At 36.3% G+C, this 71,901-nt stretch overlaps 6 protein-coding genes across 7 annotated transcripts in view; 4 read left to right on the forward strand and 2 right to left on the reverse strand.

Moving 5' to 3' along the window:
• The window catches only part of LOC306871981 (G-protein coupled receptor-associated protein LMBRD2B-like), an 11,669-nt gene extending 10,731 nt beyond the window's left edge, over positions 1-938 (forward strand). The window contains exon 18 of one of the 2 annotated variants that reach the window (XM_079420285.1): positions 1-932. This exon is cut by the window's left edge and continues 260 nt beyond it. The gene's annotated coding sequence lies outside the window, so the exon portion shown is untranslated. The other variant, XM_079420286.1, reaches the window with a different exon arrangement.
• A 1,498-nt stretch (positions 939-2,436) lies between these two features.
• LOC306871002 (serine protease FAM111A-like) lies at positions 2,437-9,605 on the forward strand. Its single transcript, XM_079418642.1, has 5 exons — positions 2,437-2,531; positions 4,117-4,202; positions 4,374-4,436; positions 6,733-6,798; positions 7,344-9,605. Exons 2-5 carry the CDS (start codon positions 4,152-4,154, stop codon positions 9,045-9,047), a joined length of 1,884 nt encoding a protein of 627 aa, XP_079274768.1. The 5' UTR covers positions 2,437-2,531; positions 4,117-4,151; the 3' UTR covers positions 9,048-9,605.
• A 6,466-nt stretch (positions 9,606-16,071) lies between these two features.
• Positions 16,072-25,465, forward strand: LOC306871001 (serine protease FAM111A-like). The gene is made up of 7 exons (XM_079418641.1): positions 16,072-16,281; positions 17,413-17,530; positions 17,689-17,830; positions 19,650-19,731; positions 19,893-19,955; positions 20,928-20,996; positions 23,123-25,465. Exons 4-7 carry the CDS (start codon positions 19,690-19,692, stop codon positions 24,833-24,835), a joined length of 1,887 nt encoding a protein of 628 aa, XP_079274767.1. The 5' UTR covers positions 16,072-16,281; positions 17,413-17,530; positions 17,689-17,830; positions 19,650-19,689; the 3' UTR covers positions 24,836-25,465.
• Positions 24,865-27,878, forward strand: LOC306871621 (serine protease FAM111A-like; the record flags this gene model as incomplete). The annotated part of the gene is made up of 2 exons (XM_079419686.1): positions 24,865-24,895; positions 26,638-27,878. The coding sequence occupies 2 exons, from the start codon at positions 24,865-24,867 to the stop codon at positions 27,876-27,878; spliced, it is 1,272 nt and encodes a 423-aa protein (XP_079275812.1).
• A 268-nt stretch (positions 27,879-28,146) lies between these two features.
• On the reverse strand, positions 28,147-51,639 carry spef2 (sperm flagellar 2). Its single transcript, XM_079419687.1, has 36 exons — positions 51,442-51,639; positions 51,178-51,280; positions 50,731-50,983; positions 50,281-50,451; positions 49,951-50,091; positions 46,971-47,050; positions 46,649-46,817; positions 45,505-45,693; positions 45,219-45,406; positions 44,638-44,806; positions 43,991-44,207; positions 43,787-43,890; positions 43,541-43,610; positions 42,598-42,650; positions 42,386-42,489; positions 41,672-41,916; positions 41,404-41,539; positions 40,142-40,296; positions 39,625-39,767; positions 38,550-38,677; positions 38,328-38,466; positions 37,054-37,191; positions 36,793-36,950; positions 36,254-36,337; positions 36,043-36,163; positions 35,202-35,325; positions 34,993-35,118; positions 34,769-34,907; positions 33,713-33,942; positions 33,368-33,474; positions 32,828-33,010; positions 32,489-32,581; positions 30,885-31,055; positions 30,495-30,689; positions 30,088-30,210; positions 28,147-28,713 (listed from the first exon to the last, which is right to left on the reverse strand). Exons 1-36 carry the CDS (start codon positions 51,497-51,499, stop codon positions 28,654-28,656), a joined length of 5,067 nt encoding a protein of 1,688 aa, XP_079275813.1. The 5' UTR covers positions 51,500-51,639; the 3' UTR covers positions 28,147-28,653.
• A 3,643-nt stretch (positions 51,640-55,282) lies between these two features.
• lifra (LIF receptor subunit alpha a) overlaps positions 55,283-71,901 on the reverse strand; it is a 21,552-nt gene continuing 4,933 nt past the window's right edge. The window contains exons 2-18 of the mRNA XM_079418994.1: positions 68,636-68,760; positions 67,831-67,973; positions 66,527-66,680; positions 65,761-66,033; positions 64,725-64,854; positions 63,806-63,939; positions 63,536-63,681; positions 62,220-62,373; positions 61,900-61,964; positions 61,583-61,802; positions 60,724-60,906; positions 60,148-60,249; positions 58,199-58,348; positions 57,965-58,102; positions 57,670-57,766; positions 56,548-56,614; positions 55,283-56,431 (exon numbers count right to left, since the gene is read on the reverse strand). Coding sequence (XP_079275120.1) covers positions 55,844-56,431; positions 56,548-56,614; positions 57,670-57,766; positions 57,965-58,102; positions 58,199-58,348; positions 60,148-60,249; positions 60,724-60,906; positions 61,583-61,802; positions 61,900-61,964; positions 62,220-62,373; positions 63,536-63,681; positions 63,806-63,939; positions 64,725-64,854; positions 65,761-66,033; positions 66,527-66,680; positions 67,831-67,973; positions 68,636-68,702 — 2,811 coding nt within the window. The 5' untranslated portion in view covers positions 68,703-68,760 and the 3' untranslated portion in view covers positions 55,283-55,843. The remainder of the gene's footprint in view (positions 56,432-56,547; positions 56,615-57,669; positions 57,767-57,964; positions 58,103-58,198; positions 58,349-60,147; positions 60,250-60,723; positions 60,907-61,582; positions 61,803-61,899; positions 61,965-62,219; positions 62,374-63,535; positions 63,682-63,805; positions 63,940-64,724; positions 64,855-65,760; positions 66,034-66,526; positions 66,681-67,830; positions 67,974-68,635; positions 68,761-71,901) is intronic.

Genomic DNA, 71,901 nt, shown 5'->3' on the forward strand with positions numbered 1-71,901 from the left:
TCAATGAAGGTGCTGCATCTTCTGAGCAGTGACGGTTGGTCTTCATGTAGAGGATCATTATCATGTGGCTGAAAAGGGAAAGAAAAAGCTTGCATTTTCACTAGAAGCCTAATTTGAAGTTTAAAGATTTTTTAAAGATTGTATTTACTGAATACACCAACAAGGGATTTTTTTGGTCACCCAGATGCATGCATCTCACTGGGTCCTGTGTGCCCTGCTTTGACTTCTGACCTTTGACCCTCAGGATGGGAATGTCTTTGACCAGTAAATGACCTACATGAAATACTTTTGTTTGACCATTTTGTTTAATCGTTCATTATTTAATAGATCAGACCTTAAAGTTACGGGTGAGATGATTCGTAACATATCTAATTTAGGTTATCAGTTCTTGTTTTGTACTGTAAACTTTAAATCTCTTTAATCAGTGGAAGATGTCTGAATGCATATAACATGAAAACTGTTTTACTTTTTTTCATTTGTGTTCTATTTATTATGAATGTCCCTGAATTAATATTAAATAACCGCTCAGAGCTACTGACATGTTGAATGATGATTTGAGCTTTTTTGGGATGACAAACACATCTTTATAGCAGCTGTTTTAATTCTTTTCTGTTTTGGGTTCTTGTTTTCATTTCCTCAATACCTCAAATAAAAATTCCTGAGATCTTAATTACATTTCGGTGAAACTGTGTACAATTGAGTGAGACCAAAAAACTGTCTTGACTTTTAATGCTACTCGGTGACAGATTTGGCTGTTCACACCAACCATAACTGAGAGTTTGAACTAAAGAAAAAGAATACAGGTCTATCAGTGTCAGGAATTTGAGTTAACAGAGAACAGTATTTAAAGTACTTTAGAATGTGTAGAGTGAGGGAAAGGCAGTAAACATCTATGGTTCATTTGCTTCCAAAACTTCCAATAAAACCATGCAATTTTGGATTTTTTTTTATATTTAATCTAGTAATACATATACACTGAACAAAATAAGCGCAACACTTGTTTTTGCCCCCATTTTTCATGAGCTGAACTCAAAGATCTAAGACTTTTTCTATGTACACAGAAGGCCTATTTCTCTCAAATATTGTTCACAAATCTGTCTAAATCTGTGTTAGTGAGCACTTCTCCTTTGCCGAGATAATCCATCCACCTCACAGGTGTGGCGTATCAAGATGCTGATTAGACAGCATGATTATTGCACAGGTGTGCCTTAGGCTGGCCACAATAAAATAACACTCTATTGAATTAATTTACCAAATGACACCACTCACTCCTGTTAGTGTTACTCAGTTACTATATATTAATATAGGATAAATGAGTAACAGGACTGAAAGAAACAGGATTGATATTTTCAGATAAAATTAGCAAATACATATAATATAGCCACATGGGGTACATACTCATACAATTATAATGATTAGGATACTCAGCAAATTATAATGATTTACCAAAGGTTTGTATTTTTAAAATAAACAAGTAACATCTAAGAAATAATTTAGGTAACAGGAAAATACATTATTATTGACACTCCCCGTCATTATTACAATATCATCAAAAAGAACATGTTTTAGGTCATATATATACATATATATGTGACCCTGGACCACAAAACCAGTCATAAGGGTTAATTTTTTTAAATTGAGATTCATACATAATCTGAAAACTGAATAAATAAGCTTTCCATTGAGTTTGTTAGGACAGGACAGTGTTTGGCTGAGACACAACTATTTGAAAATCTGGAATCTGAGGGTGCAAAAAAAAAAAAAAAAAAATATATATATATATATATATATATATATATAGAAAATTCGCCTTTAAAGTTGTTCATATGAAGTTCTTAGCAAAGCATATTACTAATAAAAAATTAAGTTTTGATATATTTACGGTAGGAAATTTACAAAACATCTTCATGGAACATGATCTTTACTTAACATCCTAATGATTTTTGGCCTAAAAGAAAAATCAATAATTTTGGTTGGCTATTGCAAATATAGGCTACCCGTGCTACTTATGAGTCTTGTGCTCCAGGATCACATCTATATTATATATTTTAAATTTGCAGTTAGATTAATGTACAGGACACTTTGCTTAGTAATACAATTTATTTTATAGTTCATTTTCATGCATATTTGTACATATACCCCCGGTTTCACAGACCAGGCTTAAGCCTATCCTAGACTAAAATGCAAGTCTGAGCTGCAACTTAAAATAAATCAGTGCCTTTGTTTTGTCTCAAGATGCACACCAGTAATGTTTTTTCTAAGCACGTTCATAAAAATGTCCTGGGGACAGAAATCCGGTGGAATGGCTCCTATTTACTTTTCTAAAAGTAACCGGACTGGACAGGAGACTTTAATATAAATGGACTGTACACCAGCAGGTGGCAGTAATGCAACAAATCGAACTGCCGTAAAACCCCAAAGAAGAAGAAGAAGAACAACTCAGATGATCCATATTTGAAAAACTGCGGGAAAAGGAAACGGACGACACACACGTTCTTGTGCTTCATTTAAACTATTTTAACTCACATAAGGTAACATTTTAACACAATCTATATATATATATATATATATATATATATATTAGGGCTGCACGATTATGACAAAAACCATAATTATCGATTATTCCCTTGAGATTGTAATTGTGATTATATTTTAACAGATTTATGCCATTGTTTGAAGCTGCATGCCATATTTTTATATAATAATGTATGTATATATATAAGGCTGAAAACACTCCTTTTATTGCTTTTCTATAGCATTGAGTCTCAAATGTCAACTATTTGGTTTATTCTTTAAACAAAAAGTAAAATTATGCATGGTATAATAATGTTATACTAAAACTAAAAGAAAAAAAAAACAGACGAAATTTCAAATTACAGTAACATTTTACAGTACACTTTATATTATCAGGGCTCCAGACTAACATTCGCGAGCAGTGGCATCAGCATTTGGTAGCACTGAACATGTAATATTACAAGTTTAGTCTCTTAGAAATGCACATTAGCAGAGCGGGCGGGTGCGGGTTTAAGAAAACAGTCCCGCGCAGGGCTCTACGACGGGCTACTTTAAATACCGGGCTCCCGCGCAATGTTCTCTAAGCTGAGCGCACGAGCGACCGCGCAGGAGAAATAATGTGCCTCGCGCACACATAAATGAGTTGGGACGCTGTTTGATTGAATGCCGCCAGTAAAAGTGAAAGAATAGCAATGCTCGGGCAAACCGCTCTAGAGCTGATGTCACGACAGAGTTAGAAGCGGTTTACAGGTTTCAGAACGATGTGAGTCGCTGTAAAAACTGAATACTTCAATAGTTGCGGATGTGAAATAAAACGTCCTCATGTATTAAAGAAGAGTGGCTTGATTAAGAGCTGGAAATATCGGAGGATGGGCAAAGAACGATAACAAAGACATATACAGTGCACACAAGCGTATTGTACAAGCTACTGCATAACGATGTTTAGACAATACATATAATGAATTCATGCATGACGGCGATTTAAACCTAATTTACTTCAATAAAGATAAATATACATGCTATTCTTGTCATGAGCATCAAGGTGTGGGGGCGCTGCGGTGCAAATTCATTCCACTCATGTTTAATACGTTAACTCAAAGATTCGTAGACAAATATAAACGTTGGATTCAACATTGGCCGTAGATCTGTGCGCGCAGTCCTTGAAATCCATTCTGCAGTTTGCATCATATAGCCACCATGGCAAAAAGAACACAAGGTAGTTTAATGGCACGACCGATTCACCTGCTGCAAGCCCAGTTAGCACACCTCCCGCCGGGATGACAACGCAAGTAAGACATTGCAAGTCCACGCGCAAGCGCACGAACCCATAGATCCTATAGCCCACCTGTGTGTGGCAGCTTTCGGTTTTCAAATGTTGTAAATAGGAGAAAATGCTTGTTGTGACTTGTCTGTGAAGGAAAGAAAGAAACTTACATTGTCGTGTCGTGTATGAACATTAAAGGTGGTAAACGCTATGACACCAAAGTTGTTTGAGTCAGTGATGTTTTGGGTCGAATCACTTTTGCAATGTCTCGAGGCGCATTAGTGACTCGGAGCTGAGCGGCTTGCATGGCTCATCATTTGCATTTGTCCTCTTCACAGAAACACTGCCAGCATCACACTTGATCATCATCGCCATGAAGAAAATTAAGGATATGAAGAATAATAGCATTATGAAATACTTTAAGGTGACAAAATGCAAAACTTTAAGAAGCATGGATTATACATATTATTTATAAAAAAAAAAAAAATCGAATTTCTTAGCTTGGCTATTGACATTTTTTATGTTGAACATTGTATTTAATTGTTAAGCGTTAGTGTAAATGGTTATGGTAAAGATTGCTGAATGTCTATTTCAGAAAAAGCAGACTGACAGCAACAGTGGAGCCAGAATGGCATCACAAACTGCTGACAATGCTCCGGTAAGGTCATGATATTTGAACAATAATGATTCGGATCAAAGAAAGTTTTGCGGTAATTGCTCATGTATGTCAAAAACGGCCAACGAAGACATGCAGGCCATGTAAATTTCACTCATTTAAAAATAAAAATACTCACCTATGGAACACAAAAAGGTTTATCAGAACATTCACAATGTCTTTAACCATATAACAGAGGCATCAGAGACATTCGGTTGTCAAGCTAACAAAACAGAAAATAGTCTATATTGCTGGTGCACTATATTTGCAGTCTTCTGTGTGAGATTCAGACCAAAATATAAGCAATTATTCCAATAATGGTTTTGCATATACAGCACCCTCCAAAAGTATTGGAACAGTAAAGACAAAATTACTGTGTTGGCTGTGGAGTCAAGACATTTACAAATATGATTAAAAGATGAACATGAGACAAAACTACAGAATGTCACATTTTATTATTAGCCGTTTCAACACATACATGTTTTACCAGCTAAGAAGTTCAGCACTTTTAGAGTTTCATCCCTCTATCTGATGGGAGCATAAGTATTGGAGCAGTTGCCTCTCAGGTCTTTCTAAGTGATCAGCTGTGTCCTGTTGCATTAATTCTTCAGATATTAAAAGCAGGGAATGTGTCGTATCAGTTATATCCATTACTTGTGCATTCTGAATCTTGCATTCGATGATGACACACAAACCAGGATGAAGATGAGGGAGGTGACTGAGAGAAAAGCAAGCAATTTGGATGCTAAAAGAAAAGAGGAAGTCAGTTAGAGCTCTAGCAAAAACAAAGGGCATGGAGAAATCAAGAGTTTGGAAACCACCAGCGACACCAGCAACCAACAATGACCTGATCGGCTGAGAAAACAACAGTAGTTGATAACAGACAAATCATAAAAGCTGTGAAAATGAACCCTAAAAGACATGTCTGTAAATCACCAACAACTTCCAGAAAGCTGGGGTGATGCTCTGACAATCTACTGTCCTCAGGAGACTTTGACACAGAATTACAGATGCTACACAGCAAGATGCAAACCTCTGACCAGCACCAAACATAGAAAGATTAGAGTTTGCAAAAAAGCACAAAGGTGAGCCAGAAGAGTTTTGGAACTGTGTTTATGGACCGATGAGACAAAGATGAACCTTTATCTAAGTGATGGGAAAGCAAAAATGTGGAGAAAAAAAGGGAACGGCAATGATCCCAAGCATACAGCCTCATCTGTAAAGTATGGTGGAGGTGGTGTCATGGCATGGGCATGCATGGCTGCCTCTGGAACAGGCCCTCTCAACTTTACTGATGACTTAATGTATGATAACAGTAGCAGAATGAATTTGGAAGGGTACAAAACCATCTTGCCTTCCAATATTCAAGAAAATGCCACCAGATTCATTGGGAAGTGCTTCATATTGCATCAGGACAATGATCCAAAAACCCTGCCAGTTCAGTCAAGGAATTTATAAGGGCAAAGAAATGGAAAGTCTTAGATCGCCCAAGTCAATCTCTAGATTTAAATCCGATTGAACATGAATTTCTCCAGCTGAAGAGGAGAGTAAAGGCAGAAACTCCCCAAAACAAGCAACAATTGGAATTGGCTGCATTAAAGGCTGGGAAAAGCATTTCAAAGGATGAGAGCAAGAGTCTGGTGATGTCTATGGGTCACAGACTCACTGCTGTGATTGTGTGCAAGGGATCTGCAACTAAATAATAGCTTTTAATCTTTTATATCTGCCTTATGTTCAACTGTCCCAATACTTATGCTCTCATCAATGAGTGAGATGAACTCTAAAAGTGCTGTTCTTTTTATTTGGTAAAACATGTATGTGTTGAAACGGCTAATAATAAAATGTGACATTCTGTAGTTTTGTCTCATATTCATCTTTTAATCATATTTGTAAATGTCTTGACTCCACAGCCAACATAGTAATTTTGTCTTTACTGTTCCAATACTTATGGAGGGCACTGTGTATAAAGATTTGAGTAAATAACTAATTTCAGTCAGTTCCTCACACAAAGCTAATGTATAGCTTTAGAAGACTTGCATTACAGCAAGTATCTACCTTTTTCCACTATGATATTCATGTTTTTATTTTAATTTGGGCATCAGAGCACATCTTGAGTGAAATGTTACAGAAACTGAGAATCTTTCATGCTTTGAGTGTACTTTTGTTTAATTATGCATGGTAGTATTATAAAATTCAATGCCATTTTGATAAATGCCCTAAATTGTATTATAGTCAAGTGTACTTAATAATTATTAATAATACATATGCTATTTTAATGTTGCTACTGCCATTGTTCTAGGAAAGAAATCATACAAGCAAGAAAAAAGAAAAGGGGCTTGGAACTAATGGACATGATTCGCCAAAGGTTTGTTGCATTCTGATATATCACTGAATAAATTATCTATTGGTGCTGATGAAAAGGTTTGTGTCGAATTTCTCTACAAAAAAGTTCTGGAAAGACTTGTTGGCAGCTTTAAAATTCCATATTGCTCTTTTTGCTGATCGTTATGATTTACAATATAAAAAATGATAGTAAAATATGGTAAAACCATGCACATTGGTGATCTCATATTAGCAATTTGATGACATTTTGTTATTTAGGAAAGAATAAACCATTTTTGTAAGAAAGAAGAGGGACGATCAAAAAGTCATCTGCAACAGTTATGAGACTAAAGACTCTACGTAAAAGTCCATGTGTTGCAACATTCACTTGATATCAGATTGGAAATCAAAAGCTTGTGTATACAAATTAAATGTGGAAATTTGTTCTTGTTGTTATTTGTATACATTACAATATTACTCAGTATTGCTAATCATTAAATGGACGTTCTTTATTCATAACGTTTTAAGTAAATGCTTTATTGTAAGTGTATTATTGTTTCACTTGTTTGATTCTTATCACTTTCACAGAGTGCTGAAGGGCAAAGACACACTTTTAATTTCCGCTACAGATACAAGAAACATGCCGTGTCGTGTGATACATCCAAGACTGTGCTTGATGCTCTTAATACAAACAAGATTTTCAGTAAGATTAGAAAAGACAACAAGGATAAAGAAATAGTGATCCGGAGATCCAAAGGAGCAGTTCCTAGAGCGGCTGTGAAGACTGATTTCCCCTGCTGTCTTATTAAAAGAGATGAGCTCTTAGATATAACCTTCATCAAAAATAATGGAAATGTTGCTACAAAAACAACTGGAGGGCTTTCATTCTCCCGTGCATCAGAAAACATAGTAACTTTTAACATCAAAACAAAAGGAGGGGATAAAGTGAAACTTTTAATGAAAAACAATGCGCTGAGGTTGAAGGTTGATGATGTTTGTGTGTACGCGTTCAAAGACGACAAACTGAAGGCTGCTCTGCGGCGTGATGGGCGATTCAACGATGTCATATTCAAGAAACACTGTGTACTTTCTGAGTTCGGGAGCGAGACAATCCATCAAATGTCAAGCACTGTAGAGCATCTTGATGGAAAGCATTTTGAGATCATTGTTATCGGTGACAAAAAACCGCCAGATAGCCAAGACGATGTCTTGAGTGATGTCAGTGCTGAAATGAATGAAGCTTCAGCCGCTGATTTGAAAGAAAATGTTGATCCTAATAAGCATCAAGAAACGCAAAAGAGAGAAAGAGTGAAATCCACAAACACTTCAGCTAAATACTGTAAAATAAATTACTCCGAAGAGATTCGAGAAATTCTGTGTTCACAGTTTAACGATATATTGGAGTTAATGCAGCGAGAAAAACTAAAGAAGAACTCTCTGTTCCAAAATTTCTTCAGAGCAGAATATGATAAAAGCGTTCAGAGTTTCTCTGAGGTGTATAAAATAAAGCAGCTCATGAGACTCTCCGACTCTGTGTGTCAGATTCGAGTGGAGGGATCCGCTAGAGGAACTGGCTTCTTACTCTTTGGGCGATTTGTTCTAACTAACGCACATGTTGTTAGGGATTTTCTTGAGTCTCCAGACAAGCTTTCTCCTACAAAGTATTTAGAAGCGGCATTTGATTTTGAACGTCTGGACTCAAAGGTGAAGCTGGTGCCAGTCAATAGACGGCTTGCTGCTTACTGTTTCATAACAGATGCTAATAATAGCCGACTTGACTTTGCTCTTCTTGAACTGGATGATGCTGATGAAATTAAAGGCCGTCCTAGATTGCTCAGTCGATATGTTCATGGCCCCCCTCGTAACCGTGGTGGGATCTGCATTATGGGACATCCAGATGGTGGGATTAAGAAAGTGGACCCCTGCTTAATTGTTGAGGATCTACAAGAGGCTGGATATAAACACATGTCTGAGAATGTCAATTTCATTCAGATGATCACAAAGAGGAGTTTAGAAGATAAATGGGCTGTTTATGGAAACCAGATTAATTATAACTCTTGTTTCTTTCATGGATCTTCTGGCTCTCCAGTTTTTGATGAGGACTGCTATCTGATTGGTGTGCACACCGGTGGATATGTGTACCCAGGAGAAAGAGGTAAAACTAGAAGCTTTGTGGAATATGCTTATTCCATGCCACCCATTCTGGATATGATCAGAGCACAGGCTAAGATAAAAGGTTTGCATGACGTCGTCAATATCTTAGAAGCCCACAGCAATAAAAGCAATGTGTGAGGGATTACAGAGCAAGAGAATCAGACCGACTGTGAGATGGAAGATTCTGATTGAAGTGTCCACGTCGCCATTTATTTGGGTAGCATGACTGCAATGGCTTCAATTCTTATTTTTTTTCAAAGCCTTTTACAAATGCCTATGCGTTTTCACTTTTTTTTTTTTTTGAGATGTTTAAAAGCTGAAGTTACACTCTCTTTCTCTTATTTTTGATCAATGTAAATACATGCATCATACAGGTGATAGTGGGTTCATTCATTTGGTTGAGACTAAAAATACATTTACAATTCATTCTTTATTTTATTTTATTTTTATTGTTATTCATACATAAGTGTTCATTTATCCATACGCACTCATTTGCAGCTTTAATGTTTATTCGACTTACATATATTATTTTATTAGTATGTACCTTGTGTGATTCATGTATTGTTTTGATTGCTCACGTTGAGAAGCGTCTAGGATCTTGAGTTTGTTGGGTCTGAAAAATGTTTTGTGTATTTCCTGTAGTTAAGAAATAAGAGAACTTCTTTAATAATAAATAATCTTTCTGTTTAAACACTGAATAAATTGTGTTGATCTGTTTTCCAGTAAAACAAGACATTTGGTACACATGAAAGTTATTTTTTTAGTTTAAATCATTCAACTTTGTGGAGAAGACCTACACAAACATTTAAGAGAGAGAGAAAAAAATTCTCCAGGTCCAACACATTCATTAGTTTTCCACCATTTTGAGTTTTTTTTCTGAAGACTATTGTGCAGTTTAACTGCTCAGGACAAACAAGGGGTACACTATCACAAAACAAAACAGTTTTTAACAATTTTAAAGTAACACCACAGTATTAATATTACATTATTAATATTAAACATTACAATATGTCTGCAGTACCAATTACAAATACTGGTATTAGTACCGATTGTGGGACAGATTCCAAAATTGTGATGATTGACATAGTAAAAAGCCATAGCAATGAACAAGACAGAAAATCTGAGGTGTCAGAATAGATCTGACATTTAAATTTGGGGGGCACAAATCACGTTGTGTGTGTGTGTGTGTGTGTGTGTGTGTGTCGGGGGGGAGGGGGCTGCAATCTGATCTCTTGCAGTTGCTGACGCTCGCTAAAGCGTGCAATCGCTTATGTGCGCTGTTTTATCGGTAGGCTACTTTCGCTTTCAAAATCGATCGCGTTCAGCAAGGAGGGGAGAGGATGGAAAGTGGGGGGGCACAGTAACTTGTTTGGGGTGGCACGGCCCGCAAGTGCCCCCCCCTTGGCGCCGGCCCTGCATACTTTCCGTGTTTTATAGGAAATGAACAGAGACATGTAAGCCTAATAAGTGCTGTATCAGACCCAAATCATCACTGCTGCATAGTTAAACTTTTCCAGTTGCCAAATATGTTGATGTAGTGATTACATGCATTTCAGCACGGTGTCGGAGATGTTAGCATGTCTTTAATAAGATCGGTCACAAACATGATCCTTGCACGATCTAATGTGTAGCGTCTTATTAACTCACTGTCATGCATTGTGTGCAACACATTTCTTCTCCCTCTTCATGTTTCGTCCATTTTCTCCACTGCTAAAGAAACTCTTAAGCCCCTTAAAAGTCCTCGTCCGTACTCCTAACAATTTTGGACCTTAAGACCTCTTTTAAGGGTTAAGATGCTTCCTGAATTACTTTTTTCTGTACTAGGATCTTTTCTTTCTATTTTAAGAGGAAACACCCACATTTCTAAGAATTTTCTTAGAATTTTGTTACGAGGAGCAACTCAGCACTAAAATTCTTCATGAATACGGGCCCTGGAGTATTAAATGCAAACTACTTGTTTGTTATTTGTTACTCATTCTCTCAAGAAGAGAAAACAGTCTCTCTCCTCTGTCTCTCTGGAATTTGATGTCCTCCCTGAGCAGCTCCACCAGCTCACCACTCACTCCCTCACCTGTCCCAGGACACTTGCAATCCTAAAGCAGAGCAAATAAACCATGTCTAATTTCAGCAAAAATGTGTGTATTAACTTGCTTACTTTGTATTTTTTAAGTCCTTACCCAGCAAGCTCATTTTCTACAGAATAGTCCTAAAACAAGAGAAAATGGAAACACTTATGAAAAAAATATGGTTTGCAATTTTAACATTAGAAAATATGACACTGCAGGACATGCATACAAAATACTGAAGTGCTCAAGTTTGATAAAAACATTTATAGACAAATCGTGCATGACGTCAAGTCAAGTCACCTTAATTTATATAGCACTTTTAACAGTACAGATTGTGTCAAAGCAACTTTCCAATATCAAAAAAGGAAAATAGTGTGTCAATAATGTAAAATGACAAGATTAAACACTAAATTTTCAGTTAAAGGCATTTGGTTATTGAATTCAGGGACGTCATCATCCACCTCAGTTCAGTCTAAATAGTATCTGTGCAATCAAGTCGACAATATTGCTGGAAATTAAAGGAACACTCCACTTTTTTGGAAATAGGCTCATTTTACACCTCCCCTAGATTTAAACAGTTGAGTTTTACCGTTTTTGAATCCATTCAGCCGATATCCGGCTCTGGTGGTAGCACTTTTAGCTTAGTTTAGCATAGATCGTTGAATCTGATTAGACCATTAGCATTTGGTCATCAAAAATGACCAAAGAGTTTCAATAATTTTCCTATTTAAAGCTTGACTCTTCTGTAGTTACATCGTGTACTAAAACCAACGGAACAGAGCTCACATGTTCTGAGGTTTGTTCTGTTGTCTTGTTTTTTTTTTGGGGGGGGGGGGGGGGGGGGGGGTTGCCTGTTTTTTGACTACGATTGTGTATCCCAATAAAACTGCACTTGGTTCTCTACCTTGTCTCAGAGCAGTATGTGACCGTTTTTATGCAAGCAAAATGAATCTGTTTAGTGACTGGAATCTTCTGTGTTGAGATCACTCAATCACCAAAATAATTTTTTTTTTATTTTTTATTTGAACTTTTTTTTTGCCAGAAAACTCTCACCACTGAGCTCTGCTGTATTATGTGTATGAGATCATGTTATACTCACAGGAATCTGGTACTGTGAGGATCCCAACACATACACACACATACAGACATATTTATTTTTTAAGTATTTTTGAAATAAAAATATTTCCTATTTGTTTATATTTTTCATTAAAATGGTCCAAGTGAAGTTGGGATGCTGGGATCTTTTAGTTTTGGAGCAGAGCTGTTATATTCTACCTCTCTGAGTTCATCTCTGCTCCTGCGGTTTGGCTGGAAGCGGTTCAGACGTAAGGAGACATGATCATCTCCATGACTCAGAACTCAGAGCACATCATCCACAGACACGCCCACTTCCCCTCTCCTCCTCTTCATCAGCGTCACACTCCTCAACTCCAGCACCCTCCATATACCGCACAGACTGTGCATTACAGTAATAAGAATAAGTAAATTAAGCAAGATTAATGTGCTTAGTTGAATTAAAAATAGTCACAGTGTAAATCTTAAAGGTTCTAAAAACAGGATTTAATTTAATTTTTTATTTTGGGGAGAAATGACAAGTTCTCTTTAAGCTTTTCGGCTCAGAAGAGTCTGTTGAAGAGTCCATGCCATACTGTGTGTACCTCTGTGAGGGGGCTGGTGTGTTTATAGTGCAGTGTGTGTCCGATCACGAGGCTGAGTGCTCTGGTGAAGCCCTGAGCCGGTTCAGGATGGCAGCAGAAATACAGCAGCATGCTCAGATAGTCCAGCATCAGCAGAGGTGAGTGTGTGCTCGCAAACAGACTGAAGAAAAACTACACACAGAAATGAGAAAACAACACATTTATGTTTACATATAGATTATCTGTTCAGAACATCTTTTGGAAAACATGATAGTGGAAGTCAAAGTCAAGGGAATACTTAAAAATGAAACGGCACCCATTCACTGCAGAGGATCCATTGGTGAGAAAGTGATGCAATGCTAAATTTCTCCAAATCTGTACAGATAAAGAAACAAACTCATCTACATCTTGGATGGCCTGATGATGAGTACATTTTCAGCAAATTGTCCTTTTTGGGGGTCAAAAAGGACAACCCCTTAAAAGGGGTCAGATCATAAAGTTATTCTTGATCTTTTGAGATATACACTCACCTAAAGGATTATTAGGAACACCATACTAATACTGTGTTTGACCCCCTTTCGCCTTCAGAACTGCCTTAATTCTACGTGGCATTGATTCAACAAGGTGCTGAAAGCATTCTTTAGAAATGTTGGCCCATATTGATAGGATAGCATCTTGCAGTTGATGGAGATTTGTGGGATGCACATCCACGGCACGAAGCTCCCGTTCCACCACATCCCAAAGATGCTCTATTGGGTTGAGATCTGGTGACTGTGGGGGCCATTTTAGTACAGTGAACTCATTGTCATGTTCAAGAAACCAATTTGAAATGATTCGAGCTTTGTGACATGGTGCATTATCCTGCTGGAAGTAGCCATCAGAGGATGGGTACATGGTGGTCATAAAGGGATGGACATGGTCAGAAACAATTCTCAGGTAGGCCGTGGCATTTAAACGATGCCCAATTGGCACTAAGGGGCCTAAAGTGTGCCAAGAAAACATCCCCCACACCATTACACCACCACCAGCAGCCTGCACAGTGGTAACAAGGCATGATGGATCCATGTTCTCATTCCGTTTACGCCAAATTCTGACTCTACCATCTGAATGTCTCGACAGAAATCGAGACTCATCAGACCAGGCAACATTTTTCCAGTCTTCAACCGTCCAATTTTTGTGAGCTCGTGCAAATTGTAGCCTCTTTGTCCTATTTGTAGTGGAGATGAGTGGTACCCGGTGGGGTCTTCTACTGTTGTATCCCATCCGCCTCAAGGTTGTGCGTGTTGTGGCTTCACAAATGCTTTGCTGCATACCTCGGTTGTAACGAGTGGTTATTTCAGTCAAAGTTGCTCTTCTATCATCTTGAATCAGTCGGCCCATTCTCCTCTGACCTCTAGCATCAACAAGGCATTTTCGCCCACAGGACTGCCGCATACTGGATGTTTTTCCCTTTTCACACCATTCTTTGTAAACCCTAGAAATGGTTGTGCGTGAAAATCCCAGTAACTGAGCAGATTGTGAAATACTCAGACCGGCCCGTCTGGCACCAACAACCATGTCACGCTCAAAATAGCTTAAATCACCTTTCTTTCCCATTCTGACATTCAGTTTGGAGTTCAGGAGATTGTCTTGACCAGGACCACACCCCTAAATGCATTGAAGCAACTGCCATGTGATTGGTTGATTAGATAATTGCATTAATGAGAAATTGAACAGGTGTTCCTAATAATCCTTTAGGTGAGTGTAAAAGCTTGGTGTACTACTATGAAAACACACAAACTTCACAATAAATCTTTGCAAAAAGGCCAAAGGATGGAAGATGTAGACATCTGTGACAAAAAAAAAAGAAAGGAAAAAATTGATATGACCCCATTAAAAATCATTTAACCTGCTGCATTACCTTCTTAAGATTGGCTAGTCTGTCATAGGGCAGAGGTTCAGTTGGGTCATCGGGGACTGGAAGATCTCCATCACTGGGAAACCACAATTCAACCTGATTATAGAACGAAGCACATGCTTAGTACACTGTAGTACACTGTCCTCAGTGTTTTTTGTTTGTTTGTTTGTTTTTTGTTTTGTTTTTTTGGAGTGTAGGGAAAAGCCTTAAAAACCTGGTCATTTGTATGAAATTGCAATGTGAAATTAAGTTTTATAGTAAATAATTTTTTATAGTTTTTATAATAAAAAAAAAAAAAAGACACTTATTTTTTTTCGAACAGTCTGTGGGGTAAAACGGCCCCCAGCTTGGTGGGGTAAAATGCCTCCAGGGGGCATGGCTTAATTACTGTAGTTACTCTGTTATCAAATCCTTTGTTTTTCCTTAAATGTATTCTAACTTTGGTTGAATAAAAATATTTGGACTTTATATTTAAAAATTACCTCAAGTTAGCCTCAGCTAATACTATTTTTTAAAACAGGCTATTATAATTTTGTAATTCATAATTATTGATTATATCAAATAACTCAATAAATATACAGTATTTAATTTTAAGATAAAACTGCCTGTACTCTGATTTTGCAGTAAATGTAAAGTAAATTGCTTTGTCAGACATGGGGTCCCCAGATGAAAGATGAAACTCTGGACATTTTTCATACTTGGTTTACAATTGATGTCATTGTCACTAAAACTATGATAACTATTCTGGACACATTCAACTTTTGTTTCACAGAAAACAATTACACAGTTCTTAAGGGGACGTTTCCCCTACTCTACCCTACATGTAGTGTTATGAAAGATAATAAGCAAAAGAAATGTAACAACTTAATACTGATCTTCATTATGTTATGTGCAGGGAAAAACACATGAATTCTGCGAATATGAACCATAGACTGTAAAAGGTATGAACAGAGAAATGTCCGCATGGCACGAGCTCTTTAATACCGTGCTGTTTCGTCCCACTTTTGGTGTGTTTGGTATCCCATACGGTACTTTGATTTACCCTGACAGATAGCTTTATCGACCAATCATTAAGACCTTTCTGCACGCCCTAACCTTTTACCACACCCATTGCTCCAGCCTGCAGTTATACCTACTTGCCCAGGTGAGGGGTTTGTACCAGAGGAGTTTCAATTAAAGCTCACTTACCTGCTACTAGGGTGATCAGTTCAGTGTCTTCGCAAACCAGGGAGGTGCGGTCAGGGTAGGCAGGGTAGGCAGTGCCTCACCAATGTTGACATTACATTTATTAATTCCAAGAGCTTTATTAATTCACCTCAAACCACATTATTAATTGCATTTATTTTTTTCAAAATATTATTTTTTGTAACAAAGTTTCTCAGGAATACACATAATATACTCATTTTGCCATTGTTTGCTCCTAAAAACCATTGTTTCATGCAGGAAATTCAAGGCCATGGCCATTGAGGCAGAGGTTAGCAGTGCCTCTTTGGTCCATAGAACGTAGTTTACGTAGATTTGCGCATGCGCGGTCAGTTCTCATGCTGTCTTGAATTATCAACATTGAGGCAGAGACCGAGCTTGCTTCATGTCACGTGATCCACTCGCTCTCACTCAATCCGCGTTTATCGATACTAGCATCTAGCGGCGCCTAGCGTTGGCTGTCAACTCATGAAATTGAGTAATACACCCAACAAAGAGGACTTTTACAACAAAGTAATTGACAGCTTTGTCCAGAGGGATAGACGTATGGACTTCGTCTACAAATAAAAGTAAGCACCCCCTTTAAAACGTAAACTATTAATTTATTTATTATTTTTTTTAAAAGCCGTATATTGGCTTTGTGTGTGTTGTCTGATGGTGGGCTATAGGCCTGCTGTGCGCTGACACCAAAATGTTCTCTCTTCCATCACCTCTGCCACATTTGTACTGTAACGTTATGTCTATCTGTGCGATTATGGTGTATGGATCTGTTTTCTAGTTCTCTTTTTTTAATCCTGGTGCGCCGTCGCCAGATGCTCATTGCGTGTCGGTGTGTGCGCCTAGCGCAGTTTGTAGGAGCGAATAAACTGTTTTTGTACTTTAAAGCTGTACTGATGACACAATGTTTTCTGACTGTAGCCTATTCAAATCCTGGTGCGCCGTCACCAGACCAATAGTGTGTGTGTGGCTGTCTGTGCGCGTTTGCGCATTTTGAAGGAGTGACTATGCCGCTTGTCGGTTCGCTGACACCGCGCCGCTTCCCTCTCTTACTGTGTCCCGCACAAAACATTTGTTTGTTGTATAAGTCATCATAAGATAGATGTGTCCATTAATTTGATTATTAGATTTGATTGTGCATTAGCCTCACATATGACTAGGGTGACCAGATGAGATTGGTTGAAATTTGAAATTCGGGGGGGGGGGGGGGGGTAATGAATAAGAAAGATAATGAATTTCAAACGAAAGTGACTGAACCAATCATGTTTTTATTAATATAAGTAGCCTACATATACATATAATTTTATATAATATAGAAGTAACGTTAGGCTATTTTTATACTTCAAACTGAAGTTAATGAACCAAAAAAAAAAACAAGATGCTGCAGCCAATGAGCAGCCGGCGGGGGCTGGTTGCCAGGCTGCAGGATGACTCAACCTCGCTCCACGGACAGTTTTTTATGTTTTATCAGACAATAACTATTTAATTTTGCTTCAGTATAATTTTCGGGACACTTAGAGCGGGATTCGGGATTCGGGACAGCAGCTTAGATTTCGGGACTGTCCCGAATTTTTCGGGACGTCTGGTCACCCTACATATGACTGACTTTGCTGTATGCAGGCAGCGATGTGATGATGCCTGATATGAACTTGGGTTGCTACATTAACTGAATTAATATATGAACATATATGCCACATTGATAGGTCACAGCCTACCCATGACAAGATTTCACCGCACGTTACTGTCGCAAACACAGCAACACAGGTGTGTGTGGACCGAAACAACAGAAGTACAATCCAGATTCTTTTTACATTTGACAAGGTAAAGTTTTCCTGCTTTCCTTACAAAATGAGTTTTCTTTATGTCCGCTACATTAGAAATTCAGAAATATTGTGTAAATATAGACTAGAGGCAGAGAGTTGGAAATCATTTTGGGTTTTAATATGTTTTAATCTGTTTGTTTCTGACACTTTTGGCAGGTATTCAGCACATCTCAACGCTTCCAGTAAGTTTCGATTCCTTTCACAAGGCGTGGACCGACCGAGAGCATAAGAGAAACGAAAGTGAGAGAGAACAGACACTTCCGTGCTTCATCCAGATTATTTTAATTGTACAATCAAGGTAGAAGTTTTTCATACACAATATTATTACTTGTGTAGGCCAAGGAGTTATTTTTTATTATTTATTTGTCTCTTCTGTTAAAAGCTGTTCCTGAATCCTGTTTACACAACTGCTTACAATAGCGTCTCGAATACTTTATGAATAGGCTTAAGTTAGTCCCGGGGTGGAAATCGTGCATTAATTGCACCCCTGGACATAACGAGCTGATAGGATGAGGCAAGCGCCCAATAACCTGGTTGTGCTCGGTGGTGAGAACCTCAGTAAATTAAAAATTTTTAACAAACAATGAAAATGTACACTAAACGCCTATTTTTCGGTAATAATGACTTGATTTTAACGGACGGTAACTATGCCCGATGTAGTGCCAAATTATGCACCCCCTAGTATTGGTAGGATTAGGGGTGGGGTTGCGATTAGGCAATCAGGCAGCGACTTCAACGAAGGGATGCATAATCTGGCAGGGGTGCAGAATTCGGCACAACACTGGAGACATCAAGTCGGACACTTTCTGCTCCATGCTCTTATCACAAAAACATTGTATTAAATACAATATATGTAAAATACACAGAAACGTTTGAGCAACAGAAACACTTTTTATATACTGCTTAATACAGCGCAATCTGTTCAAGAATAAAGTTCAGCATAAACATAAGGTAAATACCAATAAAATGTGGGTATATATAGCTACTTTTATCAGGGTTTTTGATAAAAAAATGACTCAAGATAACAGTGCGATTACACTAAATAACCTTTACTGTTATAAGACACATATTTGTGAGCGTTATTGGGAATTAATTGTTAGAATAAACACGCAACACACCTCTTGCTTGTCATCACAGAATCTGACCAATGAGAATGAAGTGTGTCGTCATCAAGGCTTTCGCAGACGATTTGGAGCAACTGCAGCACCTGACCTCGGCGGCTGGTCTCGTTTTGCTCTCGGTACTTGACGGCACATGTGATCGTAACACCGCATGAAGTCGAACGCACCTTGTATGACATGAAAGTACCGCGAGAGTGATAAGAGAGCAGACAGATCCTTATGCTTTCGAATCGCTCTCGCGGTACTTTGATGTCATACACTGATCATTCTGCACAGCGCCGCTTCAAGTCGAACACACCTAATGAGGAAATTACATCTCTCCCTTTGCCAAGTGCATTCCAAACGACTACATAATCACTGCAAAGTCCCCACTCCAAGGGGATAGGGATGATCACTTCCATTCGGAATTTGCCCCGCGAACACCCCTAATTCCTATACATTTCTGGTCTTATTTATCAGTGCATATTATTAAATATTTTTATTAAATAATAAATGATTAGTTTAATAATTTTTTTCTTTTACAATACCCTAAAGCTAACCATCGGTAACCCCAGTGACACAACTCCAGGGGACCACTACTTTCATTATATATTTTATAATATTTATTTGGCATTTAGTGTTTTTAAAATGTCATTTATATTATATATTTGATAGTTATGAATAAATGGTAGAAAAACCTGTTTTAGACCTCAAAATAAAACACTTGTTCTCTGTACATGGCTGTGAGGATGAGCAATTTTGTGGTTCTTGGAATTAAAAAACAAATATTGCTACATTGATGGTTTAAGAAGGTGTAATTGTTCAAATTACATATTAATTACATTTTAAAATATACAGAAATTTGTAACCCTAAAGTCATTTTCAAGTGGAATAGGCTTATTTCTGTAAAGGCAGGGACAGAATATTGATATTTCCATAGATTGACCTAAGAGAGAATTTTATCAGATATAACTCATTAATTTTTGGGCTCATCATTTGTATTTGTCCTCTTCACAGAAACACTGAATTGCCAACATCACTCCTGATCAGCATCGCCATGAAGAAAATGAAGAATGATAGCATTCTGAAATACATGAAGGTGACAAAATGCAAAACATTAAGAACCATGGATTATATATCTTATTTAGAAAACATATATTTTTAATTTCTCAGTTTGGTTATTTACATTCTTATGTTGAACACTGTATCGAATTGTTTAGGCTTAGTGTAAATGGTTATAGTGAAGATTGTCTATTTCAGAAAAGGCAGCCTGACAGTGACACTGGAGACAGAAGGGCGTCACAAACTGCTGATAATGCTCAGGTAAGGTTATATTTAAATAATGATTCAGGTCTAAAGCCCCGTTCACACCAAGCATAACTATAACAATAATAACTATGAAGATAACGATAAAGATGTAGTTCTAAAAAAGTTCTCAATATTAAAGAATAGCAGAGTCCACACCACAACTATAACGATAAATACACAGAGAAACGATATAATTGGAATCACTTTCAGAAGGATTTTTTCCAGCTTATGAACGATACAAACATTGACATCCAATCAGAATCCATCCTGCTATCACGAGCTGGAGAATTTAAAGCGGCAGACGAGCTTGCGCTTAGAATAAACAGAGGATATGTTCGCTGGTGTGGATGCTAATATCAGTATCTTTATAGTTATCGTTTCTTGGTGTGAACAGGGCTTAAGAAGTTGTTTTAGGTAATTGCTCATGTATCTGAAAAACAGCCAACAAAGACATGCAGGCCATGAAAATGAGCAAGCGCGAATGAACCAGTATTTATTTTTCACTCATTTAAATATTTACATACACACCTATGGAACACAAAAAGATTTATCAGAATGTTCACAATGTCTTTTTAAACCATATAATGGAAGCATTCAGAGACATTCAGTTGTCAAGCTCTCAAAATAGCCTATATTATGCACTATATTCCCAGTCCTGAAGCCTATGTGTTGTGATGAGTCAGAGAGTTAAAAATTTTTTAATGTTTGTAAGAAGTCGTGTGTGCTTATGTAGAAGACGTGCAATAGAGTAAGGATTTTCCCACTCTTATATTCATGTTTTTATTTTTATTTGGGCATCAGAGCACATCTTGGGCGAAATGGTGCATGTTACAGAAACTGAGAATCTTTGAGTGCACTTTTGTTTAATTATGCATGGCAATATTATAAAATTAAATGCTAATTTAGTAAATGTCATTGTATTTTATTCAAGTGTATTTAATTGATAATATTAGTACATGTGCTATTTTAATGTTGCTTCTGCCATAGGAAAGAATATATCATACAAGCAAGAAAAAAAAGGGGGGGCTTGGAAATAATGTCTGTGATCCACTAAAGGTTTGTTGCATACTGACATATAACTGAATAAATTATTTATGGATGCTGATAAAAAATGTGTGGAATTTCTATACAAAAAAAAGTTTTAGGAAGACTTGTTAGCTGCTTTCAAAATCCATATTGCTCTTTTTGCTCATTCATGATTTACAAAATGATGGTAAAACAATTTAAATTGTCGCTCTCATATTAGCAATTTGACAGCATTTCATATTCATTCACTCTGTAAAGAACACACTTTTTTTATAAGAAGTCAAATAGGGACAATCAAAAAGTCATCTGCAACAGATATGAGACTTAATAATTGAGGTATTATATCTCATGTAAGTGAATAAATATACCCTTATAAGGCGTTTTGGTAACCAGGGTTATTATAGTTAGCTAAATCCAGAAAAAAACAAACAAAAAAAAATTTTTATAACTTGAAATAAATGAAAAAACTGAAATAAAAAATAAAAACCAAAAGATTATTTTAGTTCACATTTCACATCTTTATTTAGTTTAAGTTGAAGTACTAAAATTACTTTAAATTAAATAAAACTAAACACTAAGGGGTGGTTTCAAGGACAGGGTTTAAATTAAGACAAGAGTAGGTTTAATCTAGATTAGTAAATCATAGTTTGAAAAATGGCTTTCTGAAACACAGATTAAGTGGAAATTACTAACTCCTAGACTATGGAGTCCTGAACTAAAATAAACTAGATTAATTTAAAACCAACTGTTCTAATCTGAATTAGCATGACAGACGTTGCCTATGAAACATGGAATGAACAGAAGCAAATCCAAGGAAAACAATAGCAGTGGAAAAAAGACTTCAATTAAAAAAAAAAAAACTGAACAAGAGAACTTTTTTTTTTTAAAGCAAGTAAAGTAAACTGCACACATTAAAGGTCGAATAAAAGAAAAGGCATGCATAGAAATGTCTGTAATGAATTCTTGCAATCAGCTGTCGTCAGTTTTGCTATATTTTTGTTATTATTATTTATGTTATACATAAAGCAGCTGTTTTAGAGATGGAGAGAATCATGGTCAGAATGGTCAGAACTGTATTGGCACCCTAAGAAAATATGATCAAAGGTTGTGAAAATACAGGGTCTGGAGAAATCCATGATGGAATGGTCTCTGATCTCTTATCAGAGGTTCTCCAAACTCATCAGGCATTACAGGTGAGACCCATAGCTGTTAAATTGGCGAAAGGAGGTTGCAAAAAGTATTGAATAAAAGGGTGCCATTAATTGTGGCCAGTGTGTTTTAGAGAAAAACACTTCTTTTAAAATTAGTGTGTGTGTGTGAATAAAAATTCAAAACGGTAAACAATGCACATTTATTTTCACAGGCTTTGTTCATATCTACCAAGGGTGCCAATAATTTTGATATATAAAGACTGAAAACACGTTAATCTGAAGTTAAACCTACCTCCTAGTAGGTTTAATTTAAGTCTCAATTTAGTAGAGCTGTAGTTAAGTAGCTGTAGTCTTCCTCCAGGAAATCAGCCTATTACGTTTTGGACTAGACCAAGTCTAAGACTATTAAAAACCACAACAGAGAAAGCAGATTTCTGTTAATCTGGTTTAAAGGGCCATTTTAGTCTAAAACTATAGGCTTAATCTCTGTCCGGGAAACCACCCCAAATAGAAAACTATACAGACATTTAAATTACTAAAACGTTAAAATTAAAATATAAAAGATTATATATAAATAAAATCTATATCATTGACGACTGCAATGCATTATATATTATCATATTTTAGGCTGGGTTATTGAATAGGAAAAATACAGATTTCCCAATTAATTAGTAATTTTTAAAAATTTTTTATAGTATCTTAAAACCTCAAGACTTCCCTTTAATCAAACAGTTTCACTGAAAATTACCAGTAGTGCACCTCTTGTCCTGCAGTCTGTTGCACTTCATGAATTAAATGCCTGAAATGAAAGTGTACATTATGCACCAATCAATTGACTTGATATCAAATTGGAAATGTAAGTGAATTGAGAGCATGTTGAAAAAAATTCAATCTGGAATATTTGTATAATATTACTCAGTATTGCTACTCATTTTATTAAAGTCCTTTATTCATAAGTGTTTAAATAAATGCTTTTGTGTATTACTGTTCTTCTGAATTCAACAGAGTGCTAAAGGGCAAAGCAACACTTTTAATTTCTGCTACAAATCTGAGAAGCATGCCGTGGTGTGCGATACATCCAAGACTGTGCTTGATGCTCTTAATACAAACAAGAATTTCAGAAAGTTTAAAAAGGACAACATGGAGAAAGAAATGGTGATCCAGAGACGTGAAGGAGTAGTTCCTAGAGCGGCTGTGAAGACAGATTTCCCCTGTTGTCTCATTAAAAGAGATGAGCTCTTAGATATAACCTTCATCAAAAATAATGGAAATGTTGCTACAAAGAAAAATACAACTGGAAGGATTTCATTATCCAGTGAACCAAAAAACTTTGTAATCTTTTACATTAAAACAAAAGGAGGGGATAAAGTGAAACTTTTAATGAAAAACAATGCGCTGAGGTTGAAGGTTGATGATGTTTGTGTGTACGCGTTCAAAAAAGACAAACTGAAGGCTGCTCTGCGGCGTGATGGGCGATTCACCAATGCCATATTCGAGAAACACTGTGTACTTTCTGAGTTCGGGAGCGAAACAATCCATGATATGTCAAGAACTGTAGAGCATCTTGATGGAAAGCATTTTGAGATCATTGTTAGGAGAGACAAAAAACAGCCAGATAGCCAAGACGATGTCTTGAGTGATGTCAGTGCTGAAATGAATGAAGCTTCAGCCGCTGATTTGAAAGAAAATGTTGATTCTATCCAGCATCCCATCAACACTGAACAAGAAGAAACACAAAAGATAAACACAAATCCTACAACTAATTTTCCTCAAATAATTCCAGACTCTGAAGAGATTCTAGCAATTCTGCGTACTCAGTTTAAAGATTTACGGGAGACATTAAAGCAGCGAGAGAACCTGAGGAACAAACCTGAGATCCTGAAGTTCTTCAGAGCAGAATATGATAAATGTGTTCAGAGTTTCTCTGAGGTGAAGAAAGTAAAGCAGCTCATGGGACTCTCTGACTTTGTGTGTCAGATTCGAGTGGAGAAATCTGCCAGAGGAACCGGATTCTTACTCTTTGACAGATTCGTCCTCACCAATGCTCATGTTATTGGAGAATTTGACCGTTTCACCAGGAAGCTTTCAAAGACCTTCACCGCAGTATTTGGCTATGAAGATTTGGAAGCAAATGAGACCAAGTGTGTACCGGTTAAGGAACATGTTGCAGCGTACTATCATGGAAAGATCAACATGGACACGTATCTTGACTTTGCTCTTCTTGAACTGAAAGATGCTGTGAAAATCGACAATGACTGTCCTGGATTGCTCAGTCGATACATTCACGTCCCCCCTCCTAACCGTGGTGGGATCTGCATTGTGGGACATCCAGGTGAAGGGGTCAAAAAAATGGACCTCTGCTTCATAATTGGGAAAGAGAATCGACAAGAGGCTGCAGATAAACACATCTCTGAGAATGTCAATTTCATTCATGTGATGACACAACAGTCTTTGGCAGAGAAATGGGAAATGCATGACAACCAGATTACTTACGACTCTTGTTTCTTTCATGGATCTTCTGGCTCTCCAGTTTTTGATGAAAACTGCTATCTGATTGGCGTTCACACCGGTGGCTACGTGTACAAAGAAGAAAATGGTAAAACTAGGAGCATTAAGGAATACGCCTATTCCATTCAGCCTATCCTGGAAAATATCTTCACTCAGGCCAAGGAAAGTGAGAGATCTGACATCTTAAAATTACTCTCTGAATATAAATGAATCTTTACATCTTAACTGGGAAGACAATGATGTGGACATGGAAGAAGATCCACAAAATCAGTAAGATTTTATTTGAATAATGGGACAGTACAGCCCTGACTGATGCCACATCCATCTACAGTCAACATTTAATGTGGATTATAAAAGTTAATCAAAGTTGTCCTAAGACAAGAACACATTTTGGTTTTAGGTTTTAGGACAACTTTGATGAAAGGTTTTGATCCACTTCAAATGTTGACTAGAATATTTGGAAAAAAGACAAAACTTTCATTTATCTTGAGGTATTAAGGCATGTTCAACATACAATCAATATTCATATTATTTCATTCAATAATATATTCAATTCTGTATTTAGGCAAATGTCTCCCTATTCATTCTTATCAGTGGTTGTGATTTAGGTTAAGGCCATTGTACACTGAGTTCGAAATTTTCACGTGTTTTTTCGTATTCGTCATCCTTTCCTATCAAAATGCATGCTATGGATGTGAAAATGCAGAAAATCGAACTTGATCCGAATGTTTTATGACGGACGAAAGTTTCGCTGCAGACATTTGTACTTTCTACTACTTTTGAAATACAGATGCACGTATACTCTGTATATCTTTTAATAAATCTTCTGTTTTATATTTTAATTTTTTCTGTGTTTTTTGTATTTTTGCCTCATTTTTGCCATATTAAACGATCAGGCTTAACAAAATAGTTGGCCGCATTCTTGACTCTAACATAAAGACCTTTTAGGTTGTAAACAATATATCTAAACAGATTGTTGTTTTTTCTTAAGAATTATGCAATATGCAATAAAAATCCTGCTGCTCATCTATAAGTGCTCCTCTATAATAGATCAACACAATAAATAAAAGAAACTCTGTTCTAAGCTGTCCCTTTAAATACCATGTAAGCAGCTGTAGTTCACTGAAGGTGCTGAGCAGTGAAGGTTGCTCTTCATGTAGAGGATCATTATCATGTGGCTGAAGATTTGTTGAATAACTGAACAAGGGATTTTATCACCCAGATGCGTGAGGTCTCACTGGGTCCTGCACTGTGCTTCATACTCTAACCTGAGTGCTCTGCTTTGACCTCTGACCTTTCACCCTGAGGAGAAGAACTTGCTTTGCTTCCTTCAATCATTCACAATCCTGTTTGTTGTAAATAAATCACATAATGCTAAACGGTGCGTAACAAATCACTGGGAGACCACAGACAGTTGTCCTTCCACATTAATAGAAAATCAGTTAATATGTTAAGATATTTAAAGTAAAGTATTCCTCAAATTATAATTTTAATAGTATATCTTCACCGTGACCACCACAGGGGCAGAAATATTTATCATGTAGCCATGCATACTTATTAGACCATATTATTAGCATTTAGTGAGCATGAAGAATGGTCTATGTGTCCTTCTGTTTGAGAAGGATGTTTGACCAGTAAATCACCTACAGGAAATGCTTTTGATTTACTATTTTGTTTAATCAATCATTGATTAAGAGATCAGAAGAAAATGTCCCATTTTGGTTATTCAGTCAAACAACAAATCGAACAACTGCAGATCCTTCACTCAGAAAAACAAGTAAGCCTGAAACGTTCCATCTGGGTTAAAAAAGGAGGACCGAAAGTGCAATACTTACTGAAGAGCAAAGCCCTGAGGAGCAGAGTACATCATGTCTGCGTGTATGCATTCAAAGGAGAGAAAATCAAAACTGCTCTTAAACGTCATGGATGATTCATCGATGACATTTTCTGCAAAACCTGTGCACTCTCTGAGTTTAGTAACGAGATAAAGCATGATCTGTCAAATTCTGTAGACGATCTTAACGGAAAGGTTTTCCAGGTAGTTGTTGTCAGTGATAAGAATCATCCAGACAGTCAAGGTGATCTGACTCCTGTCAAGACTGAACCTAATGTAGCTTCAGAGGCTGATGTGGCAGAAACTGCAGGCTCAAGTCAGAATCCCATCAGCACTAGGCAAGAAAACAAACAAGATGGAAACACAAAGTCCACAAATCCTTCCACTAAAGAGTATGCTGCTAAACCCATTGTAAAATCTGAAGAGATTCTGGGAATTCTGCGTGATCAGTTTCCAGTTTTACTGAAGCAATTAAAGCAGCGAGAGAAACTAAAGAACCAGTCTGTGGTCCAAAAGTTCTTCAGAGCAGAATATGGTAAGAGTGTTGAGAATTTCTTGAAGGTGAAGAAAGTAAAGCAGCTCATGGTACTCTCTGACTCTGTGTGTCAGATTCAACAGGGGGGGGGGGAGTCTGCTTTAGGAACTGGTTTCTTGCTCTTCGACAGATACATCCTCACTAATGCTCATGTTATTGGAGAATCTACTGATGTTACAAAAGTTAACGCTGAACAGTTCACAGCTGTATTTGGTTATGAAGACCTGAAGTCAAAGGATAGCAAGCACATACCAGTTGAACAACGCACAGCTTACTTTTATGGAAAGGACGATAAAGGAAGGCATCTTGACTATGCTCTTCTTGAGCTTGATGATGTTGAAAACATTGCTGGGTATCCTAAATTGCTTGATAGTTACCGTCCAAACGGAGGTCAGATCTGTATTGTGGGATATCCAGGTGAAGGGGTTAAGAAAATAGACCCCTGCTTCATCATTGAGAGGGAAAATCGACCAGAGGCTGCAAATAAACATGCATCTGAGAATCAACATTTAATTCATATTATGAAGGAGGTGTGGTTGGAACAGAAATTGAACTTTTCAACACATGACAACCAGATCACTTATGACTCTTGTTTATTTCACGGATCTTCTGGCTCTCCGGTCTTTGATGTAGACTGCAATCTGATTGGCATCCACACTGGTGGCTATAAGTACAAAACAGAAGGAGCTAAAACTTACAGCGTTATGGAATATGGCTTTTCCATGCAGCCAATCCTGGATAACATTAGAGGACAGGCTAGGATAAAAGGTTTGCCAAATATCGTCAGTGTCAGAGAAGCCTACAGCAATGAGTCTGGGACTGCAGAGCAACAGAATCAGATCGACATCGAGATGGAAAGTGCCGAAGAATCAGACGAGAATTGAATCTCGTGCTGCCATTTTTTTGTGTGACTGCAAAACCTTAAATTTTGAGACCTAAAAATTAGACTGTGATTTGTCAATGACTTTATGGGTTTTCACTTCGCACGTCATTTTTATAGATGATTGAGTGTTTAAAAGTTATGTTCTGTTTCTCTTATTTTTGATTAATGTAAAGTCATGTATCTCACCTGCAGGTGATTTTGGGTCTGATTCATGACAAGGGAGCAGAACAGTAAACATTATTCATTTGACAAAGACCAGAGAGACAGTTATAGATCGTTCTTTATTGTATTTTCTTTACATTTTCATTCATACTTGTGTATTCATAGGTATTCACATACATACTCATTTAACACAAATAATTAACACATATTGTTTGTTATTTTTACTTTTAATTTTTTTATGCTGATGTTATTTTGATCTTAATATTTTGCTTTTGCTGTAAGGAATCATGTTCAAGCTTCCACATCAAATCATCTTTGAATCACACAAATACACCAAATTAACTGATTTGTCAGATTCACTGTAATATGAGACAAGCATACACAAATGTGTATCTCCCCTAAAATAAATACATTTAGAATGACATCTTTGAGTTTACAGCAAATCACTGTTCTTCATGCGGTCATGATAAATTTAGACGTACATTTCATTAAATTAAACTATTTCTATGCCAAATACAGCTTTAATGTTTGTCCCACTTACGTTTATTATTCCATTAGTGTGAACCTTGTATAATGCATGTAATGTTGTTGGTGTGTGTTGTTTTGATTATTTATCATGTCGAGAAGCTTCTATGATCTTCAGTTTGTTGGCTCTGGAAAATTTTGTGAATGTCCTGGACAGAAGAAATATAATCATAATTAAAGGTGCCATAGAATGCATTGATACAATATTTTAAATTGTTCTCTGATATCTACATAGAAGGTAAAGGCAACAATTCTCCAGAAATGGTTTTACATGTCCATTTATAACCGTAGGATTTCTCCCTAGAATAAAATGGTCTGTTATAACCTTATTTGGAATAATAATGTTGAGCTCTGCTCTGATTGGCTGTTTCACAGTGCGGCTCATTTCGGTAGCTCACACAGCAGGAAGGAAACACAGGAAAAATATATATTTCAATACTTTCTCTCGCAATTATATCGTTGGGCAATACTGTAAATAAAATGCGGGCATCAGGGAGCCGCTATTAATATGCGGGGCATTGAAACTGCTTTCGAATGCATGATCGCTTTTTAGTTTCACTTTCACTTTCGACATCGCACGTACTCTGTTTTTACTATGGAGCGGTAGTACTTACCACACATTTTACAAGATCAGATGCTTGTCATGGTGCTCAGGATCTGTAAATCATTCTCCATCATCCTCAGTCATCTCTCCTTACTCTGTTTATGTGGTAAGTGAAATCTTATGTACTGTAATGTAACAGGCTACAGCTAGCAAGGAGCTATCCATGTCCCTTTAGTCGCTCGTGTTATTTTATTAGAACGTGTTATTTGCTTTCAGTGCCTTTCTGAATACAGACACCAACTCATCCCAGTGCTTCAAATCCCCTGCACAGCCTGGAACATAACATTTATTTCCATGATCTGCCATTTTTGCTGTTGTCTTTGCTTGTTTCTTCGCAATACCTGCAGAACTTCTGATGATTTGGCTGGCGGCTGGCATAGAACATGGGCGGGTATATGCTGGGAGCGTAACTATTAGTGATCCCGACTGTAACGTCACAGTTGGTGTTATGTTCTGATTCACAATTATGTTTTGCATTCACGAGATTTACATAAGGAGGAAACAATGGTGTTTGAGGCTCATAGTATGTCATTTCCATGTACTCTTATTGTTCAACTATGCCAAGGTAAATAGAGTTTTCCATTCTGTCACCTTTAATAAAAACACAACCTTAATTTGTATTTCACATACGCAATTACAAAGACTCTTAAAAAGGCTTGACAAGTGCATTTTTCTTGTTGCTGTATTTCCTATTGAAACGAATATTTCATGGAACATAAAATGTTTCAAATGGATGTGTATTATTGCAAGCAGAATTGACGTATTTAGTGACTGGAATCTTCTGTGTAGAGATCATTTAATCACTAAAATAATATTTTTTATATATTGATTCAAACTTTTTTTTTTTGTCAAAAAGATCTCACCACTGAGCTCTGTTGTAGCATGTGTGTGAGATCACATATTTATTTGTTACACTCACAGGAAGCTGGTACTGTGAGGATCCTTCCATCAGGTCCTGCAGAAAGGGATGCTGGGATAGCGTGGAGAAAAGAATCTTCTCCTCACCCTTAGAGCCCAACTCCTTAAACACCTTCAGCAGCTCCTGAACACACAACACCACATGAAACACAGTTCCATACAGACCCTTTACACCATCTACTGATCTACAGAAACACGTCACTCTGTTCCAAAAACTGTGAAATACTTTCCAGTGAACATCTACTGGACAAAAAAATTTCCCAAATAGACCTACATTTACAAGACAGTTATAAATAGAAATGCATCCTATTTTTTTTATATTTTTCATTAAAATGGTTCAAATGAAGGTGGGTGAAGTTGGTTGAAGCTGGGATCTTTTAGTTTTGGAGCAGAGCTGTTATATTCTACCTCTATGAGTTCATCTCTGCTCCTGTGGTTTGGCTGGAAGCGGTTCAGACGTGAGGAGACATGATCATCTCCATGACTCAGAACTCTGAGTAAATCATCCACAGACACGCCCACTTCATCAGACTCCACCCCCCTCTCCTCCTCTTCATCAGCGTCACACTCCTCAACTCCAGTGCCCTCCATATACGGTACAGACTACAGCAGGAACACAGCGGTTTGAAACAAAACCAGAGTGAACCTCATGAACACATTTCACAATTTCAGTAAAACATTATTTTTGCGCATTACAGTAATGAGAACTCAATGCTTGGTTGAATACAAAATGATGTCAATGCAAAATCTTCTAAAAACAGGATTTGTTTTCTGTTAACCATGCCATACTGTGTGTACCTCTGTGAGGGGGCTGGTGTGTTTATAGTGCAGTGTGTGTCCGATCACGAGGCTGAGTGCTCTGGTGAAGCCCTGAGCCGGTTCAGGATGGCAGCAGAAATACAGCAGCATGCTCAGATAGTCCAGCTTCAGCAGAGGTGAGTGTGTGCTCGCAAACAGACTGAAGAAAAACTACACATAGAAACAAGGAAAAATACATATATGTTCATACACAGATTGTCTATTCAGAACATCTTTTGGGAAACATCGCAGTTGCAGTCAAAGTTAAGGGAATAGTTCACTTGAACATGAAAATTGGCTGAGAATTTACTCTACCATTCAAGATGTAGATGAGTTTGTTTCTTCACAGAAACAGATTTGGAGAAATGTAGCATTACATCACTTGCTCACCGATGGATCCTCTGCAGTGAATGGGTCTCGTCAGAATGAGTTAAAAGGTTACTCCACCCCAAAATGAAAATGTTGTCATTAATCACTTACCCCAATGTCGTTCCAAACCCGTAAAAGCTTTGTTTGTCTTCGGAACACAATTTAAAGGGTTACTCCACCCCTGTGTCAGCCGCATACCGGATACGCTGTTTTCTTTCAAATCGAAGCGTAAATACACGTAGAAGATGTATCCGTGGCGTGCGGTGTGGCTGACACAGAACAGCATACGCTATTTGCGTCCAGCGAATACTCTCAAAAATGGCACTACACTGACACAGAGGAGACGAATTATTGAATAAAGTCTTTTTCTTTTCTTTTTTTTGCATACAAAAAGTATTCTCGTAGCTTCACAACGTTACGGTTGAACCACTGATGGCAGATGGACTACTCTGACAATGTCTTTCATACTTTTCTGGGCCTTGAGTGTCAATGGGACAGTCATAAGCCTCCTGGTTTTCATCCAAAATATCTTCAATTGTGTTCCGAAGACGAACGAAGCTTTTACGGGTTTGGAACGACATGGGGGTAAGTGATTAATGACAAAATTTGCATTTTGGGGTGGAGTAACCCTTTAAAAACACCTATAAGGCTTGAAGTAAAAAATGCCTTGATGGATTTGTTTCTTACACACATGCAGCTTTTCTCTTGCAAACACTGAGAGAGACTGGATTGTGGATTACTTGTGGATTATTGTGATGTTTTTATCAGCCGTTTAGACTGTCATTCTGACGGCACCCATTCACTGCAGAGGATCCATTGGTGAGCGAGTGATGTAATGCTAAATTTCTCCAAATCTGTTCTGATGAAGAAACAAACTCATCTACTGTACATCTTGGATGGCCTGAGGGTGAGCACATTTTCAGTTAATTTTCATTTTTTGGTGAACATAACTTATTCAGTTATGTTTTACTGCATATTAAAGGGTCAAATCATAAGGAATGAAGTTATTCTTTATCTTTTCTGTTATAAAAGCTTAATGTACTACTATGAAAAGACTTCACAATACATCTTTGAAAAGATGCTGTTACGGAAGGATGGGAGAGGTAGACAACTGCAGCAAAAAAAAACAAAAAACAGACAGGTACAAATTTAAATATCAACATGAACAAAAACAACAACAAAAAATATGACCCCGTTTGAAGTAAAAAAAAAAATAATTTATCCTGCTGCATTACCTTCTTAAGATTGGCTAGTCTGTCATAGGGCAGAGGTTCAGTTGGGTCACCAGGAACAGGAAGATCTCTTTCACTGGTAAACCACAATTCAACCTGATCAAAAACCAAAACACATTAAATTGAACTTATAGGCACATATAAATGAGACACGATTATACAAATGAGGCTTGCTTTCATTCATTTTAACTGTAGAAACAGCATGCATTTGAAATAAAATTAACTATAGAACCGTATTTGAATTATTAAAATGCTGTAAAAGTGATTATACTACAAAAATCAGTTGTTTATAGGTCTGTGTATAGTTTAATGTTTCAGTGATGCTCTATGAGTGTAATAGACCTGTGCATATTGTTCTTGTGTGATGAGTCCGGTTCCTGCCGTGTCGACAGCTCTGTAGCGCTGAAGGGTTTTTAACAGCTGAGTCTGAGAGGGAAACGGCCACGGCAGAGCTGCACTGAGCAGGAACTGATGCCAGTCCAACATCTCAGAATCCAGAGCTAATACACACACCAGCTCATCGACCTACACAACCAACAGCACATGTTATCATGCAAGTACAAGCAGGCTTGTCTGTAAAGGGAGAGTCACATTAGTGCATTTTTCGCAAAATCTTGTGGGCAAAAAGGTCCATTGTCAATAGTGTAATGATTAATGAAGCTCACACAGAAGTCACTTTCATATCAAGCAGTTTTCTGTTAGTCAACGCAGGGAATTTGAGTGATAAACTTAAAAATGTTGTGAAATCTGTTTGGGGAAGTCTTCCACCTTTTTATAAACGCAAGCCAAAGCAACGAAGACACTTTTAAGTATAAATAATTGCTACCAAAAATGCACAACAAACCATGGAGGAGTTTATCATTTAGTTGAGTGAAGATGTACCTGTGAGGGGGTGATATGCATCCAGGGGTCAGGCAGGGCATCACGACCCACGTGAGGAGAGGTTAACTCATGCAGAATGTGAGTAAACTCATTACTGCACATCAGACCTGAACACATCACACAATACACAAACTACAAAATACAGTAACTAGCTTCTACTGAAACATGTTGCATTCAGTTCACTTCTGCTGGGTTTTGCACCCAAGACTTGTTCGCCCAAAATTACAGTTTTGGAACGACATGAGAGTGAATAATGACTGCATTTATTTTATTTTTTGGTAAATTATCCCTTTTTTAATAAAAAAAAATGAATTAGTTGTTAGTTTGAGTAATGCTAATTCTGACCAGTAGGTGCAGTCTTGCGCAGCTGAGCGCAGAGGATGTGCAGCTGTTGGACAGTCAGAGTGCTGTTTTTGGGCTGCTCCAGCAGGGATCGGCGCGGAGCGGGTGATGGACTCGCCACGACAAGTATGTCTCCATCCACACAGAAATCAGCACTCTGCAGCACCAGCTCATGATGGATCTGAACTCCATTCTCAATGTGCTGCCGCACCAACTCTGTCAGCTGGTCGATACTAGTAAACATACACAAACATATTATGCACATGTAAATTTATGAACGTGTACACTATGATAAGAAGCACAATTGGTATTGTTAGGTTATTGTCCTAAAACATGTTAAGAATATGCCCCAATCACATTGTCATGCAGAATGAAATTATTTTTGCAAAACATATTTCTCCTGTTTTATAAGTTCTTCTGTTGTGCGTGTATGTGTATGTGTATGTGTGTGTATATATATATATATATATATATATATATATATATATATATATATATACACACACACAGTACACATATGTGTGTGTCTGTATCTAACTTTTTATATTTTTACACTTTTTATGAAAGTATTATTTTTTTTAAATATATTTACAATATTCAAAATAAGATGACTAAGAATTTATATTGCAAAATAAAAATTTTAATTTATACATACAAGTGTTTGTTCTACTGTAAAAATGCACTATTTAACTTTTAATAAACATAATAAAATATATCTAAAAGTTAATTTAAAAATATTGAATATAAAAAATATATAATTTTTTTTTAACTATATTCCAAATACCAAAAATAGGTTGACTAAGAAGTCATTGCAAAACAAGAATTTATACATCATGGCTTTTGTTTTACTAATTAATTTTATGCTAATTTTAATTAAAAAAAATAATAATTTGAAGAGTCAACTAATTTTGCAAATGTGATTTGGAGTGAAATTCTAAGTTTCCCCATTTGGAAGTACATTATTTAAATTGGTGTCTGCAGGACAATTGCAACCAAGAGAGCCAATACAGTGTTCTCATCCCCTCTAGATCTCTGGTCACCCATCCATCTTCCTCTCACCTGCTCATCTCAGACAGGAAGCGAGTTCCCAGCCACTCCTCCATGTTCCCGTAGGCCTGCTCTGCTTTCTGCTGCAAGCTGCTCACCGTTCTCAGCGCATGAGCCTTTATCAGCTCCAAACGCAGCTTCACTGCATGTTCTGCACACAAACGTAAATCATTCTTACTGTTTATACATCACATGAACACACAACATCCTGAAGCTGAGGCTAGCTTACGGCATACCTTCACGTTTCAGTGCAGCTGTGAACTCCTGTTTGATTCTCTTCCTCGCTGCTTTCCTCTTGACCTCCTCAGGGTTCCTCTCCACCACGGGCTGAGGACTGGGCTCCTGTGGAGGGGTTGGAGCACCTAAAACCACACACACTCTTTAGTGTCAACACAACACAACTGAAACTCATAATATAAATGACGGAGCGGTGGCTTTTCTTCACCTTTCTTTTTCCCAGCTTTCTTATTATCCGTAGCAGAGTTTGAAGCCTGCACTCTCTGAGCCTCTATCTGCTTCTGTTCTTCATCACCCTCCTCTTCTTCTCGCTGCTGTGTCTCTGCCAACACCTGACACACAGTTGTGTGCAAACACACATGAAGACAGAGGCACAGTCAGAGGTAAGTATATTGAAATTTTACAAACACAGCTCACTCGATCAGAAATTTGAGTAGGCACTATCCTTTTTTGGGGGGAAAATCTCATTTAGAAATGTCTTAATGTGCATGTATACTGTATATATAATAATCAACATTATTGCAAAACATACACTACCGTTCAAAAGTCTGGAATAATTAAGTAAGTGACATTTCAGCATCATTAATCCAGTCTTCGGTGTCACATCCTTCAGAAATTATTCTAATATGTCGATTTGTATTTCTTATTTTTATCAATTCTGACAAGAGTTTTGCTGCTTAATTATTTTTTTGTGGTAATCGTGATGCAATTTTCATGATTGCTTGATGAATAGAAAGTTCACAAGAACAGCATTTATTTGAAATGGAAATCTTCTGTAACATTATAAACTGTCACTTTTGGCCATGTGTATTTAACTTTAATAAAAGTACTATTTTTATTCTCACATAGCTACTGCAATCACTGTTTCCTGCTAAAGTAAAGACAGATTACAACCTAATATAGTTAAAGTTGCTGATAACTGATTTTCAATGGAGCTGAGGTTTAGCAATGCCAGTGTTCTCAAATTATTATCTACTGGCAAAACAGGGCCCCATATTTTTAAGCTTACCAGCAAAACCATTATGAGACACACTGATATAAACACACACCATGCTCCTGATGGCGCTGAGTGCTGTCTGGAAGAACTCCTGCAGTAGTTTCTCATCAGGATGGTGCAGGACCTGTCTGAGCAGCTCAGAAGAGGGAGATCTGCAGGAAACCAATGGAAACCTGACAGCACACACACATCCAGTTATTCAACAAACTAAGCCTATATCATTTTCATACACACCCAAAGACAAAAATGGAAAGCACACATACAATTTAGTTTTCTTCTGGTCCTCCATTTCAGTGTCTTTTTCCTCAGCACTCTTTGCAAGTCTCTCTGATGGCGCAGGAGCAGGGCTAAAATATGAATTTAGTATATTTTACCACATTAAAGAGTCTATCTAAACAACTTTAAAGTAAAAAAAACAATGTCTATGTTCAGAACTGAATGCTAATGCACTGTTTACTGAACAGTATAAACTGCAAATTGCTAACTATTTATGTAAACTAGCATGTAAAACAGCAGACGTTATTGCCAAGCTTGCATAATGCTTAAAAGGCAATTAATATCATATTTATTATTATTTAACTGCACTGACACTATCAGACAAGAACAAGATTTAACAGAATTGGTGAAAATTTGCATGCATACTGCAAAAATAGTATAATTTTATTCTAAACACGGTCATGCAAATCATATATTAGAAGACAGACAGATTAATCATTACAGTAGCTCAGCAAAAGATCTATAGGCCTGTATTGTCTGTGGCATGATGATAAAACATGATAGAGTATGTAAGGTTTCTTCTTACATTTTTGGTTCCTCTAGCTCGACATGGTCATCTACAGTGATGTCGATCAATGGGACACGAGTGAAGCCACGTGTAGATTCAGGAAACGCAGTTTTACACATCGCTGTGTAATAATCTCTCAAAAGACACAATGAGTCTTGGAAGCGGCCCACTTCTATCTGCACACACACACGAACAGAACCATGAGATCTGAAACTCATCTAAGACAGTTCTGTGATGTTTTAGAGAGAAAGTGTGTGTGTGTGTGTGTGTGTGTGTTACCTGCATTAATGCAGAATAATGGTTGATCAGAACAGCTGTGTGATCGTCTAACCAGCTATCATCAATGACACCTGCTCTCTCCTGCTCCGCCTCTTCCTTGCGCTTATCACAGATGTCCCAAAGACGCTCACGCAAGTCCTGCACAAAAACACAACACACGCTGATCACAATATGAAAATAAGCATAAATGACATACATTTTGTGAAAACTGTTCATTTGCAGCTAATTTGTGATGAACCTACAACAAAAAAATATTAATGGAAAACTCTTGCACCAAAACTTTGGCAACTGTGAATATTATATTTACTGCTTTGTTTGTTTGTTCATTTTTAACAGTAAATACAATGTAACAAATCGAATCTTAATACAAAACAAAAATACAAAAGAAAAAACTTTACACACAAGCATAACACATAAAATAAAATAAAAAATATATAAAATATAAATACAAATATAAATATTCTGCAAATAAATTTTAAGGCTTTCTCCCAATCTTCACAGATTTTTGCTTTTTGAAGTTAATAAACATTTGAAAATATTTTACTTTTTTTTTTGCTGAAATATAGCATGTATTGCCTGTAAAAATATGTAACTTCTGTTTAAAAAAAAAAAAAAAAAAGTTACACTGCAAAAAAAAAAAAAAAAAAAAAGAAGAGAAAGGAAAAGCAAAGCAAAGAAAAAATTTGAAAAAAAAAAAAAACCTAAAGAAACTTTGGTATTTTTATTATGTTTTTCAGTACAAATACATATCATAAATATTCTTAAATAAAGATACATTTACCTGAGGGTCTTCTGAAAATGTTATTAAAATTAAATTTAGTTTATAATTAATACACGAAAACATATCTACCAGTGGTGTAACAAAATTTAATTTCAAAAGGAGAACAAGTTTACTTTTCTTTTTTTTGTTGGCATTTTTCACTTTATTATGACAGGACAGATCATAGTTGACAAGAAGCGAAGTGGGAGAGAGAGAGGGGGCAGGATCAGGAAAGGTCCTCGAGTGGTATTCGAACTTGGGACGCCTGTAGCGCAACAGCACTGTATGTCAGCGCACTGACCACAAGGTTATCGGCGCCGACTACATTTCTTACCCCTTAAGTAGAATTGTTTAGCACAGTCATTTATTTTGGATACGAGCCTTAATATCTTCTAATTTTCCTTCTCAAGTAAATATATCTTGATTTTAGAATGTTTAAATATTTAAACTGGAAAACAAGACAAAAATACTGAAGAAAATCTTTTTTTTTTTTCTGTGTAGGAGATTGTCTCACATCTAGTCTTTGATGGAGTTCTCCTTTGGTCTCCTCGTCCTCTCTGATGTTGTCAGGAACGCTGTTATAATCACGCTGCCACGCGCTTACAAACTCCTGCTTCAGATCCGGCTTCTGTAGGTACTGCCTGAAGTTCTCCCTGAAACATACAAACACACACATTATACAATTACAGACACATACACAGGCCTCACGTCACACACACAAGCACTGTTCTCTTACCGGATGTTGTAGAGGTGGTGAATGATGAGCTCACGTTCACTGCGGAGGTTCTGCATCACTGTCTTGATGTTAATCACGTATGAATTACAGACGTTCTCCCAGTAAGGCATAAGATACTCTGGGATCTCCTGCAAAAGTGACCAACATAACAGAAAAACAAAACTGACGTGACATAAATGGGTCATACATATTTATCATATTAAAACGTTTTTTGTGCCCTCTATACACTATAATCCCTATATAAGATGTTCTATATTCAGTTTTTACTTTAAATAAATGCTGTTCTTTTAAACTTCCTAATTATCCAAGAATCATGACAAAACTGATTGAACATTGATGATAAAAAATGTTTCTTGAGGAGCAAATCAGCATATTAGAATGATTTCTGAAAGATCAAGTGACACTGCAGTAATGATGCTGAAAATTCAACTTTGATCGCAGGAATAAATTACATTTTAAGGTATATTCAAATAGAAAACAGTTTTTCTGAATTGTAATAATATTTCACAATATTACTGTTTTTACTGCATTTTTGATCAAATAAATGCAGTCTTGGTGAGTAAAAGACATTTTTCAAAAGCATTAAAAAGATTTTACAACCCAAAACATTTGAAGAGGTAGCGTACATCTGTTATATATCAGAAAATGTCTGTCTTTTTTTCATCTTAATTACAACAAATTCTCTAAATTGGGAGGACGTTTCGAGTTCTGAAAGTTACAATGCTGGTTTTAGCTCTGAATTAGCCTTTACAGTTTTCATAGCACAACAATCTCTTCAGGATATTGTTTTATTCATATCATCCCTTTAATGAAGTCATTGACATATAAATCTGATCTCATCTGACCAGCAAGCTAAGTTAGCAGACTGCATGGAAATCCCATGTGCTGTAAGCATGTTAATGCTCATACCAGCCCGATCACACCTCAGTCTGAGTAACATTAAACAAGCTAGATGAGTATAATAGCTCTCCATCTGATATTCCAAATCAAACAGACTTTTTGAATGTCATTTTTTCATGTTTAATCAGAATCTGGCAGTCTTCTGAGAGACCGTGTGTTGTGTGTGTGTTTGTGCCTTGGGTAAAGGATCCTCCACGTAACGCCGTCCAGCAGATTTTGGGGTAGCTGCTTTAGACTTAGCAGAAAAGGCACTTTCTGGACGGGAGTGTTCAGCTGAGGAGGATGTAGACATTTTCCTGGAGTGACCCAGAGCTGCTCCTATGAGGAGGACAGAGCATATTTCACTAGGCATGAATTTACAAAAGGAGATATAAATGCTTGAAATCAAATGAAAAATGGGAGATTTTCAAACTGTCAAGTCTACAAAACATTTGAATGAGTCTGTAGCAAGCTAAATTACTTGTAGAAAATTGTGGAGAAGAAATAAATATCAGCAACTGCACCAACTTGCATATTTTTGCTCAGTTTGAATACAAATTAAGCGTTTTTCCCCAACAAAACTACTTATGCAAGCTTATCTAAATTTTTTGTATTTATATTTTGTTTAAAGGTTCAATAAACTTTCATTTAAAAAAAAAAAAAAAACATTTTCATATGTCAGGGTAAAGTGTAATAGGGTTAAGTGAATCTACCTTTTTCAACTGAGTCCATGGTGTCCATCAGAACTATGTTCACATTACTGAAGAGAGCGTCCTCGTCTACATCTGCCATGACTTTCACAAGAATATTCTGCTGGTCACCAAACCATTTCTCCAGTTTTGGCCATGTGTCATGAAAACCACTAATTCTGTTAAAAAACGATAACAAACCCAAACTTCTCATTTTGTGCTTCACAAAAATGTCTAAGAAAATCTGAACACCACAACATATTTCTTAGCCATTATGTGAAATTATTGGGTGGAAAGCATTAAATACAAAGAAAACAGTAGGATGGAACTTGATTTCATTCATTGGGACTTGACTGGATCATGTAATGTTACACTATTTTCCAGTACAAAATGACATCACTCACAACAGAAAGTCATTTCCTTCCTGTGGAATAACATGCACGGATGAATCCTGGAAGATCACTCAAGAAACATCCACTCCAGAAACACCCATAGTAGTAAATAAAGTCAGTGTGTTGTTCTGTTCACTGTGACGATAATGTTGGACAATTTATGTAAAAAAAAAAAATAAATAAGTTATTAAAAAATAAAATAAATACAGTCCATTTTCGATTTTACAGGGTTTTTAAAGTGCTCAGTATTTGTAGTTTTATTTTTAAGGGAAAATAACAATGTTTTGCTTTTTAAATATTAAAAAAGACAGTCTTTAAATGGTTTAGTTTATTAAAAATAATAAATATCTGTAGAATGTCTCATATGAGATTAATACTTCGATTAAGCAGGTTTTTGATGTTACTTTGATTATCTTTGTCCATTAGCATTGCACTTTTCTGCTTGTTTTACTGTATTCATATGGTAGCAGAGTGGGGGTTTTTAATTAATCTCTATGGGGGCCAAACTACACGCTCTCACAGGGAATTGTGGGTTTGACAGTGGATTGGAGAAAGCATTGTGACAGGCAAAAATGTTGGGCGGTAGTCTATCGCTGTGAAGTTTGCTGTGAAGTGAAGTCCTCAGTCATGAGCATTTACAAATATGGAGTTTCTGCTGGATTAATGCATAAATCACATTGTTTACGTATTGCTAATTTTATTTAAATTTCAAATACATTCAAGTTTGGATGCATTCATTGTGGCTGTTAACAAAAGTGCATTAGCATTTGTGTATTTGGGGATTACAAAACCAAGCTTGCATCTTTCCAACTGTAATTGTGTATACTGTATATATTGGACATGATGAAAACAATCATAGGTTACACATTTACTACACTGTATGTCTTCACACACCTGTACTGTATCTGTTTCCTCCCCAGGCTTTTCTCCTCGGACAAGGATGCTGGATCTTGTGTGTCCACATCTGTCATGCTCGTCTTTTCATCTGGAGCATCACTACCATCTCTCTCCTGCTCTATGCTCTCCCCGTCTACAAATAGGTGAATATCACACAGCTTTATTATTATTTCATACTAAAAACAACAAAGTCTGTCATGCTGGTAAGAGCAACTAATGATAAAATACTGCAAGATTTACACCCAGCAGTAGAACGCTAACTCACCAGCCTGATGAGCGGCTCGCTCCAGAACCTGCTCATCTGAGATGTCTAACAGCACCACTAGGTCCAGTGCAAGGGATGGAGGAGGTAGATCTTTAGGAGCGTTTTTGTCTGTGGTTGAGTTGCTATGTGTTTTTGTCTCAGCCTGATCAGGTTCAGTCCCGTTCAGAGCTTTCTCCAGCATCTGAGCCTGACTGATGTCCACTGGGAACCCATCAAGAATCCAGCCACTGTCAGCAGGGATGCTCCTGAGGAGCATGACGGAAGGGAATCAGACTGATTTTTAAGAATATTTATTTAGTGCAAAAAATAAATCATAGTTTTTCATGTGCACCAGCTTTAATGTAGTTAACTAAAACCATAAAATAAACATTACCTGAAATAAAATAAAACATAAAAAAATCTAAATATTTTATTTCACCTAGTTTCCAAGGCAAGATTTCCTATTTAACTGTAGTCTAAAAGAACTAAAACTAAAACAGCTAAAACGAATAAATAAAAATGACTAAACTATAGAGACATACATAATAAAACTAGTAAAACATACAACAAAATTACAAATGCTTTAACTAAAACGAATAAAAATAATATCTAATTCAGAAACTACAATAACTACAAAAACTACAATAGTATATCAATGATACTAAAATAACACTGATGTGCACTGCTTAAAATAAAACAATAAAACAAGTATGGTGTGGAGACAAAGCTCTTTACCGGATAGCATCCACTATGATGTCAACCAGGAGTTGATCAGGAACAGCTTTGCCTGTCCTAAGAGCCTGCTCCAATGCTGCTCCATGCTGTGCTCGCAACGACCACTGCAGAACAGATCACAGTACATCATGGACCATATCAAAGAGCTCACTGCTGCTAAATACAGAGGAAAACTGAGTTCACATGGAGAGCGGCTTTGCGATTGCCTTTACTTTCTCTTTGTGCTCTTTTTCGAAAAGTCCAGATGTCTTATGCGGCTGAGGTCCTGATGTAAGACACACAGAAGAGTTATTGACTATTAGAACTTGAGTGAGCATTTCCATAGAAAATAATATGTCTTTTTAATGTGTTCATTTATAGAAAACCATATAGGAAGAAAAAATTAATGAAAGAATGCACTAATATGCAGTTAAATCAATAGAAATTTACATAATAAATTCAGAAATAAATGTAAGAATAAGTGTAATCAATTAGCACAGAAATCAATCAAAGCAAATAAAAAATGTAAATACCCCAATGAGTCTTTTAGTTTGCTAAATGATTAAATGTATCTGGAAATACTTGGTCCTTCTTGGGGTGCATAACATCAAATTAATAAATATATGAATCTAAACATATGTAGAAATAAACAAATACACTACCTTTCAAATGTTTGCAATTTGTAAGACTTTGTAATGTTTTTGAAAGTCTCTTTTGCTCACCAGGGTTGCATTTATTTGATCAGAAAAGCTGTAAAAACTGTATTATTATGAAACATTATTACAATTTAAAATAACTGTTTTCTATTTGAATATATTTGAAAATGTAATTTAATCCTGTGATCAAAGCTGAATTTTCAGCATCATTACTCCAGTCTTTAGTGTCACATGATCCTTCAGAAATCATTATAATATGCTGATTTGTTGCTCAAGAAACATTTCTGATTATCATCAATGTTGAAAACAATTGTGCTAGTTAATTGCTTTTTTTTTTTGGAAACCATGGTACTTTTTTCAGGATTCTTTCATGAAAATTCAAAAGAACAGCATTTATTGTAAATAGAAATCTTTTGTAACAATATAAGTCCTTATACACATTTTTGATCAATTGAATGCATCCTTGCTGGAAAAAAAGACTTTTGAATGGTATTGTAAATAAATAAATATTCCCACAAACCTGAGGATTTCTCCTCCTCTTCTTCTCTCTGAGGCTGCTCTGTTGGAGAACCATTCCTCTCCAAGTTCTTCTGAGCATGGCAAATACAAGGTCAGCTCCAGCAGGAAAATTAAACAGTATAAATAATAAAGTAAATAAAGTGGTTGCACAGAAAACAGTAGTCACAAACTAATCCAAAAATATTCTCAGACCTGCTGGATGCTACCACAAAAAATTAAGTCTTTATTCAGATGAAATATTCCTGACCTGTGACTCTTTTTGGCTTTCACTCGCAGCCAGTTTTTCATGCTGATAGGCTGATAGAGCATCCTGGATCAAAGAGTTGGCTGAGAGCACATAGAGGCCAAGAGCTGATTCCCAGAGAGGAACAAACAGCAAGTGAGGAAAGCTAGTTAATATTCTGACAGAATGAAGCATATTCATTCACTATGATGAAGCATCAACTCCTACCGTTGCTGATTTTGGCGAGGCAGGTGGTTTTGCCCGAGTAGGATTTTCCCAGCATGCACGCTCTGATAGTGAAACGAGGAAACAGAGGAGGAGGAGTGCTGACGCTGAGTGGGACTATCATGCTCTGTAGACGGCTCAATACATGATCCAGAATATCATTTACTGGAGGGGCTTGACTCTCGCCCTCTTCATGCCAAACCCACTCGCCTTTCATCGCCTGAAGCGAACAGACAGAAATGTGCATTATACTTGCACAGACATGTAAACAAATCCATTCCTAACTGTTTCATAGGCAAGGTTCAAGCGGTTTTCACTTATGAATTATGATATACAAAAAGTTCTAATATATTAGAACAGGGTTTCCCAAATAGGGCTTTGCGAGGATTTATGAGTTCATGAAGAGCTAAAAATTAATGATATGTAAATGATAAAACTAATAATTAATGATATATAAATTATAAATAAAATACAAGCAATCAAATCAAAGGCTTTGGTTTAATTAAATAACTCTTTACAGCAAAAATGGTCATAAAATGATGTGCTTCAATGTGAAATGTGTTTATTTGACTTGATTCAGAGGCAAAGGCAACATCACAAATACTTTGCATCAGTCAAGTTAAAGCTACAGTAACTAAGCATGGCCTTACCACATACTCGTTGTAGTCTTGATTATTGAGTATTTGGAGCTTCTCCAGCTCAATGATCTGCTCTGGTGTGGGGTCAGCAGGGGTGGGATCCACACTGGCCACTTCATACAGCGGCTTACCACTGAAAAACAGCTCCATCCACTCCTGCATCAGCTTCACTGGTATCAGACTGAGAAAGAGTGAAGATGAAGAAAAGATGCTCATTTCTTTTCTTTTTACCTAACAAATCTCCAAATTAGCATACTGGAATGATTTCTGAAGGATCATTTGACACTAAAGACTGAAGTTATGATGCATCACAGGAATAAATTACATTTTAAAATATACTCAAATAGAAAATAGTTATTTGAAATTGTAATGTTATTTCAAAATATTACTGCTTTTACTGTACTGTACTAGTTTTTTTAATCAACTTTTACTGACTTTTACATTTGAACAGTCATGTCCATATAAAACATAACATTTTTAGTTTTATTATAATGCTCTATAAAGGTAGTTTACATAACACATTTAACTTTTTATTTCAAAATCCACTCTGCCTTTTATTTGCTGTTTAGTAGAGTGATCAGGGAAATAAATACTTGGCTGTGAGGAGCCGATATTCTCCAGCTTTGGTTGCCAGATCGACAATCTGTTCCAGAATTCCTCTGCAGATGTCAAAGTGTTTGCGATAGCGAGCTTGAGCGCGCTCGGCAACTAGCTGTTTGTGTAGCTCACGCTCCATCCTGATCTCTTTACTGTGCTCGAGACGTTCCTGTTGGGCAAGAACCTGAACAATGGCAATGAATGGACAATCAGGACCACTCTAAAACTTTTTCTGATACTCTATGGGTTGTTTTGTTTGTGTGTGCGTTTATGATCTCTCACAGCTTCTCTGTCCAAGGCCTCTTGGAAGTCTCGAAGGCGTCTTTCCTGGTACTGTCTCTCCTGGAAGATCCGGTTCTGTCGCAGTACCTCTTTCTGCTGTTTTATTTGCATCAGCTGCACAGCGATCCTCTTCTCCTGTTGCGTCTGACGCATCAATCGACTGACCATCTGTTCCTCTCGTAATACCTCCTGCAGAAACAATATCAATGCAAAAATCAAGACACTACAAGTCAAAAGTTTGACAATGTTTTTGACATTCATACATTAAGCATTTCTGAGGAGTCTAAACACAGAAAGTTTGCATATGTGTTTTTATCATCATATTTGATACATCAGGCTTTTATGGCTCATACAGCATGAAATAATAATGAGAATATGGAGGTCATACTCGAGGAGGAAAAACACCTCAATTTTATTTAGAGTCCAAAACTAAGCAAAAATGTGCAATTTGATGCAGATGCTGATATTTATATGGCAAAAATAAGATGAAATTCTGATAACCTGTAATGCAAATCAATGAGATCTTTATAACAGTATAGCAGACTGCTTACATCAAATGCATATAAATATCAGTTATCTTTAATTATCAAATAAATTATCCCAATTATCTCCCAATAATGTTTACTTGATTATATATTTAAATCCTTTAGATTATATTTAAATGCTTAGTTTTATGATCAAAGCTCTGTGGTTTCAAAACCCATTATGCAATGCAATATAATGATGATTGAGGGATGAACAAAAATGTTCCATAAAAGCCTGATGATCATATTTGACACTCAAATTTTAACAATTTAAAAAAAAAAAGAAAAAAAAAAAAAAAGGATAATCAAGTAAGTTGCTTTAGTGCAGCAAGTGTTCATCCTGAAATATAACTAACAATATAAAAGTGATTCTTATGTTTACTTTTGTGCAAATGTTTCAAAAGAAATGTGTACCATGATCCGAAGTGGGGTAATTATAGTAAAAGGCCTTCTACTTGCTTAAAAAGTATTAACTATCAGTCAGACGACAGAGGCATGTAGTAGGTTGCGTACAACAGGTTTTTCAGCAACTCATATTTATAAATTAGAGGCCTTAGCTTGTGTATCAAACATAATACAGTAGGTTTTCTAAGGCTCAAATAAGCCAAGCCTGTGGTCACCTGCTGAGCTTCATGGGCTTGTAGTTGTTCCATCAGCGCACGGCGTCTCCGCATCTCTCTTTGTTCCCGGGCAGCAGAGTCTTCCTCCAGACGCTGACGGATGTTCTCGATGTACTCCTTGTTCCACTGTTCTTTGTCAACTGTAGTCATTGGCTGGGTCACACGACCACTGTAAATTGAGGTACAGTTCAAGGTCTCAAATAATCAAGAAAGTTTTTGACAGTTTTGTGTGAAACTAGACTTAGTGAAAGAACTGTGAGCAGTATGTCGGCCCGCTTTTGTGCATTTATTCTTTGTACTCCTAGATTCTTTGCAAACACACCTGTAAAGAAAGGCTCCACCTCCAGCAGGAGAAATCCTCTTCTTGTTCTTCTCAAACTGAGCTATCTCACGATGAACATACTGGAAATCACACTGCATCTTAAAGAGTGCTCACTAAACACAATCAAATCCTGTCAAATCAACTTTTGACAATTCATATTGTTTTCTGTTTATTGTTTTTAATTACAATCCATCCAGATTTAACATATATAATTTTTCATCCCATAATCAAAAACAAAACAAGAATTGACCTTATGGTAATTTTTATTACTGTGATGCAAAAGATAACACATTTTAATGCATTTATTAGTGCTGTCAAACTGTTAATCGTGATTAATCGCATCCAAAATAAAAGTTTTTGTTTACATAATATATGTATTTGTACTGTGTATATTAATTATGAATATATAAATACACACACATACAGTAAATATTTTGAAAATATTTACATGTATTTATTATTTATATAAAAAATATTTTTATTTATTTTATTTAGTCATTTAGCAGACGCTTTTATCCAAAGCGACTTACAAATGAGGACATAAGAAGCAATCAAAACCAACAAAAGAGCAACAACGTGCAAGTGCTATTACAAGTCTTGGTTAGCCTAACGCAGTACAGATAATTATTATTATTATTGTTATTTTTTAATAAAAAGACAATTAGAATAGATAGTGCTAGAGTTAGAGGGTCAAGTAAAGATGGAACAGATGAGTTTTTAGCCGTTTCTTGAAGATGGGTAAGGATTCGGCTGCTCGGATCGAGTTGGGCAGGTCATTCCACCAGATGGGAACAGTTAATGAAAAAGTCCTTGAAAGTGTTTTTCTGTGTTTTTGGGATGGTACAATAATTTGTTGTTCACTTGAAGAACGCAAGCTTCTAGAGGGCACATAAGTCTGAAGTAAAGAATTTAGGTAAAGGGGTGCAGAGCCAGTGGTGGTTCTGTAGGCAAACATTAATGCCTTGAATTTAATGCGAGCAGCTATTGGTAGCCAGTGCAAATTGATGAACAGAGGCGTGACGTGCGTTCTTTTCGGCTCATTAAAGATTAATCTTGCAGCGGCATTTTGGATTAATTGTAGAGGTTTAATAGAATTGGCTGGAAGACCTGCCAAGAGAGCATTGCAATAGTCAAGTCTGGACAGAACAAGAGCCTGAACAAGGAGTTGCGTTGCATGTTCCGAGAGAAAGGGCCTGATCTTCTTAATATTATATAATGCAAATCTGCAGGACCGGGCAGTTTTAACAATGTGGTCTGAGAAATTCAGCTTATCATCAATCACAACTCCAAGGTTTCTGGCTGTTTTTGAAGGAGTTATGGTAGATGAGCCTAACTGGAAGCTGAGATTGTGATGAAGCGATGGGTTAGCTGAAATTACAAGCAGTTCTGTCTTAGCTAGGTTGAGTTGAAGGTGATGGTCCATCATCCAGCAAGAAATGTCTGATAGACACGCTGAGATGCGAGCAGCTATCGTCGGATCATCAGGATGGAATGAGAGGTAGAGTTGAGTGTCATCAGCATAGCAGTGATATGAAAAGCCATGTTTCTGAATGACAGAACCTAGTGATGCCATGTAGACAGAAAAGAGAAGTGGTCCAAGAACTGAGCCCTGAGGCACCCCAGTAGCTAGATGTTGCGACTTGGATACCTCACCTCTCCAAGATACTTTGAAGGACCTATCAGAGAGGTAAGACTCAAACCACTGGAGTGCGGTTCCTGAGAAGCCCTTTCTCAATAGGGTTGACAAGAGGATCTGATGGTTGACTGTATCAAAAGCAGCAGACAAATATAGCAAGATGAGTAATGAAGATTTGTCAGCCGCTCTTGCAAGTCTTAGGGCTTCAACAACAGAAAGCAAGGCAGTTTCGGTCGAATGTCCACTTCTGAAGCCAGATTGGTTACTGTCCAGGAGGTTGTTCTGTGTGAGAAAGACAGAGACTTGGTTGAACACAACTCGTTCAAGTGTTTTTGCAATGAAAGGAAGAAGGGAAACCGGTCTATAGTTCCCTAAAAGAGTTGGGTTAAGAGTGGGTTTCTTAAGTAGTGGGGTTATACGAGCCTGTTTAAATGCAGAGGGAAAAATTCCAGTGTGAAGGGATGTGTTAACGATGTGAGTGAGTGCAGGTACGACTGCAGGTGAAATGGCTTGAAGGAGATGAGATGGAATAGGATCAAGCGGACAGGTAGTAGGATGACTGGAAAGGATGAGTTTAGAGACTTCTGCCTCAGAGAGTGGAGAGAAGGATGTGAACGAGTGTATGTTTGCTGGTAAGATATGTTTGATAGATTGTGGTGTGATATTTGTGAAAATATATTTGTGAAAATATATTTAACAAACAAAATATTTTTCATAAATATACATGTGTTTGTATTTATAAATACATAATAAATATATTATTTAAACAAAAACTTTTATTTTGGATGTGATTAATCATAATTGTCAGCACTAGTATTTATACAACAGTAACAGTGTCTTTTAGAATTAATTCTATACTATTATAGTATTTATTAATGTTCAGAATTGCGTTTATTTTTATATTTGCGGTTTACATTTTAATTTTAATATTTATAGTTAGCTTTAATTAATTTTTCATTTGATATACTTTTATAGTATTCATATTTAAAATTGCTTTTATTTTTTAATATTGTTTGTTAAATTTTTAAGTTTTAATAAAGTTTTTGTTTGATCTGCTTTTGTCGTCATTATTATTATTTTAAATAATATTTCTATTTCTCTTTATTTGCTTAGATTTAGTAATTCTTCAACTTAAAAATTAGAAATGTAGTCTTGGCAAATAATTTAAATAAGTTTCATAATTATATTTTATTTCTGATTTATTTCAATGACCAAAAACTATTTTTGAATAGTAATAGTTTTATTTAACAATAACAACACTGCTGTACTGTACTATGCAAAATAGAGGGTAAATGTGCATAATTATCATGAAAATAATGTCAAAAGTGTAAAAGTGTTGTTCACCTCAGCCTCTTGCTTTTTGCGAAACTGAAGCTGTTTCTCAGTAGCTCTTGACGTGCGAGCATGTGGAGGTTTTGGGATCTGCACAATAGCCGACTGAATCTGAATCATGATCTCTTGCTGTTTTCTGCGTGTCTGTCGGTGCTGACGAATAACAAATCATACTATCAATCTCAGCCAACACTATCACCAGTCAATGCACAGTAAAGCACAGAGGGCATAAGAGAAGTTTTAATACCCCAAAAAACTGTTTGATGCTACTGAATAAATAAGGTTCAGGGCAGTTATTGATAGCTATGAAAATGTTTTATGGTCAGCTGTAGAAAGTCGCACCTTCTCATTGTCCCTCAGCCTCCTCTCCTCCTGCCGTTTGAGCCGGTCCTCCTCCTTCAGGAGTTCAGCCATGACTGAGCGGTTGTACATGTCCTGCCCTCTTTTATGGAAGCGTTTTGCGATCTTCTGCATCTTCAGATCTGTGTCACGCTTTACCACTGTCTTCAAGCGCTGTGAGACAAACAGCCTGAAATTAAACTCCTTTCTGTGGTCCCAACATGCAGTAAAGCTAATCAAAACATGAACTATCTAATCTACCAATAACAACAACGTGGCAAAGGCAGCTTACCATATTTGAACTATTTTGTCAATATAAAAATGTAAACATTATGAAGAGGCTAGCTAGATAAAACAAAGTTAGGAGTTTAAATTGTGTAATACACTATAATACCACCAGGCCAGTATACCAGCCCAGAGGGAGAATTATTTGACCTTGTACGACTGTATTACCTCGGTATAGATGCTGTTCTCTATGCGGTGCAGTCGGGCTGTGGCCGCAGGCTGCATGACCTCTAAGGCTGTGGCAGTGAGGCCGGTTTTCTTCTTCTTCTGCAGCAGTATATAGAGCTGGTAGAGCAGATGTGTGGCCGCCCCCTGCCTGCCCTGCATCACCGCTTTGGCCATGGCCAGGTCAAAGGGCACGCCCAGCAGCTGCAGGGTGGGCTCAATGCGGGTGAAGTTATTCAGCTTTGCATTTGCCGTGCTGTGGAATAACAATTTAATAAATTACAATGTCTTTGTCTGACTATAACATTAAAATTAAACTTCCTTCATGGGTTTAATAAAGTGTATGTCTGTCTTTCTGTCTGGATGAATGAATCTCACAAAAACATGCCACACTTCACCACAACAACAAAAAAATCTATCTATATGTATGTCCATCCATCCTTACCATACCTGTGTTTGGAGAACAGGTGAAAATCGTCCTGCAGCTCATATCTGTGCAGGATCTCTCCTATCAGATAACCGCTGGCAAAGTCCCTGGTGAACGAATAGGGCTCTAAAATAAAACACATAACATTCACAAAACGAATAAAACTCCCGCAATTATTACCTGTAGTTTAGCTGATAAATCAGGTATAAATGTACACATTTTAATGGATAACGCGCGTTAATCCGTTTGCTAAAAGCTATTTCGTGACTTACACAACAAACACTCACCAATGACTTTTGACAGCCGGAGCTCTATATTCAGCCACTGACAGATAATGTCTGACATTCTGAAGGTTTAATTAAGTAAACTCAATAATGTCCATATAATTGTAAGGATAATCTAGGCAGCTGTCGAGCTCATATGGTTTTGGGGAGTGTCTCGTTTTGGCTTGATGTTGTCATAGCAACCAACCTACCTGGCGCTGCGCTGAGCGCTAAGGTCCAATCAATATTTCCTGAATGGAATTCGAGGAAGACTGGATGTACCTTGTGATCTAGATTTCCCCCATCTTTGCCAAAGATATTTCGTTTGTCGTTATATGACAAAATAAGGTAAAATAAAATAATAAACGTGTGTATGTTTCCCCATTTCATAAATTTGAAACATATAGACAAATTTTAAAAAAGGCTTTTTAAAATCAAATCATTATAGAAGCTGATTTCCACCACGCAATAAAAATTGCGGCTTTATATCTTGCAATATATAAATATATACTTACATTTTGATAATTATATCTTATATAAACTCGCAATTCTGAGAAAGGAAGGTCAGAATCAGAAGAGGGGGGGGGGGGGGATTAGAATTCTGAGTTTATTCTGGTTTTTTCTTTAGAATTCTGAATTTCGAGATCAAAACTACACGTCGAAAACAGCTTTTTATTTTTGTAGTTCAGGGCTTCATAACTCTGCAAAAATTAAACAATTTATTCTTCAAATGATTCAAATGATACTGAACTGAAATTCTATAGGTTTCGATCCAAATCATGAACTCAAATAGAAATCTTTCACCCAATACTTATTAATGAATATGAATTCCATTTTAATAAACCTTATATTGATGATTGCTGGTGGTGGTTTCAAAATGCATCTATTTAACTTTAATTAAAACATCAACATTTCACCATCTCCTTAGTAAAGATTAAACTGCATGTGTTTTATTGGTAAAGGAGAAAGCCCTTTATATGAAACACGTTTTTAAAAGCAAAAACAGGTAAATTTGAGAATCATATAAGGAGAGAACTGAAGGAACATGTTACTAAAGCATTAGGATAGAGCCCCAGCATAACAAGAGAAGGGTGAAAGTTGTGGTGGGTTTATAGAGGTGAAAATAAGGACAACTGACCTACATAGATGTTCCTTTACGAGCACTGCTGCCATCCTGTCTGGAGAAAACAAAAGCTTTCTCTGCACATAAACATTTCAGACTGGAACAAGGGTAAAGTGGAGGTGAGAGGTTCAGAAAAACATTACCAGGGGAATTACTGACAAAGCAAATATTCCTGCATTATTATCGCATAAAGATTTCACAATGCAGTTACAAAAGCAATAATGTGCAATGCAATATCCAAAGGCAAAATAATCAGAAAAACACACTGGATTTATTTTTCGGGATTTATTGTCTCTAATAATACAGACTGGTTGATATTCTGTTAGTGTATTAGCAATAGAAGCTCAGATGCTTGCATACATCTTGATTTTTTCTACACGTGTTTACACACACTCATATAGTGCTCTATTTCATATTCCTCATTCATAGCTCATCTCTTCCTCTCTCTGAACGCTGAATGTGGAATCCGTCATGCATACAAAGGCAATAATATTATTGTAATATTAACTGGCGTGCAATATTCCCATCTGATGATCTTCATGCTTAAGAGAAACTTTACATCAGTGTTAACATATTTACATTAAAGCCTCATACATGTAGTGTGACATCCTACAGATATCTCATCTTAACTTGATACGGAAGTTACTCAAATCTGATTTAGAAAAATGAAATGCCCTGCTCAGACATTATATCGTAATAATAATAGTACATATACACACACGTGTATTATATGTGTGCATGTGTATACATATATATATAAAAATCAGAATAATATATAATATAAAATCAGATTCAGACTTTTTTTTTCCTGTAATGAGACAGCCTATAACATTGGCTCATTTTCCATTTATATTCCTAATAACACGCTCATCTCCTCTATAAAATCCAAATCCAAAGCTAAGGCTTTCAAAGCATATTCTTCAACAGTTAAAAAATAAAAACATTGCATACACACTAACATTTGTGTATTTTACATTCATACAAGCGAATAAAAAAATAAACATTAGTAGGCTTCTTTAAAAGAAACTACATTAGTAACTAATCATTTCAACAACAAAAAATCTTTCACAGTAGTGTTTAAAGCTTAAGCAACAGTAGATGCTGACCTCTCTCATATTTCTGCTCATTCTTAAATCTCATTCTTAATGTTCATCTAATGCCCTTTCAATCACACACACCACATTAGGAGTTTAATGACTGCTATCTGATGCTCTTCAAAGTCAACATGAAATTGCATCACGACCCATTTTACTTCCACACTATGTTTCAAAGTGAAACGAGATATTGAACACAAATAAAATGTATGGCGGGGCTTGATTTCATCCATCAAACATATATTGGATGGTGCACAGTGGGAGTTTCATAGCTAGCAATCTAGCTGTTTGCTTATTAAAATTGGAATAAACATCACAACAGCACCAACAACGTGTATTAGGAAAATAAACAGGGTCGCTTTTGATTTCATGTCGACTTTCATCATTCTTTCTCACTGTAGTGACAAGCGTCATGCTGTCCTGATGTGACGTATCTGTAGTTCTGACTGCTGCTCAAGGGTTTGGAGGACTAGCGATATGCACAGTGCTCAGAAAAATAGGCCTTCACAGTAACATTAGATACATAGCTCTCATATATCTGTATTCTAGATTGATAAAGTCCAATCTAAAGGAATAGCAGGTTCGTCAGTAAGGCCAGTTAAAGTAATTTACCCAGTGGTCCATGTGGGCCTATAATCCAAGGAAACTGATCTGAAAGAAGGTGCTGTTCTTTGGGGAAAAAACAAACAGTGCTCCCGAGGCACTGTGGTCATTTTAAAACCATAACAATCTCTGGACACAAGACACATTATCATCCTGGACAGATGCATCTACGATTAGATACATAGTTGAGTTTATACTGGGAGTATTATGTCGTGAGAGTCCCATATTCATCATAAAACTAAAAGGTGCTTCACATGTTGTACGCATAATGCCAAATTCATTAAATCTCACTGACCTTTGGAAAGCAAAAAAAAAAAAAAAAAAAAAAAATCCTACAACCTGGATTATTAGACCAAGAGCAGAGATTTTTTGGAAAAATGTTGTAGAGAATAGGGCTGCACGAATAATCGGGAAAAAAAAGAAATTGAAATTATCAAACTGAAAAGGCTGCTTGTCAACAAAACAGAAGCATTAATGGTTTTCCACCAAAGGAAAAGCTTGATGGTTTAACGTTAAAAAAATTATTAAGAAATGTTAAGAAAAATTAAGAAAGACAAATATTAGTATTGTAGCAATTGTAAAATATGACATTATTTTTCTTAATTTCTTTTACAGTGAAATATTACAATAGTAATATTTGTTATTTTCTTTAGTAGTAGTAGCAGTAGTAATAATATTTGTGTTTAATTTTAATTATAAGTATTATTACTCATACTGCTATACAATTACAATTGTTTTGGCCAAACTGTACAGTCCAACAAACAAGCACAGCAAACCTGGAGATTTAAAAAATGTTTGATGTTATGCCCAAAATCGTGCAGCCCTAGGAGAAAAGGTGATTTTCTACAAGTTATGCTGACTGAGCGTCAACCACAACTCAAAAATACTCACAACTAGCTAGCTGCATCACGATTAACAGTAACAGTGTTTACACGCATCTTACACAGATTCATTTGATCATGTAAGATCATGAAAACTGTTTTCCTTAATCAGTGAAACGGTTTAAGAAACCAGAGATGCATGTTTCTCCCATTTTCCTTTTGTTCTGTTAGCTTATTCAACGTGCGACTCGAGAAGTTGTTGCTTGAAGCTACACATTTTTTGTAGTGACAAGCCTTAAAAAGCACTGGTTTTGATCTTTTGAAATGCAAACGCAAATGTCTTACTGGCAGAGAAATGTGTGCAAACCTGCTGGAGTCAATCAACTTAGCCTGCTTTTTGAACCTCCTACGTTTGACTGCTACAAAACTGTTAGTAAAATTAGTATATGTTGCACAATATAATGCTTTAAGAATTTAAATTTGCGATCACTCCAATAACACTGCAAGAAAGAGGCACGAACACTATCGTATGAATAGAAGCAGACGTTCCTAAGGCAAAACGCCATACTGTTCTGACCGAGCGAGAGAAGATACGACCAGCTTTAGCTCTTCAGTAGTACTTCACCTGTCTGGTCAGTATCACAAGTCCTTGAGAAACAGTAGTGATGTTGATTACGTAAATGTGAGTGATTTCCAGTAAGGGCACAAACCCGAAAACGAACCGAAAACATCCTCCTAAAGGTGAATGGCACAAACGAACGTGAAAAATAAAAGCTAGTGCGTTCTCAAGATTTTCCAGAGAGGAAATTGTGGAACCAGGTGTTTGAAGGCTGTGGTTTCTCTTCAGAGGATTCTGGGATGAGGAACTGGGATGATGTGACCGACGTAGGGCTGCCAAGCGAACCGCTAAAGTTTTCCGCCTCTGGAGAATCCATCTGCCAGGAACACTGGGGTTTGTAGCCTGTATTCAATGCATCGTCTTGGAAGTCGTCCTCGAATTCGATTTGAGGCTCGGCCGGTCCCGCGACGGACTGCATTTGAGGCCTGTAACCTCCGCCACCGCACGCCCCCTGCGAGGAGGTGGGGCTCTCGATGCCGGCGTAGGTGATTTCAGTTTGAGTGGAGCCCACCGAGGCGGTCGATGAGCCGGAGGAGTCTGAGACTTGGTTACTGTGTGAGCCATCACCGACCACCTGGTTATAGTATCTCAGCAGGGCCGGTTCATCCGAGTCAGTGTCGACCTCGATGTTGCCGTTCTCAGACTCCTCCTCTTCCTCTGGGACCGGGAACAGACCTTCCTTAGTGAAATCCCACCCCGGACTCTGCTCAATGTGGACCAGACTGTGAGGAGAGGGCTTCACATCCAGAGGACCCTAAACACAACAACAGCAAAGCAATTTGAGAAAACGTTCACGTTCATAGCCCTAAGCTGTTAGCAATAGTAATAGTGATTCCTGTCTTAGCAAACACTACTCAAGAAAGGTTTTACCCGTGGGGAGGACCAGTCTCCAGGTACTTTAGGTCCAGGGATTTCAGGATAGAAAGCTTTCTTGACCCTGGAATTAAATAAATGAAACAAAACCATCAAGGCAAGGCATCAATAACCGATTTACATCAGTGTTGTGATGCGTTAACTAAAACTGAAAAACAAAAGGTTTAAAAATTGATTTTAATTGAAATGAACATTGAAATAAATTAAGCTTTTAATATTTAATTTAGTTTAGGTACTAAAATTAATAAAACTAAAACTGAAATAAAAACGAATAAAAACTAAATAGACTAAAGCTAATAAAAATATCCAAATTAAAATGTAAAGTTATTCAAAATATTAATAAACGCTATATTCGTATATTAATGATACTAAAAATAACACTGTGCGTCAGTAATAATAAAATCATTTCAGTTAGCTGCCAAGGCAACATTTCTCATTTTAAAAAGTAGTAGTTTTTGAAATACTAAAATGACTAAAATGAAAACTGAAATAAAAATGTATAAAAATTAATAGACATAAAAAAAAACAACTCAAAAACACTTTAAAATAAAATTGAAAATGCAAAATATAAAAATAAAAACTTAAATTTTAATAAACACTACATCACGTTAATGATACTAAAATATCACTGACGTGAGAACACAATTATAGCACACATACTCTCAAGTCATTTCGGTCAAAATAACCAGATTTAGTGGATTTTTCGAAATTATTTAACTTGATGGAAATGCTATTAAAGCACAACAGTCTCTCTTCTTGTAGCAGCAAAAGATAAAAACGTATTTAATTTCAGTTAGTTACCAAGGCAACATTCCTAATTATACAAGTTTAAATTACTAAAACTGAACTAAATATTGAAAGACAAAAAAAAAAAAAAAAATTAATAAAACTTAAAATGACCAATATAATAATACAAACTAATTCAAATTTTAATAATCAATTTATTAGTATATATTACTAAAATAACAATGACTTGTGTTGATCAGTAAGGCAGAAACAATAGTCTCTTGTTGTAGCTCGTACTGTAAGCCACTTAGGTTGAATTGATTTGATTTAGTGGGTTTTGGAAATTATTTAACGTAATGGAAATGCTATTAAAGCACATTAATAAAGTCCTACCACTCTCTCTTCTTGTAGCAGCAGATGCTGATGAGGATGAGACAGCAGAACATGATTCCCAACGGCACAAGAATGTCAACAAACAACATGTCGGCAGCTGGACGAACACAGAAAAGCAGACGATTAGGAGATCTATATAATCCAATTTGTTATCTGCAATATCAAAGCAATCTGAAAACGACACTAGTTATTCTATTTAAAGCAAAAAAGAAATCCATAAACGAGTGTTGACTTCAATATCAAATCAGCTACAGAACAATGACAGAATATTTGAAGGAATTTCATAATTTCTTACAGTCCATCTCCACTTTAATGGCCACAGTTGACCCGGCATCCTCCCCAGCTGAGGTGTAGGCCTTCACTACGAACTTATACGAGCTCAGAGACAAACCCTTCACTCTGTACGACTGCACTTCAGGATCAGAGATATTAGCTAGAAACACAAACACACAATTATTTCAATATAAAAATGATAATATTTACATAATTACATTTTTTTGCAATATATCTGTTATGTGTAAGTGCTTACCAATGAGGTCCAGATGTGCAGCATTTGCCAGGTAGACGGTGTAGCCACGTATGAAACCTCTCTGGTGTTCCATTGCAACAGCTTTCCAAGACAGCAGCACATCAGAGCCAGTCTGATTGGCCGACAGATCACTAACCGACTGTGAAGGAACTACAGAAGATCCAGCAAGAGAGAGATGCACAAAGAATAGATTCACATACAAACAGTCAACAACAGACAAAATCTAGATTGTGAGACTACGCAAGAGTCACCGAGTGCCATTAACAGCAGTGGTTTATGTCATCTGACGCCATGAAATCAAAATTGGACTTTTGTGGCTTTGTCTGCCAGCTTTGAGGCCATTGATATGTGAGTGTACTCCTATAAGTTGATAAAACATTGCAGATGCTGTATAAACATGCTCAGGGTACATACTAATGAGTAAAATAAAATGCAGCCTGAAATTAAATACCCCCTCCTCCTTAGCTATAAATATCTAAATATTAAATAGCACTAGTAACTAGCATAGTAATAGTATATAATAATACTGTCATCAGTTGAGCGAATGCGAAGGAAGTGTTTGTTTTATTCAATGTGTCCTTTTTTTTTGTTCATCCACGTCAAGTGTGGTTTTGCCAGGCTGTACAATAAACTATATGGCATTAGTAATATTTCTTATTTTGTTTAATATTTTAGCAATAATAATAATAATAGCAATAATAGTTATTACTATTATTAATAATAATTATTGTATTAAGTATGATTATTATTGCTGTTGTTGTCATATTGCTATATAATTATAAACTATTTGTTTCAAATCCTGCAGCCCTACAAACAAGCACACGAAACCTGGATAAAAAAAAAAAAAAAAGGTAATTAAATCACAATTGCAATTTTTTAAATCATAAAAATTATAATTAGATAAAACTGTTGGATTAACTTTTCCAGTAAATGCATGGAAACGTAATTCACATCTGTTTTACAGAAAGCTACCATTCATTTGTTTAATGGTTTGCTAATATTTTATCAGCAAGTTGACAAGTGACCTGCAAACAGAGAAATGTTGTGGAATTCACAGTAAAGGCCCTACTGTGTGTATATGTGTGTGTGTGTGTGTGTGTGTGTGTGTGTACTTGTTTATGCTATATAGACTGTAAAAAAAAAAAAGTTTTTTCCAGCTGTCGATTTGGTTGCTATGAAGTGGAATATCCACGGCAGTAATGTATTACTAGTATCTCATTTTGAAGAATATTACCGAATATAAAAATGCAGTAACCAGTAATATTAACTTCTCTATTGTTGTTCAGTTGTTGTACAAGTAAGATGACTGGTTGGTGTAGTATTTGTCCCACCCCTCCTCTATTGATTGGACAGCTGGGTAAAAAGTAACCGTGACAAGCGCTGCGTTCTACCCAAAGCTAAACCGGAGCTAACTCTCAGCTACAAAAAAAACAATACAAAAAAAACAGAGCAAACAAACTTGTAAAATATTATAATGGCAGTGCATCAAAATTCAGTGTCATCAGTTTGCCAAAAAGAACACAGAACGTTTTACGCACCATTTACACGTGGTAGGGAGCAGGTGTAAATTTCTTTTGTAGCAACTAATGTTTTGAAAATACGAACATTTTTATAAATTTACATCAGAACGGCTTTACGAACGATTTACACAAAACCTCGTTCTGCTCACGTTTCATGAATGAGGCCCATTGTGCGGACCAAATATCCCCACGAGGAAATTTTTGACATTCCCTGTGGTCCCCACGATGGAAAATTATTAAAAATAGTAAATGATGTTTATCTGTAAGTGTAAGAATGCAAACAGGTTTTCTGTAAGGGGTAGGTTTAGGGTTAGTCGATAGAAAGTAATAAAAAGTAATAAAAGTCAATGAAAGCCCCCACAATTCACAGAAACAAACGTGTGTGTGAGAAAGTGCCTTATGAGCAGTGAACAGCAAAGGTTCTCTTACTCATTTCCTGCAAGTATCCCTGCCATCTCTGCAGCAGCGTAGGAGTGCCGGTTGAGAGAGAGTACACGGATACAGTGTACCTCACTCCTGCCACCAGAGAGTCTGAAATCAACAGAAACTAATGATCAGTGAAGCGCACAGAAAATATGCAGACGTGGTGTAAAACAAAGCATGGAGAAATGCAAATTCCAGTAGGTTTCTATGAGTGGTGTAAAGTAATCCAGAAAGTATTTGGACACTTACATTTAAAAATGAATACCATTGCATCAGATGACAAAATAATAAAACAACGGCCATTTATTTTAAAGAAAGCACAAGAACTGACCATTAAAAAAAAAAAAAAAATCATCAAAACACCTGCTGATTCAATAACAGTGAGTGAAGACAATGAAGACGAAGTTAGTGTAAAGAAAATATCCTGCAGCGTTTGAGTGCAGATGTTTTAGTATTTTATGTATGTTTTAGTATATCTATGCAATGCCATTCAGGTACTATTAAGTGTCCAAATACTTTAAAGAATCACTGTATTCACTAAAAGAATTACATTTATTTAATATATTACTTTAAAAGACTCACCTGAGTTCACTGTGAAGCTGCTGTCTGATTCTGGAACTTTCTTCCAGTCAACGGGGCACAGCCCACTGCAGCCGGTCAGGACCCACTCCACAGCGTACCCGCTGCTCGCATTGGCATTAGGCTGCCAGGAGAGGTCAAAGGATCCATTTATGCCGAGCAGCTCAGGCACAGACAGCTGGGAATCTACAGGAAAGGAGATCACATAGACAATGCATGGAGTTTAACACTAGTCTGAATTAGCTGCCTTGTTGTTTATTACAGCTATCAATGAATTAAAATAGCTAAATGCGATATATAGCAATTAGTGCAAAAGTTCCACAAAAAAAATAATTAACAAAAAAATGTTAAAAGTTATACAATTTAAAAAAAATAACAGTTAGTTTAATTAATTTTATTTATATTTCCTTCATACATAAAATAGCCATTAAGAAGGCCTTTCTTGGATTTTTTTTCTATTTATCTACTGATAAATGGTCAAATACAGTTCAAGCAAACTAAAGTTTGTGACAATTCTGACCAGTCAGAAAACACACAGAATAAAGTCAAAAATGTTTAATGTCAAAACAGCCATGTTCAATTTTTTTAATGCCAATGGCACTATTTATTTTTTAATAAATGGGTCCTTAATAATAATAATAATTTATATTATTGTATACACTGTATGTGCGTGTAAGTATAATAAATACATTAAAACTGGTTATAAGTATATTAGCATCTAAATATATTTATTATATATAGTTTATAAAATCTTTAAACTTTATATAATAAAATATAATATAATATATACAAACATCAAATACGATGCACAAAACAACAATTTAACAGCCTAGCAGCTGAAGAATGAAACGGCTGCCTGTACCTGCTCTGTATGCTGGTGTGGTCACAGTGGAAGGCTGAGAGAGACCAGCTGGGTTTCGTGCTGCCACGGCAACGGTGATGTCACTGCCGTTGTTAAGGATGATGGGATAGCTGAAGTTCCCAGGAGGAAGAAAAACCGGTGTCCACCCGTCTTCCTCCGCTGAGCTCAGAGAAACCTCGTAGCCGACTACTGCACCATGACTTTTTCTCACAGACAGAGGCTGAATGAAAAGAGACACATGGCACCATGTTACTCAGTTTTATGGCATCGGTCACATTTCATGTCCTAGTTGAAGGCAAACGTAAAGATGTTCTTACTTTCCAAAAAACACGTCCTGTGTTACTGCTGTCCATCCAGATCCAGACATCAAGAGCATCAGGACCTGAAAATAAACTTTGTTATAGGTCTACATAAAGCTAATATATAATAAACATAAAAATAAGAGCAAATGATGTAGAAAAGCAAGCTATGAATGACATGAGCTTAGTGTATTTGAGTTTTTGCACTGACCACTAGGCCACAGTTTTAATTAAACTGTAAATATTTGAGCTGTTGTATGTGGTGAAGTAACGGACAAAGTAGACTGACTAATTTTGATTTATTATTTCATTTCCTGTAAGTTATTTTAACTACTCACGGTCCATTTTAGTGTGGATCCTGTAGGGGGCGCTCTCATCCCCCCACTTCCAGAAACTGTGCTTTGAGCCACAGCGCAAAGTCACAGTGTAGTCCACATCTGGCCACAAACCCTCCAGCTCCACAGAAGATAAACCAGGACCACTGTAGTTACGCTACAGACACAGACAGAGAGAGAAATATCAGCTGATCGCCTTACAGCAGCCATTTTCAAATATTATATTAGTGTTTTCCCACATACAATAGGTTAAATGACAATTTGATGGGTTAAACTGATTTTTGAATGTAGTTACAAAACATCACTGCCAAGATGGCTTGAGGAGTTTGAAATGTGCATCAAAAAACAAACAAAAAGAATGGGGAAAACATTTATTGCAATAAAAGGAAAAGGTACCCAAATCAAATCTATCTATATTTTAATGCCATATCAGCAATGGCTTTGAAAACAGTAATATTTAAATGAATTGTAGACAAGCATTTAATAATATTAATTTACAAACAAACGAATAGATTTAAATTACTTAAAATCTTTTAATTTGATATTCGATTTAAAAAAAAAGTAATACTTTCCCAGAAGAAACTAAAAAAAGTATAATAATTAATGAATTTTGAAAAAAATATTGAGATATATTTATTTATATACAAGCACAAATAATGTTGAGCCCTATGAAATCAGTTTTATTAATTTTTTCCTGTTTTAATTTTTCTGGATTCTGTTTTTCCATATTAATTTTTCTTGACTCCATTGTAATGGTTAAAATACATTTTTTGCAATCAAAAAGCATGACTAATTAATTGAAATCATAAAACTTTAAATTTAGCCACAATTTATAAAAAGTTCAATAAAAATGACTTCTTCAGGGCCCTATTAAAATACATGTTATTTCTTCTCATATTGAGTTAATTTATATATCTATTTTTTTTAATCAAATTCTCTGTTTTAATTATTCTAGATTTGTGCTCCATTTTCTGCAGCCAAAAAATAGGTTTATGTAAAGAACAGAAATTGAAGTCATTATTCAAATGCACGTGCACAATTGGGACAGAGGGAAACATTTTCAGTGAATGAATAAAATTTACAGCTATTGTATTACTTTAGGCAACTTTCATGATCCTTTTATTGAACTTCTAGAGAATCATGCATTTTGTCATGATCACTTAAAATCCTTAAGTTCTTGGCATACAAGCCGGTTTCTGTTGTTTTTTTACTTGAGTAAATGTCAGTAAATGATGTTAAAGGGATAGTTCACCCAAAAATAAAGACCACACCAAAAACAAACAGGGTTCTGGGAGCTGAAAGCTGAGCAGCGAACTTACTGTGCTGGAAAGTTCATGGGCGAAGAGCTGCAGCTGGCAGACCATCTCCAGCTTTTTATACGCTGCCACAGACCAGCTCCACTGCAGTGTGGCGCTCCACGCCTTGACTTCAACCGCTGTCACATTCACTGGAGCCAACAGATGTACTGGAAGAGAGACAAAAACCATCGCAAGAGTTCACAATCATGAGAATATTAAGACACTCGCTCTGACTCTATTTATAATGTAGATATACTCATTGAAAAGGAACATGTATAGAAAATGCAGTACCGCGGTCAGCGAGTTGGGCCGAGTCAGTGAGCTGGACTGTTCCAAGAGGATTTCGAGCCACCAGAGTCCAGCTCTCCTCCCAGACCTTCGAGCTACACCACCATGTCTTCCTTTCATTAGCCTCCAAACAGTCCCTGTGGACAGAAATATGCCTTATAAAATCATATTCATTAATTCAGACAAGAAATTGTGTGATAATTATATTAAAACATTAATGAGATTCATAGATTACATATATATGACACAAGTTAAGAAGCGTAACTGTTTTCAATATGCAGCAAATCAAGCATATTAGTATGATTGCTGAAGGATCATGTGACATGTGGAGTAATGACTGCTAAAAATTCAACTTTACATCACAGGAATAAATTACATTTCAAAATATATTATATATAATAAAATATATTCAAATAGAAAATAGTTATTTGACACTGTAATAATATTTCACAATATTACTGTATTTTTGATCAAATAAATGCAGCCTTGGTAAGCAGAAGAAACATTTTAAAATATATATATATATTTTTAATTATTCTATGTTTATGGACTAGCCAGTACTATATGTACATGTATTAGTATTAATTGTTATAATAATAAATAATGATTAAATATCTAATATTAACTTCTCCATAATCACAATAGTTAATAACTTAATTGTTTCTATTTTATATAAAAACATACAAAATTATATTGACATCATCTCACCAGAAGAAATGGTATAATAATTTCATTAGAACATTAATGGAATTCTTGGATTAGCAGTAAAAAATATACACTGCATTACACAAGTATCCTTTTCCATCTCATTTAATGTGGTTTGCTGTTTGGGGATCTTTTTATGTACCGAGGACATTACGGTACCAAGAGCCAAATGGGATAGCGTGTACGGTCAGTGGTTCTTGTGTAGTGTGTTTCTTGCCTTCCATTAAGGGTGTATTTAGTGAGCCTGTGCTTCGTTCTCAAGTGAGTGTCTCGTCCTTTCTTCCAAGAACATTCTGCGGATGCCAGGTCCCGCGTCTCGCAGACCAAGCCCTCATCGCCCGGCGGATCTACAGCAATTACATACAATAAAGCCACATGCAAGTCGCTCTTTAACACTGCGCAGCAATCATCTAGTGCCAGTCATTATGCTAAAAATGAACTCTCAAATTTTCCTGCTTTCTGAAGTTGTAAGTGCATTTCACAGTGCTGGATTGAAGTTTACAGAGCTTATATATCATAATACTTTAGCAAATGCTTATGAAAATAAATACCAATTAGAAAAACTACAGCCACTTTCATTCATAAAGCCTTTTACAAAAATTGCAAACAGGACCTAATGTTTGGACTCTATTTGGGAAAAAAGAAATACAATATAAAAATGATATATACAATTATTTAAAAAAAAATACATAATTTTTTAATTATGTTATAATTTAGTCACTTTTGATTAAAAAAAGCAGAATAAAAGTATTAATTTTAATATGTATATATATTTATTACCTTTTAATCAAAAGTGACAGCAAAGACATTTGTAATGTTACAAATAACTTCTATTTCAAATAAATGCTGTTTAAAATTCTTTTGAACTTGAATCAAAGAATCCTGATTAAAGTTAATGTTTTGTAAATTTTAAGCAGCAACTGTTTTCAACATTAATAATATTTGGCATCTTAGAATGACTTCTGCAGGATCATGTGACATTAAAGACTGGAGTAATGATGCTGAAAATTCAGTTTTGCATCACAGGAATAAATGATACTTTTTTGATCAAATAAACACGGCCTTGGCAAACATTTTAGAAAGATTTTTAAAAAGTCTTACCAACTCTATACTTTTGAACGGTAGAGTATGTAAATTAATTATGATGCATGATATAATGATAATGTATGATATAAATGATCTGAAATATATTCATGATATATGATATAAATGTCTTTATATTATAGCATTCTATATAATAGAATTAAACTCACAGCCTACAAACACCACAGCTCCTGTGAGGGTCAACCATTGGGAAGAGCAGATCACGTTGGTGCCCGTGCTGCCCGATGCTGGCTGGTTGGTTACTGTGACGGCATACGTTCTTCTGCTCAGTCGTGTGGCGCTCAACTCTTGACGCCTGTAAACAATTTCTTTGAAATCTTCCTTCTCCTTAACAATGCAGCAGAAGGTCATGTTATTGCCCACAGGAACCACTTTATCTTGGGGAAACATGTAAGACTCAGACTTCTCAGGAATATCCGACCCTAGAGACAAAAGGATGAGATTTCATAAGTTTGGCATATGGTTTAATAAATATGCTTTTTAATTTTTCTTTAAAGAGGAAATGTTTTCTAGTGCATCCAAAGAAACAGATTATGTCCTTCCCAAGCATAGTTTTCAAAACAAGAGCTCCAAACGTAAAAAGAAAACTATATGGTACGAAATTAGATCACTGCCATTATAATCAACGAATGTGTCTGTATTTAAAGTCCAGCTCCTATTTTTGTCACATTGCACAGCTACTCCAGCGACTTTAGTTTCCCGGTCTGTCTGAAGTAAAGGGTCTTAAATACCATATTAATGAATTAATTGACACATAAAACGGTATAAATTTAAATAACTTAGTGTCACAACAGATGGATAAAGACTTGCTAAGATAAGTTCCAAAAACAAGGGCCACAAAGTGCTATGTTTGGTAGTGGTCTGGTTTTGAGAAAGGTGTCAGGACCAGCACCATTTCGGAAGTGTTTTTAGTACCTGGAATGGTCTGAAGTGGGCTCCACTGGCTGACCGACTGCTGGTTTCGTGCTCTGATGCGCACAGAATGAGAAGTGCACTCCAAGGGTAAGGGTGAGTGCCAGGTCCAACTATGCAGTCCTGTTACAGGATCTGCTTTAACTGCCACCGTCTCCTACAAATTAAAAAAGAAAATTTGGCAGATGATTTTATCCAGTTCATGCATACCCTTGAAATCGAACTCACGGTGTCGTTAGTGTCATAATCCTTAACATCTTAAAGTCAGCATTCTCAACCCAATTTACTTACATATCAATATTTAGTGACAAGTGTAGGTCGATAGATATTTTTGTGCTACTTTTTTGTCTTTTGGTCCAATTTTCAAATATTTTATGGATTCAAATCAAAGTTCGTAATGTTGTGATTCATCTCATTGCTGGTTGGTTTGGTTCATGACTTATAACTTTTAAACAAAGACACTTTTAAATCCCTATAGAAAAAAAAAGTACTAGAAATACTTCCAGGCAGCTGAAAAAGTGGACAGGCTCTTTGCAACTTTTGCAATCTTTGGAGTTTGCAGGAAATTGTGGACGATCTGCTTCTTTACATTTTTGAAGCGGCTTTTTGACCAGGATGTGGAGACAGAAAGTCAAATTCGCTCTTCAGAACACCTCAAAATATCCCTTAAAGCTTCTTTTTTTATTGTTATTAGCTATTATCACCGGAAACTGTATGTGTTAACTTTTGAAGATATATTTTAAAAAGGCTACATTACCTACAACAACAGCTTAAAACTATGACTAAACAGCTTGATTTGGGCTATTGGTTCACATTATTTTCCTGCCAGATTTCATGACTTATGAATATTCTGCGTCAAATACATTTAGATGTATCAAGAGGCTGTGGCACGTTGTTGATGACCACAGGAAGCCATTTCGACTCGTCCCTCGGTTAAAAGGGAACAGTAATGCAATTACAATAAAAAGCTAGCAGACATTATTTTCTGTGGTAATCAACATGCTGTCGACAGAGTTGCATTTAACCCCGACAATTCCTTTAAGGGTTGAGAGATGCAATAATAAATCATCCCAATAAAAAAAGAGATATGAAAACATTGAGCGGAAAAACTGATTCCAGAGTATTTGCATTTAATCTCTTGTTATTGAACTGAGGGTGGAAGCGTTTTGCAATAGGATGTTCCTGAAAGCATTCCAGCAGTGTTCAGTGCTTTATGGCACACATCTAAATGCATGTTTCAACACCAGCTAACTGCAACAACAGATTAGCAGCTAAAATGACAAATAAAGGGATGTAAGAGCGCTTACATTCAGCACCACATTCATGAGCTCGGTGTGGAAAATCTCAAGGTCAAAAAGCGACGAGTCACTCCGCCATGTCAAAGACAGAGTCTGTGCAGGTAAATCAGGATTTAGGGTTAAACCACGAGGCACAGGAAGTTCACCCACACCTGTAACATTACAAAAAGGGAGAAGAGACATGACTAAAGGATTCGATTCATTTGTTAAATACTGGCATATACTTATAATGAATCAAACCAGCTGTAAAATGTGATTGTTCTATCTACTATGATTGTTGGTGGTCAGATGATGCAAAGTGATATTGAGGTTTCAGAGCAAATAATAAGGAGTTTGAAGAGACAGCTCCTTTCAGTAAATACAATACTATTCAAACGTTTGGGGTCAGAAAGACAATTTTTTGAATAAATTAATACTTTTATTCAGCAAGGACACGTTAAATTAATCAAAAGTCTATGATTGTATAAACAATTTTTATTTTAAAACAATAAGAAGGTTCATGTGACACTGAAGACGAGTAATGATGCTGAAAATTCAGCTTTGCATCACAGAAATAAATTAGGCCTCCATTTTAGAATATATTCAAATAGAAAACCTTTATTTTAAACTGCACTTATTTAAAAAAAAATTAAAAATCTCAGCAACTCCAAACTTTTGAATGGAATGAAATGTATTAATACATTTAATTGTGGGTGTTAAAACCACACCAACAACAAAATTAAAACGGTTACGAAATGTCTCATAATCCAAGTTAAACCTGGAGTGACTAAGCAGCATTCTCAAAAACGTCTTGATCAATCTTGATGACACTCACCATTTTGTCCGAGGGAGCGTTTGACCCCGAGGCTCAGCAGCAGAGCCAGAGTCATACAGCCCTGCATACTGACCGAACCGGAACCGCTTACAGAATACTCGAGATCTGGACAACAGAACTCACACCTACAACAAATCACAAAAACATGATTTACGTACTTTCTTACATTTTGTTAAAATGATGTGTTCAGGAGAGCTAAACAATCTAGAAACAAAAATCAATAACAGCTTGCAATTGTGATAATGAATTTGCATATACTGATGAAACATTTTTTTCTCAATTTCTCTTTATCACTAAACATTTTGAATGACACAAATGTTTAGCATGTATCTCACAAAACATGCTGGGGTCAAATTTCACTCCAAAACCCAAAGAAATATAAACAGGAAATTTCTGCATAAAGACAACAAAGCCTGTTTTTAGGACCATTAACACATTTTCCCATCCAAATTCTCAATATTACACTCATATTATGTAATATAATGTCATATAATGTTTTATCTTAAAAGGTGCAGTAAGCAGTTTCTGAGAAACACTTTGCATACAGCTAATAATACCTAAGATTTCAATATCTCTGAAACTGGACCATATCCACTTTATTTTTCCCCTAAGAGCAGGCATGGCCATTTGCAAATTTTATGGGTCTGGCTTCCGGTATCATCCATGTCCAGCTATTTTTAGCTGTACAAAACAGCTCGTTTTGCTGCTTGATACTGCAAATTTGTCTGTCTACCACATTATTTTACTGTATTATCTTAATGAATTCCACTATAGTGGCTAATAAACCGTAAGTCTCGCCCATAGGACCTTAAAAATAAGGATACCAAAAAAGTTTGTTAAATACTTAAACCAACCGGATATTAAAAAAACCGAGCTGGTATAGCCGGCGATACAGCCGGCCCCAGAGGGTTACGTTGACCTTAAATGAGAGCCATGCAAACTTTCATGGAAAAAAAAGAAAAAAAAAAACCTTGCTTTTTCCCATTTTTGAACGGTCACCAGATAATGCAACAAAGATTAAGTCAACAGATTTTACTAAAAGACCTACCAATTTCGGTGTAAAAATATTGATGCTGCCATCCTTCTAAAGTCATTTTTATGTTCAAATCTCAGGTGAGATTGTCAATTTGAACTCCCTCTACAAAATACTAGGTTACTCAGTAAATACTGATCCATGACATTTAATACTTGGAATTTCATTACTATTTATGTTTGGTTTTCTTTAGAAAAAAATATTAACAAAATCAAACATTTGAGCTGGGGAAGTTTCAGAAATTTGGTTCATTGAAGGACTTGCTTGCCTGATTGTAAACACTTTTTTTCCAGTTATTTTCCTTGATGTTTTCCTCTTTAGTAATGTCTCTCTTTCTACAAATGCCTCTATACAAATCTCCCGCTTACTCACTCTCTCTCGTCCCCATCATGAGTGTAAACGCCCTTACACAATTGTCTTTTTAGTTGTTGATTTAGGAGTAATCATCACACAATTATCAAGTGCTTCTCACAAATCGCTTACTACACCTTACTTACCGCTACCACTGGTATCCTATTATTAAAAACCAGAATTTCCAGTCCGCACCTGTTTTTTCAACCATAAATCAGAAACAAAACACCTACAGTAACTAAGATTTATATTATGACAATGTTCTTAGATTGACAGTAAAATTTATACTGGTATTCCAGGACAGGCATTAAGATGATTTAGATCCTACCCGTCTAACCGTCAACAATTTTATATAAGTTAATGCCAGTAAAGTATGGGGTAAAGTATGGAGTGCCGCAAGGATCTGTCTTAGGCCCTTTGCTATTTTCAACATACAAGCATCCCCTTAGAAATATTATTAGAAAAACATGGGATTAGTTAACATGGTTATGCAGATAATATTTAGTTGTACATTTCATCAAGACCAGATGAAATCTCTACATTATTTAAGTTAATAGAATGTGTTAAGGATATAAATGATTGGATGACAATTTTTTCTATTAAATTTGGATAAGACAGAGATATTACAGGACCAAAAACCTGTACACAGAAGTGCTTAGAAATCAATTTGCAACTAGAAGTAGGCTAGCCTATTTACTGTTACTTCTTCCTCTACAGTCAAAGACCTGGGTGTTTTTTTTTTTTTAATCATTAATTTACATGTTACAAAAACAGCCTTGTTCCATCTTAGAAACATTGCCAAGCTATGGAACATGTTATCTGTTTCTAATGCAGAACAGCTAGTTCATGCATTCATGACCTCTAGGCTGGATTATTGTAATGCACTAATAGATGGCTGTCCTGCATCCTCAATAAACAAGCTACAGTTTAATCTAGGTCAAGACCAGGCCAAGAAAATATGATCATATCACCTCAATGTTATAATCTCTACATTGGTATTTATAACACCTTATTTATAAGCCCCAAAATAGTTTAGTTCCAGTGTATTTACTAGATCTTTTAACACACTACCATCACACTTTTTAAGGTCACAAAACTCTGGACTCTAAAGTGTTTTTGCATATGGTTCCTAAACTCTGGAATAACCTTTCTGATAATCTTCAGAGCTCAGACACACTCTCCTAGTTTAATTCCAGATTAAAGTTGCATCTCTTTAGCCAAGCATTCACATACAGTAATGCTTCTCATAACCTTATGCTATAGCTATATTGGATCAAATGCACACGATTAGCCAATATCTTTTGTTTGAAATGTTATGAATAGCAGCTACAGCACGCGGGTTGCTAGATTGAAGAGATGCAATAGGAACGAGTGCAATTGACAATGAATGGCTATGAGTCTTACACTGCAAGTTGATGAGTTGATTTATCGGTGTTTAATATCTACCTCTGGTCCTAGAGCTTTTAAGATGAATGCCTAAACATTTGAGGTTGGGTAGGAATATGCTGTGTTTTTCACCAACTGGCAACCCGGGATGTCAAAATAAGGGAAATAGGCAGTGGGCGGAATCACACAGCAAAACAAAAAGTAGAAAATAAGTACCTATGTGGAGAAGCGAGTATATGAATTTAGCATTTAGTTTCCTAAATATCTGGCCACATTATGGTATTTTATGCTAGTACAGTCAAAAAATACAGTACCTTTATTTGTAATGAAACATTCATTATCTGTGAAGCTGCTTTGTATACATATTATGAAAAGCGCTATACAAATAAATACGAATTGAATTGAATTTCGGTATGCAAATCTGATCAAACAAGACCTTTCATGTGTAGACATGTTTTCAGGTGTTAGCATGGCATTGATAAATCATTTGATAAGC

The sequence above is a fragment of the Barbus barbus genome (assembly GCF_936440315.1).
Source record: "Barbus barbus genome assembly, chromosome: 6".
Lineage (NCBI taxonomy): Eukaryota > Metazoa > Chordata > Actinopteri > Cypriniformes > Cyprinidae > Barbus > Barbus barbus.

Excerpts from the sequence above, each read along its gene's own strand:
- LOC306871002 (XM_079418642.1), top strand. The coding sequence starts at position 4,152 with ATGAAGAAAATTAAGGATATGAAGAATAATAGCATTATGAAATACTTT. Across the intron at positions 4,437-6,732 it reads AAACTGCTGACAATGCTCCG|GAAAGAAATCATACAAGCAA; the intron begins GTAAGGTCATGA and ends CCATTGTTCTAG. Across the intron at positions 6,799-7,343 it reads ATGGACATGATTCGCCAAAG|AGTGCTGAAGGGCAAAGACA; the intron begins GTTTGTTGCATT and ends TCACTTTCACAG.
- LOC306871001 (XM_079418641.1), top strand. The coding sequence starts at position 19,690 with ATGAAGAAAATGAAGAATGATAGCATTCTGAAATACATGAAG. Across the intron at positions 19,732-19,892 it reads GCATTCTGAAATACATGAAG|AAAAGGCAGCCTGACAGTGA; the intron begins GTGACAAAATGC and ends TGTCTATTTCAG. Across the intron at positions 19,956-20,927 it reads AAACTGCTGATAATGCTCAG|GAAAGAATATATCATACAAG; the intron begins GTAAGGTTATAT and ends CTTCTGCCATAG.
- spef2 (XM_079419687.1), bottom strand. The coding sequence starts at position 51,499 with ATGTCAGACATTATCTGTCAGTGGCTGAATATAGAGCTCCGGCTGTCA. Across the intron at positions 45,694-46,648 it reads AAGCCCATGAAGCTCAGCAG|GAGGTATTACGAGAGGAACA; the intron begins GTGACCACAGGC and ends TTGTTTCTGCAG. Across the intron at positions 32,582-32,827 it reads CACAAGAACAATATGCACAG|GTTGAATTGTGGTTTACCAG; the intron begins GTCTATTACACT and ends GTTTTTGATCAG.